At 37.8% G+C, this 72,089-nt stretch overlaps 4 protein-coding genes across 4 annotated transcripts; all 4 read left to right on the top strand.

Annotated features, from left to right (window-relative positions):
- Positions 1–36,443: 36,443 nt before the first annotated feature.
- Positions 36,444–37,340, top strand: LOC137651512 (putative golgin subfamily A member 6-like protein 3). Its single transcript, XM_068384741.1, has one exon. The coding sequence runs from the start codon at positions 36,444–36,446 to the stop codon at positions 37,338–37,340; it is 897 nt and encodes a 298-aa protein (XP_068240842.1).
- Positions 37,341–39,850: 2,510 nt separating this feature from the next.
- Positions 39,851–40,750, top strand: LOC137651513 (golgin subfamily A member 6-like protein 26). Its single transcript, XM_068384742.1, has one exon. It carries the CDS (start codon positions 39,851–39,853, stop codon positions 40,748–40,750), a length of 900 nt encoding a protein of 299 aa, XP_068240843.1.
- A 10,962-nt stretch (positions 40,751–51,712) lies between these two features.
- LOC137651514 (putative golgin subfamily A member 6-like protein 3) lies at positions 51,713–52,294 on the top strand. Its single transcript, XM_068384743.1, has one exon. The coding sequence runs from the start codon at positions 51,713–51,715 to the stop codon at positions 52,292–52,294; it is 582 nt and encodes a 193-aa protein (XP_068240844.1).
- Positions 52,295–54,989: 2,695 nt separating this feature from the next.
- LOC137651515 (golgin subfamily A member 6-like protein 26) lies at positions 54,990–55,817 on the top strand. The gene has a single exon (XM_068384744.1). The coding sequence runs from the start codon at positions 54,990–54,992 to the stop codon at positions 55,815–55,817; it is 828 nt and encodes a 275-aa protein (XP_068240845.1).
- The last annotated feature ends 16,272 nt before the right edge of the window (positions 55,818–72,089 follow it).

Below are 72,089 nucleotides of genomic sequence, written 5' to 3' on the forward strand. Positions count from 1 at the left end.
GCACTCTTGCAGCCTGTAGGTGTTTTGGTTGTTTTTTTTTTGGGGGGGAGTAGGTAATTTGGTTGTGGGGTGATTTGCAACTTCTATTTGTAAGTGGATTTTGGGTTAGGATGTGGGTTTTGGGATGGTAATAAGCAATGGTTTCTTGCTTATTTTAAAGGCGCCCCTGCCTCTTTTTGGAAGAGGAAGAAAGTGACGGACGGGAGGAGATGTCCTCCCAAAGAGAGCCCACTTGCTCCGGTCATTTAGTTGGAGAAAAAGAGTTACAGCAGTAAGACCCGATGAGTAAAAGAGCTCGGGAAGGAGTTTGAAAAGGTTCAGTTGATAGACCATGAGAGGACAGAGGAGTCCCGGTGTCGTGGCGGCCAAGGTCTATATATATAAGAGGTCTTCTCGGGCCATCTTAGTGCGCAGGTAGCCGGATTGTGGGAGCTGGGTCAAGGCCGTCTTGGCTGGGTGGGTCAGAGTGATGACGTCACTCTGGCTTATCCATGGCAAGTAAGCTGTGGAACTTATATAAGAAGATAAAAGAATACCGCTTCAGCTTTTTTTTCTTTTTAATCTTTTCAACGATTTATATTTTATTCTTATAAGAAAACAAATTTAAGATTACAAATACATAAGTTTATTACATCAAAACAATCAAACAAATATTTGACCATGTAAATAGCTGAAATTTGTCGAGCATTAGACAGTTTTAATTCATAAATTGAATAATGATATATACACAATATATATTATGTTATGTTCTATATCATGATGCTAGCTTTTTCCTTTTATTCTGCAATTTTCTTGATGAACTAATATTCATATCTAAAATACGAATTATAAAGACTATGACATCTAACAAAAAATTTAATGACCTCGAATGATAATGTGATATTGCTTATAAAACACTTGCTAATTAAATCGGTCAATTCATCTATAGCGCCTTTTCCGGTTTTAAATATTTCACTCGTTATGATAAAAAGACATTTTTTTTTCATTGTCTTTAAATGCAACAAAAATTCTTTGCTTGGTTGCATTAGTTTTCCATCTCTTGCACTATTATGGCACCAATCTATGTGCCATCTTCCTTCAACGCTGCAGTTCAAAGAAATTCATATTTAGGAAACTTACGAGATATATAACCACTAACGTATTGTAAGCGTCCCTCTTCCATCGTATTCTCTAATGCTCCTTTTTTTCAGTTTCAAATTTTACATTGTCATCTTTTTGCAAATCATTAACAAATCCCACTGGCAAACAAACCAGCATAGCCGATAGGCTCAACTAATTTTACATAGAAGTTTTTTTTTATTTACAAAGAATACACTTTGTTCAACAGGAAAACTGGAAAATGAGGTCATCATATCACTACTGCAATTTTCAACGTTGCAGTTTAACCCTAACAGTTTGGTGTCTTTACCATGAATATGGGTTCTGATTAGATGCTTAAATGTAACGGGTCATGAATGTTGATGGCATGCACCCCATCTGTCTTATGCATCCAAAAGTGATCAAGACCATCTTGATTTATCCTATAAATGAGAAAATATGATGTATCAAATTTAGCTTTAACCACCCTAAGCAGCTTCGTTAGTAAATTTCAGGACATAAGTAAACCTTTATGGAAAGGGTAGAGTTTATTGCTTTTAATTATTTTCATTTCTTTAGACATTCGAATCATATCTTGCAACGTTTCATTTTGTAATTCCAGATTGATCCCATAAGGATTTCTTGCTGGCTTTCTATCACGAGGCACTCGAGAATTAAATAAATCGAACCAGGTATCTACACGGCTAATAAACTGACTTGTGGTTTCCCAATCCTTATCTTCAAGCAGGCCTTTGTAACCGAAGTACTCAAGACATTTATATGTTATCTCGGACAGTAATTAACGTTCATACGTTGCATACATATAACATCGATGTGCTTTTCAGAGAGTTTATGTGCTGTCCGTGGTTTTTCATAATCAACTCCCTGACTGAACCCCAACGAGAAAACCTATCTCCAAGAATTACAAATCCATGATCAAGGAAATTATTCTTGATAAGTTTCATTAGGTGCAATGCATCAATAACCACATGCTATCATCTACCGGGTTAACAAAAGCAGAATTATCTATATCAATGCCTAAGGAATTCCACAAACTGATGTTTGTTGATTCTAAGTCACTAACCATGGCTTCTATAAAAATACAGCTTTCTCAACACGAATAGCCAATTTAAAACGATCTTTTGTTTTAACCCTAGTGTCGATATCATTGTGAATAATTTGTTTCGTGGAAGTCGTAAGTACTCTGACCATAACACATTGTCGGTGCCTTTATCGTAACTCCAAATCTGTGCAACAATGCACTCGTCTAAGGAAATTACTTAAAAGCAGAATTGTCTATATCGATGCCTAAGGAATTCCACTAACTGATGTTTGTTGATTCTAAGTCACTAACCATGGCTTCTATAAAAATACAGCTTTCTCAACACGAATAGCCAATTTAAAACGATCTTTTGTTTTAACCCTAGTGTCGATATCATTGTGAATAATTTGTTTCGTGGAAGTCGTAAGTCCTCTGACCATAACACATTGTCGGTGCCTTTATCGTAACTCCAAATCTGTGCAACAATGCACTCGTCTAAGGAAATTACTTAAAAGCAGAATTGTCTATATCGATGCCTAAGGAATTCCACTAACTGATGTTTGATGATTCGGATCACCTGAAGATAAGCGACCCCAAATAGTCCTCCTGAAGATAAAGGACCCCAACTACACTCATCTGAAGCATATAAGCGACCCCAGCTTATTGACGTCTTCAATCTTCAAGTGATCCATTTTGGCTTATAATACTGTAGAAAAAAGGAAAAAAATATTCATATTTATTAAAATCTACTTTATTAAATATTTGTTAAAAAGAGAAAAATTATACAAATAATCCCTATTTAATTAAAAGCGTATTGTCTTGATCACAAAAATGATCAAACCTACCATTAACATACCTTTCAAGTCACTAACCATGGTTTCTATATATATATATATATATATATATATATATATATATATATATATATATATATATATATATATATATATATATATAAAAGCTTTCTCAACACGAATAGTCAATTTAAAAAGATCTTTTTTAATGTTAGTGTCGAAATTATAACTAATAATTTGTTTCCAGGAAGTCGTGAGTCCTCTGACCATTACACATTGAACTTTGGATTTAGAATCATACAAAGTGTCAGCGCCTTTGTCGTAACTCCAAATCTGGGCAACACTGCACTCATCAAAGGAAATTGCTCATAGACGTTCGTGTTCCGCCATAGACTCTGATTTGATTTTTAACAATATGCCAGGTTCTACAGCTATCTTACGTGCCCAGCAATGTAAGGTTAAAAAGAAGGAAAACGTAATTTCAACTCCTCTCTTAAAAACTTTTAAGCGTAGCGTTAAGGCTTTGCTGGTATCAACGTCCTGCCAAGAATCAATATTACTTCCAGTGACAATGCATGATAATTGTTTGGGTGAAAATTATTTCTATAAATTATCTTTTACTACAGCAGTTGCTGATGCATACGTATAATTAAACTTAAGTTACATCGCTGGTTTCTTTTTCCCAGTTTTCCTTTTTTTCCACTCAACGTTATTATCCAACTAAAAAGCTTTTTAATTTTTCCACTTAGCCCTTTCAGTGAAAAAAAAAAAAAACCTTCTTTAACTTCCCACTGTTCTTTTTCACATTTCCACTTTACCTCATATTCTTCCTGTTGTAAAAGATGAATAACCTGTCATAGGTTATATTGCACACAAAAAGTGGAGTCGCCTCCTGAAACAATAGAAACTGCCACTATTACAACACGCACTACTTTACATGCACAATAACAAACAAATACATCAAAGTAAGGGCCAGACAACACAGGGACATCCACAAGCAATAATATGCGCAAAGACACACAAATAGCAACAAAATAAGCTGGTAAATGCAAGCAGAGAAACACAACGTACATGAGAGCATAAATGTAAAACTACATTGAACATATATTACCACATTCTCCCCACCTATGAAATTCAAGCAGCATAATCATCAAGATACTTAGGAACCCGCTGGGTCCTTTCGTACCTCCGGAGTGGTACAGGTGTAGTGCCTTGACCAGACGCAGCAGGAAGCTCTTGAACAGCACTTTCCCCGGGTGTAACGTCATGAGTGACTTCTTGAAGAGCAGGTTCCGAGCTTGCTCTAGCATCTGGACGGCGCACATCAGACTCTGATATACCTAGAGACTCTAGAGATTGCGGCAGTGAAGGTCTGGTGGCCTCCACGCTGCTACTATCATCACCACTTAAAGGTGCTAGATGCCTCAAAGACAGTGGACTCTCTACCATCAGGAAACTTGACATGAGCATATTCAGGATTAGCTTCTACTATTTCTACTTCATCTACTAGAGGGTCATTCTTGCTGTGCCGTACTTGCCGTCTTAATAGAGCGGGACCTTTGGTGATGAGCCAGGTAGGCAACGTACGACCTGACGTGGACTTCCGAGGATGCTTTAGGAAACGCTCGTGTGGTGTACAATTAGTTGACGTACATAGCAGGGAACGGATAGAGTGAAGTGCATCTGGGAGGACAACTTCCCATTTCGAGACATCAAGATTCCTTGTTCTGAGAGCTAACCGAATGGTTTTCCATATGATTCCAGTGTACCTCTCCACCTGGCCATTGCCCCTTGGGTTGTAGGGCGTAGTGCGACTGGTAGCCACTCCTTTCTCTAGTAAGAATTTCTTCAGTTCTTCTGACATGAAAGAGGCTCCCCTGTCTGAGTGTGCGTATGCTGGCATTCCGAATAGTGCAAACAGTTGTACCAAACACCCGATGATAGCACCAGCAGTCATGTCTGAACAAGGGAACGCAAAAGGGAACCGTGAGAATTTGTCAATGACTGTGAGCAAGTACTGTATCTGTTTTTCGACTGTGACGGAAGGGGCCCCTTAAAATCCAAGTTCAGTCTCTCGTATGGCTGAGTACCTTTCACCAGATGGCCATCATCAGGCTTATAGAACTGAGGTTTGACAGTAGAGCAGATTGGACAAGAAGCAGTAACCTTCTTTATATCCTCAACAGAATAAGCCAGGCTCCGAACTCGGATGAAATGCACCATCCTTGTCTGTGTAGCTACAGCACCACAGACACGCGAGAGAGCATCTGCAGGAATATTTTCCGTACCTGGACGATACACTATATCGTAGTGGTAGCATGACAGTTCAATGCGCCACCTGGCTATCTTGTCGTTCTTGATTTTGCTTGAAGATCTTGTGTCGAACATGAATGTTACACTTTGCTGGTCAGTAATCAGCTTAAAGTGATGACCAATTAGGTAATGCTTCCACTTTCTGAATGCCTCAACTATGGCATAAGCTTCTTTCTCTACTGAAGAATGCCTTTGTTCACTGTCAGAGAGAGTGCGAGAGAAGAACGCTACAGGACGTCCATTCTGAGTGAGAGTAGCGGTAATGGCATGGTCTGAGGCATCTTTTTCGACTGTGAAAGGGGATGTAGGATCAATGGCTTGCACCACGGACTTCGCAATTTCATTCTTCAATTTCTCAAAAGTCAGAGGAGCTTCAAAAGACAATGGGAATCTCGTGGAGTGTGAAAGAGGCCGGACTTTCTCAGAGAAGTTGGGTATCCATCATGAGTAATGAGCAAGCAACCCCAACATTCTCCGAAGAGAGGCAGTATCCTTGGGAAGGGGTAGACTCAAGAGAGGCTGCAGTCGTTCTGGATCAAGTCTGATCTCTCCGTCCTTTATAGAGTATCCCAGAAGGTTTATAGACTGTGTCCTGAAATCACACTTGTCATGATTAAATGTGAGGTTGTAATCCCTCGCCACTTTCAAGAAATGATTTAGGTTTTTGTCATGCTCCTCTTCCGTCTCTCCACATACAGTCACACTGTCCACATAAGCAAATGCCCCTTCCACCTTTTCTTTTGCAAGGATCTGATCCACAACTCGTTGGAAAGCGGCCACTCCGTTCTTCACACCAAATGGGATTCGATTGAACTCATACAGCTTTCCACTCGCCTCAAAAGCAGTGTACAACTTTTCGTCTTCTCTTATTGGCACTTGGTGGTAGGCGCTCTTCAGGTCCAAGGTGCTAAACACTTTATATCCTGAGACATTGTTCACTGTTTCATCGATCCGAGGCAAAGGGTAAGCATCCAGCTCAGTAAACCTGTTTATAGTTTGTGAATAATCAATCACTATTCTCTTCCTGTGATTGGGCCCTGCAGTGATTAGCACCTGGGCCCTCCATGGAGACTGGCTGGGTCTTATTATTCCTTCTTGTAGCATTCTACCAATTTCAGTTTTGACAAATTCCTTATCAGCCAGAGAGTAATGTCTCGACTTTGCAGCAATGGGTCTACAGTCTGCTGTCAGATTGCTGAAGAGTGCGGGAGCAACCAACTTCACTGTTGCCAGCCCACATATCTTGAGTGGTGGGCGTTCTCCTTCAAAAGCCATTTCTAGAGCAGAATGATTCTTCAAGAATTTATGCCCCAAAATTACATCACTACACAGGGCTGGCAGCACTTTGAGTTTTACACTAGGATAAATTTGTCCTTGCAGCTCCACATCCACACAACAAAGACCTAAGACTTTGGACGAGAGAGACGCATCAGCCATGGAGACGTGCCTGTCGTCAGGAAGTATGATTAGGTTTTCTTTTTTAGCAATCTTCTGACTCACAAAATTTTCAGAGCTTCCTGTATCAATAAGTGCATTAACAGGGAGACCATTAACTTTCAAACAACTCAAGGATTTACTAAGACTACTAGGCACAGCCCCAGACACAGTAGCCAGTGTTGCTGCCGAATATTTAGTTTTACCAGCAGAGGTATCCCCTACCGGTTTCCCTGACCTACACACTTTTGCATAATGTCCTTGTTTCTTACACTTTAGACATAAAGCTTCCCTAGCAGGACATTTGAACCGAAGGTGCCGTTTCAAACCACAAAAAAAAAACACTGATTGGCGCCAGTAGTGGCGGCAACATGAGCAGTTTCATCACTACTTTCTAAACACTCTGAATCACCTGACTGACTTCGTGGCTGAGGTACAGCAGCAGTAATTGGCTCAACAGTAGTATAAGAAGCAGAATGTTTCTGAGCCATCTCTAAAGTGCGTGCCTGTTCATAAGCAGTTTGCAAGTTAAGAGTTATGTTTTCGAGTAGTCTTTGACGAATGGAATGGCACCAGAAGAAAGTCCATTGATGAATGCATCTCTAACATAGTTATCACACGCCTGCTCTGCCGACACTGCTTTGAACTGACAGTCTTTTGCTAGGAGCTTCAGAGCTTGGAGAAACTGGTCTAGAGACTCACCTGACCCCTGCCTACGTGTGGCCAGGACATGCCTAGCAAATACCTCATTTCTAGGTTTTACATACAGTGATGTCAGTGCTTTCTCAGCCTTATCATAAGTGTCACAGTCTGCTATGTAGTCGTACACTCGAGGAGCAACGTAGTTGGTGAGTAGGATTAGTTTGTCTGCACTGGGAGATGTCTTCTGTACTGCTTGGTAGAAGTTGTTGAATGTCCTCAGCCAGTGCGTCCACTCCTTAGCAGCGGTGGCAGAATCCGGGTCAGCCTCGAAGCGTTCTGGATGTAGAAACCATTCCATGGCCTCTAAAATTTTTGTTGTGTGCAATAAATTGTTGTAAAAGATGAATAACCTGTCATAGGTTATATTGCACACAAAAACTGGAGTCACCTCCTGAAACAATAGAAACAGCCACTATTACAAAACGCACTACTTTACATGCACAATAACAAACAAATACATCAAAGTAAGGGCCAGACAACACAGGGACATCCACAAGCAATAATATGCGCGAAGACACACAAATAGCAACATAATAAGCTGGTAAATGCAAGCAGAGAAACACAACGTACATGAGAGCATAAATGTAAAACTACATTGAATATATATTACCACACTTCCAATTTTCGTTTGATATCATCTCTCTCTATCACCAGTTGCTCAATCATACTTTGTAAATCTTCAATCGCTGACACCCATTTGGCTTCCTCCACAAGAATTTTCCCTGTTTCTTTGTGCTCCTGACTAGTATTTCAGCTACATGCGAGATCCCTACTTTTCCCTTTTATAAGAAGCATCCCAAAACTGCAAATTACCGGGGATTTCGATGTATATAAAACAGACTTGATTAACAAGGCGAAAGTGTACATGTTTGCCTGTAAACAACTACCCGGTCAAGGGGTGACTGGCCTTTGGTATGCTTGAGTGGAAATGGGCTGAATAGCCTATAGGCCTTGCCTACGTCACGGTCTGTACCCGTAGCTATACCTGTGCAGATGATTCATATTTTGGGTCGGGGTTGAGAAGACCTCCTTAATCTATAGACCTTGGTGGCGGCAACCCTAGAGGAGAGGTCAAAGAAGCATTCCAAAAGCAGTGACCCTGGTCGACTGCAAATACAAGGAGGTTTAATACCTGGAGATGTCACTGGTCACTTTCCCTATACAAATCCGCGAAGCCACTTTGGCAGCCGACACACCTGCCGTGTAGGGTAGAAAGACCAGATCCTTTGTCCACCTCGTTACCGTCACAGCCTTTTTACCTTTAAACAAATGGATACCAAAACCTATTTTTGTGAAAAATGCTCAAAATGGGTCCATGGAAGTAGGGACTGCAACAGAACACAGAGATGCAGATATTGGGCTAGAGGACACGAGTCTAAAATATTTGCTGAAGATATAAGAAATGATAAAACTTTCAAACTAAAGTGTCCAAATAGCAGTGAAAACAGAATGGTAACTAATGGAAGTGTCCAGAATACCCACGAAGAACATCGAACACATCAGGAACACCAACTGCTGAAGAAGAGGGTGAAAAATCTGATATTGAAAAAACGAGGAAAGAAAGACTACTTGAAAGTGTTAAGGACAGTTATAATAGGACAGAAAATAATCATCAGACAAATGTTTGGAATAAAGAGCAGTGGCCAGCATTGGGGAATGGCAAAGATCAGCAACAGTCGAGTTCAATAATAGTGTCTCAGCACGTGGATGAACTATCAAAACATATACAAGAAAAACTGGAACCTCCGCTCAAAAGTGTATTGAATGGCATACAGGAGGGAATACAAACTTTTGAAAGGTTCACGAAGAAAATGGAAATCACTAATAAATGGCTCAAAGCATCAGCGAAGAACAAACTCATAAAGAAATAATCAACATTGAATACCATGCAGCGATACCCAAACTAGAAAAACTACATACTGATGAAAACAGGGGAAAGTATGACAACATTAATGCTAAAAACCTCTCAATGAAAACTACCTTCTTCTTGCCCATTAAGATGGGGCAAAGAAAAATACGAAGCTGCTTGCGCAAAGCATGGGGAAAGGGAACTGATTAAGAAATTATAAATTTTGTGGTACACATAAGTAAGAGCCTGGTCCTTGTCAATAAATGGCTGAAGGGGATGAAAAAACGTGTAGACGACATGGAAGAAATGCAGCCACCTGCTTCCAACATCGATGATAACACACAGTTAACTGTAGGCGATAGTAACAACCACAGCAGTGAAAACGATGATGGAAACTAAAACAAGTGATATTATAAGATGTGTTAGCTGGAACATTAATGGTCTCATGGTGCGTAAACACGTCCTTCGTGAATATTTAGTAACTAACGACATTGATATTGCATTGATACAAGAAATAAAGTGTAATCCAAGTGACAACATCTCAATATCAGGATACAAAGTGTATACTATACCGTCCGTGGAATCTAGTGAAACATGAAGGTGGACGTATGTCAAGAATAACATACCATCAGAACAAACACATATGATAAGCTTAGGTGGAAATTCCCAAACAATAAATGTGGAGTACTACGGAGAAACAGGCAATGTGATAGTGAAAGTGCAAAATTCATATGTGCCTGCTGCGAGCATGGGAATACCAATAACAGAGCTGGCAAGTGAAAAAAAAAATATATAATTGCAGGGGATCTAAATGCTATTATGAAAGATAATAAAAATGCTAATGGAAGAAAATTATTGAAATATATAGTCTAAGGAAAGTGCGTTAATGGACATTGTCCCTAAAGAAAAAAAAAAAAACACACCTTAGAGGAAATAGAATAGATTATTTTCTGGGGTGCAACTAACAAGGGACAAATGAAAAATGGAATAGCTGATACACTATTGTCTGATCATATTGGAACTGTGTTAGAAGTTAAATCAAAAGCAAAAGACAAAAAAAAAAAATAGAAATCGGGAAAAAAAATTGTAATGCCTACCAGACATAGTGAAAAAAAATTAAGATGATAATGGACAAGTGGCATTAAACATATGAACCGGAGAGTATCGATAAATGTGAAAAAGTATTGAAAAACAAATAAGAAAGTATGATAAAAGAGGTGAGTGGTATAAAAGAAAGAATGGTTCAAAATCATAATAAAAACTGGTTTAATAGGGATTCTGCAGTTGTAAGAAACAAGAAAAAGTATACAAAAAAAAATAAATAAATAAAAAAGAGGCATTTTAAAACACCGTCGAAAGAAAATAAAGAAACTCTAAACATGATGGAAAAACTACTTCAGCAAATAATAATAAAATCAAGAGAAAAACACTGGAATAAAATGATGCAAGAAGTAAATGAAAAAAAAAAACAACACAGGCAGAAATATCAAGGAAAGTAGCAATAATAAGTGGACCAAATAATAAAAAAAAGTCTTACATCCGAACCCATGTAGAAAAGCAGAAGAACTTTCAGCACACCAGGCAGAAAATGCGAGTTCTGACAGCATGTCGCTAGATGGCAGAAAAGTTGTTGAAACAACAGTGGAATGTGTGATCTTAAGATGATAACTCAAATAAAACTCGATAAAGCACTTAAAAAGGTAAGTCCACTGCCCCTGGGGAAGATGGTATTACATACTCAGTAATAAGATTCTTAAATAAAATTGAGGGAAACCCTATATTAAAATTGTACAATATGATCTCGAAAAGAAAGAAAATGCCAAAAAGCTGTAAAAGAGCAATCATCATTCCTATTCTTAAACTAGGCAAACCAGATGAGTATGGACCAAATTTCACTAACTTCATGTTTATGTAAAGCTTTTGAAAGAATAATATTAAATAGATCATAGCACGAAATAAAACCAAAGCTGTAGCAATATATGTTTGGTTTCATCGAAGGAAGAAGTACACATAACTGTATACACAGGGCTCTAAGATCAGCTACCAATAAATTACACTGTTTGTATTGATCTAATAGGAACATTTGATAGAGCTAATCATCTTGTGATACTTACTGAACTTGCAAAATATATCAATGGCACAATACTGTCACTGATTAAAGATTACCTTGAAGGAAGAAGTAGCGCTGTCTGAAATGAAGGAGAGTTATCGACATTGAGGAAAATGGAGCTAGGAACACCACAAGGAGGAGTATTATCCCAACATCCATATGAATATTTTTGCAGCATCTAAATTTAGTAACTTAAAAAAAAAAACATTTTATGCTGATGATATTGCCCTCAGTGGTAAGAACATAAGTTGTGTGAAAAATACCCTTAAAAATTTACAACACTGTAACAGCATAGGGCTACTAATTGCACCAAAAAAAAGAAGAAAAGAAAAATTCTAGGTAAGCACCAAAAAAAAAGAAGAAAAAAAAGACTATAAAAATACAAGGGGTAAAAATACAGTATATTACGAGTTACAAATACATGGGAGTCATAATATCTGCAAATGGATCAAAAGATGGAGATAAGGGAATGATTAAAAAATACCAGAAGCAGACTGGATACTCTTAGAAAGGTTGCAAGTAGAAATTTTGGTGGAATTAACAAGCCGATGACAGTTCTATACAAGGCAATGATAGGAAATACCATAGACTATAGCTCAAGTTATATCTTGGATATACCAAAAAGACTCAGTAAGAAGTAAAAAACAATAAAACTTAATGCAAACAGAATTATTCTCGGAACCCCTATGTGTGTCAATATACATTGAAAACCGTTGAAGCAAGAATAAGAGAAATGGCCACAGGACAGTTACTGAGGACGATAACTACAGACAAAGAATTGATGAAAACCTTCTTGAGCACTGGAACCACGTACAGACAAAAGTGGAATAACGTTGTAAAGAATATTATTATCAAAAAGGAAAATCTTGGATACATAGATGCAATACATAAGCAATATAAAAAACACCCAATACCACCATGGGAGGAACCACAAATAAACATCATTTGGTCGAAAACCCAAAAGAATAAGAAAGAGAGTACTGAGGAGGAATTAAAAAATGAACTTCTGGAGAGACTACAAAATAAAAAGGAACTAGTAGTGTATAGTGATGGATCTTTGTATAAAGGTAAATGTGGAGCAGGTTTCTGTGGATATCTGGATAACAAGAAAATTTTTGAAGAAAAAATAAGACTTACTGATAATTGCTCTACTACAACGACTGGATTATTTACCTTGCTGGCAGGTGTAAAATTTGGGCAGAGATGTAAAACAAAGTTAACTATAGCAGCTGATAGTACATCCTCTCTACATTCATTAGTGAGTAGAATCAATGAAACTAAGGTATATGTTGAAAGAATAAAACAGCTCGTTAAGAAACACTAAGAGAAGGGATTTGATGTTAACTTCATGAGGGTTTCATCACACGCTGGAGTAAAAAGTAATGAAGCAGCAGACAAATTAGCAAAAGAGGCAACTAAAAATCTAGATATTGACTATCAAACACCAAGACCACTGTTATCACTCAAGAAAGAAGAAGGAAATACAGCAAGAGAAAGAGTAATTAGAGAGAGAGAGAGAGAAAAAAAATGATGGAAAGTAATAAATCATTAAAAAACTATTCAGAAAAATACAACTTCATAAGACTGAATTATCTAAATAATGGACTAGGAACTAGGAGAGAGCAGTTAGTGTAAAGTAGACTGAAAATGAATTATGTGTATCTATGGCAAATTAAAGGATTAGAAACTTTCGAGTATCTGAATAGAAACTGTATACTGTGTGGGCAAACTAATGAACATACAACAGAACATTACAGCTTTCTCTGCCAAGAACTGAATGAAATTAGAAATAAATGCCCCAAAAATGAAGATTGAAGACAGTATATGGAATCACCTCAGGTACTCACAGAAATTCTACACAACCATAGAGGATACGCAACGTCTAAATAAATGCCTGCAGCTTTGCATTTTAGCTAGGGTAAATGTTAAAGTGATACCAGGTACCATGTCAACCGTAGTAAGGGTTACCTTAAAGGGTGGAACGGTATCACTATTAGAAAGAAATGACAAGACTAATGTATTAGATAGATCTTTGTGCCGAGTACCTTATTAGCCCAAGTAAGTTTATCTGAACGGATGGAAAGGCACATGGTATGAATTATAAATGTAACCAACAGGAATTGTAAGGCAGCTGACAACTGGCCAAGAAAAGGCAATTCCTTTAACCAAAATGACGATAGGATGCACCATTTATGTATCATATTATGCATAATTAACTTATGAATTAAATCCACCATAAGGAAATTAAAATTCTATATTAAGAAATAGATATATTTACAAAATATTTCATCAATACAACATACAGAAAAAAATAAATACAAATTCATTCAAGGAACGAAGACATGATAGAAACACTTAACTATGGTAGGGGAGGACAGAATCTTACACTGATAAACTGCGACAAACAACAATTATCAGATTAACATAAGATGTGTAGACGCACTCATAAAAGGGGATTTAACTAGTGGCAACTGAAATGAATCTGTTGTACCAACCGTGTGTCACACAATTGTACATAATTATTTTGTAGATATTATGCCTGTATCTGCGCTCTTCCCTCGCACTAAAAAGAACCTGAATGATCATGTCTCCGGTTTTGCTCTGAACATTGTCTGTCTCTCGAACATGTTATGTCCTGTTGCCTTGAGGTTTTGTATATAAAGAAGTATGTTCCTTAATAAAACTCAGTTGATTGCATCCTGCCTTTGAGTTCACAACCCTCACTCGGCACCGTCACATTGGTGACCCCGGAAGTCGACTCGCTCCCACTGCCTTCCACCCCCACCTCCCTCGCCCCTCCATCGTTGGTACTATGACGGAGACGGACTCTACTACAGCAGTTGGCGCTGCGGCCGCCCCATTGAAACTTTCACCGTTCGCCAGCGGAGAGGCGTTTGCTTGGTTTCAGCGCGCAGAAGTCCAGTATCGTATCAGGGGCGTGACTTGCTCAACCACCAAAGCGGATTATGTTCTCGCGGCGATACCCGAGGACACCTTCCCAGAAATATCCGACTGGCTTTGTGAACAAGGAGACACCCCAATAGCGTATGACGCCCTCAAAACATACCTTCTGCAGCAGTACTCGCCGTTGCCAGCCGCTCGTATAGCAAAGCTTTTTCAGCTCTCGCAACAACCGTTGGGGGACCAAAGGGCTTCGCTTGCCCTCAGGGAAATGACCAGTATCGCTCGCCTTCAACCTGCCGCAGACGGCTCTCCTCGTGAGGTGAACCTACTTCGTGCCCTTTGGATACGCCGTTTACCCGAACCTGTACGCGCTGCCATACCCGATGTCGATAGTTTACCCATAAAGGACTTGATGACCAAAGCCGACGCCCTTATGGACAGCCACTTCAAGACCTCCATCAACGCCTCCACCCCTGACGACGAGGATGCCTATTCAACGTCAACCGAAGCTGACATGAATGACGTAGAACATACACGCCTACCCCGTGACGTGCCGAAGCGGCGACAAAGCCGCCCACCACCCACCAATCGCTCGCGCCCCAACGAACGACTTCTTCAGCCACTTACTACCTCCCATCCGCCGCAGTTTTGCTACTACCACTTCAGATTCGGGGCAACCGCGAAGAAATGTGCCAAGGATTGTCAGTGGCCAAAAAACGTGTAAGTAGGCCATCGCTTGTGGCGGTGGCCTCCCATGTTTCTAATCTTTTCTTTTTACAGGATGCAGGAACGGGCGTGCGATTTTTGGTAGACACGGGTGCTTGTCGTTCTCTTTTGCCAAGGAAACTCTTCAAGGCTCGACGTAGTCTGTCTACATCTGCCGATGTCCGCTTGGTAGCTGCCAACGGATCTGCGATACCCACCTACGGTTACGAGAACCTCACATTATGGTTCGGAAACGGTAAATTCAATTGGAAGTTTCTCGTTGCTGACGTCACAATGCCAATCCTCGGTGCGGATTTCCTCTCTCATTTCCACCTTCTGGTCGATGTCCCCCACCGACGATTGGTCAACGCAGACTCGTACTTGTCGACACCTCTTCAACCCGCCCCCTCTAACCTCGCTCTCCACATCAGCGCACCCACGGATGCCTACGCCCACCTCCTCACGTCGTACCCGGAAGTTTTCCGTCCAGAACTTCGCCAAACGCCCATGGTTCCTGCCAAGCATGGTATTTATCACCATATCAAGACGACGGGACCCCCAGTCTTCGCAAAATTCAGACGCCTGGCACCGGAACGATTGGCAGCCGCCAAACAGACGTTCGCTGAAATGGAGAAAATGGGCCTTTGCCAAAAGGCCTCCAGCCCATGGTCGTCACCCTTACACATCGTTCCGAAGAAAGACGGCTCCCTCCGTCCGTGCGGGGATTACAGGCGCCTGAACATGCAAACAGAACCGGATCACTACCCCCTCCCAAACATTGCCGATGTGACCTCCTACCTGCACAAAGCGAAGGTTTTCTCTACGCTCGACCTCCTGAAGGGGTATTATCAGGTGCCTATGAACCCAGAAGACATCCCCAAGACTGCCATCACCACTCCGTTTGGTACATACACCTTCAATTACTCCTGTTTTGGCCTTCGTAATGCTGGGGCAACGTTTCAACGTCTCATGGATGGCATCTTAGGGGACCTCCCTTTCTGTGTATGTTATGTGGACGACATACTTGTGTTCTCCTCCTCAAAAGAGGAACACCTCCGTCACTTGCGCATCGTGCTCGACCGCCTGCAACAAAATGGCCTTGTAGTCCGGTACGACAAGTGTACCTTTGGCGCCAACGAAGTGTCGTTCTTAGGGCACCGTATCACTCCTGAAGGAGTCCATCCCCTCCCTGAGAAGGTAGCAGCCGTTCAGAACTTCCCCGCGCCCTCGACCGTCAAAGCTCTGCAGGAATTCTTGGGCATGATCAACTATTATCACCGTTTTCTGCCAGCCATTGGCGCCACTCTTGCTCCCCTCTACGCCTCCCTCAAGGGCAAGCCAAAGGACCTGAAGTGGGGTCCCCTTCAAGAAGCAGCCTTCTGCAATGCAAAGAAGGCCCTATCAACTGCTGCGGCTCTCACTTTTCCTATCCCACATGCCCCTCTCCTTCTCTCCACCGATGCCAGCGACGTCGCTATTGGTGCAGTACTCGAGCAGGTGGTCAAAGGCTCGCCCCGCCCATTGGCCTTCTTCAGCAGAAAACTGTCCAAGGCAGAATCGGGTTATTCTACCTTCGATCAAGAATTGCTGGCGGTGCAATTGGCTGTCCGTCACTTTCGCCATTTCTTAGAAGGTACGCCCTTTGTCATTCGCACAGACCACATGCCTCTGGTGCATGCCTTCACTCGACAGTCTGACGCCTGGTCCGCCCGTCAACGCCGACATCTCTCCGCCGTGGCTGAATACAATTGCACCCTCCAATATGTCCCTGGGAAAATGAATCCCGTTGCCGATGCCCTGTCAAGAAACACGTTGGCTGCCGTTCAACTGGGATTGGATTACAACGCCCTGGCTGAAGCCCAACGACAGGATCCAGAGTATCAAGCTTGTAGGACATCCTGCACGTCCCTCCGTTGGGAAGATTTTCCCCTCGAAGACTCCAACACCACCCTCCTCTGTGACGTCAGTACTGGTAGACCGCGACCTTGGATTCCTGCTCCCATGCGCCGACAGGTGTTTGATTTCATTCACAGCCTTTCACATCCCTCGTGCCGTTCTACTGCACAGCTGCTGAAGGCAAAGTTCATTTGGCACGGCATTTCTAAGGATGCTAAGGATTGGGTCCGCGCCTGTACTTTTTGCCAAACTTCCAAAGTACATCGACACACGGATTCAGGAGTGGGCACCTTTCTTCAACCTCAGCGTCGTTTCGCACACATTCACGTCGACGTTGTAGGTCCCTTACCCACATCACAAGGACATCGTTACCTGTTTACCGTCATCGACCGCTCCACTCGTTGGCCTGAAGCCATTCCCATGGAAACTGCAACGTCCGCCTCATGTACATCTGCCTTACTCTCTGGATGGATTTCAAGATTTACATCTGACAGGGGAACCACTTTCACCTCTCAATTGTGGACGTCATTAGCGAATCTCCTGGGCATCACCCTACATCAGACAACGGCCTACAACCCCGCTGCCAATGGAATGGTTGAACGTTTTCATCGCACCCTCAAAGCAGCTTTGATGTCCCGCTGCAAGGATTGCAACTGGTTTACTCAGCTTCCCTGGGTCCTCCTGGGACTAAGGACCACTCCTAAAGACGCCCTCGACGTCTCGGCAGCTGAAATGGTGTATGGCGACCCGTTGGTCGTCCCTGCCAAATTTTTTCCTTCTAAAACCTCCTCCGACGATCTCCAGCGCATACGTCACGTCGTGGGAAAATTTACTCCGTGCCGCCAGACTTACAAGCCCCCAGCGAAGCATCACATACCAACGGACTTGCACTCTGCAACGCACGTCTTCCTGCGCAACGACACCAGCAAACCACCACTAACGCCCTCTTACACGGGCCCTTTCCTTGTGATCCGACGCAGTCCGAAAGCATTCTTACTAAACATTCGGGGCAAAGAAGACTGGGTCTCCATTGATCGTCTAAAACCTGCTTATCTTCTGCCAGATGACCCGCCTACAGTTCGCCTCTCTAGATCAGGGCGCCCTATTTAACATGTACAGTATGTCATTTTTAGGGGGGGAGCCATGTACCAACCGTGTGTCACACAATTGTACATAATTATTTTGTAGATATAATGCTTGTATCTGCGCTCTTCCCTCGCACTAAAAATAACCTGAATGATCATGTCTCCGGTTTTGCTCTGAACATTGTCTGTCTATCGAACATGTTATGTCCTGTTGCCTTGAGGTTTTGTATATAAAGAAGTGTGTTCCTTAATAAAACTCAGTTGATTGCATCCTGCCTTTGAGTTCACAACCCTCACTCGGCACCGTCACACTGTCAATTCATGAGGCATTAAAAGCAGAAGAGGAAGGTATGATACCCCATTATAAGACTATTTCATCGTTGCTACTGCAACTTTTTTTTACAAAATATAATAAGTGTTTAACAGCTGAAAGCACAAATCTAAATTCTACTATATTATACAAGCATGATACTAATCTTAATATCACCACTTATTGCACGATACAAGGGCACTGTGTCCAATGTAATGATTGGGATAAACGTATCACGTAAATTATTAAATGAAATCGTTTACTTCTTGTTTTCTAGTACAATTTATATATTTGTATTTGCTGTCTTTATAATAAATATTAAAAAAAATCAAAAGGTAATTATTACAAAGGGTTTGTTTAATTATTCATTGATAGTTTTCTGTCTTCATTGTTTAAAAAATGTGCAAAAGGTATAGCGTGCAGAATACATACCGATGAAATGTAACCAATGGATTCGAGGTTTTGCCGAGTCTTTGAGTGCATTCATGCGCAGAACACAAACTAGGCATCCTTTAAGCATGCTTATGTCCTTCCAAACGATTATTCTAGTTGAACTGAGCTAGCAGTGACATCTCCACTTTATTAAACATCGTGAGCTACTGTGCTTTGGTCGGTCATGCCACAAGCGAGTGAGCATTTTGTCCTACATGCGGGCCGGCTTCACAAATCCGGGAATAGGGCACCTCCAGGCAATAAACCTCCTTGTTATTAATATTACTATTACTTGCTAAGCTACAACCCTAGTTGGAAAAGCAAGAAGCTATAAGCCCAAGGGCTCCAACAGGGAAAATAGCCCAGTGAGGAAATTAAATAAAGAAATAAATAAATTACAAGAGAGGTAGTTAACAATTAAATTGAAATATTTTAAGAATAGTAAGAACATTAGAATTAATCTTTCATATATATAATATAAAAACTTAAAAAACAAAACAAAAGGAAGGGAAATAAGATAGAACAGCATGCCCGAGTGTACCCTCGAGCAGATAAGGGATTTTAGGGGTGGGCTAGAAAGTGTCAACCCGAGACACTATCATTCTCTGGACACAGGCTTGCAGGATTTCACTTATGTGAGTTGCAATTTTACATGGCCAGTCACCCTTTTAGATTAGGCATCGTATATTTCTTTATATCATTCTGGCTTACACAACTCGGGCCGCGCGCTCGGAATTTGTTGTACGCAACACATTTGAGTATTTTTTACATTAAATATACAGTATGATATGTAGGTCTCAGGTCACTGATCACGTGTCTGACGTCATGGTATATTTACAATAGACCTCTGGTTTAAGTTCATGAGGATTAAGGTTTAATTTTATCTTCATTTATTTCCCTTGGTATTTCCGTCAGTTATGAATTTATGTTTTGTAAAAATTTATTAACATTCTCCCATTTATTATTTTTGTGTGGTGTGCTTTGAATCAATCGTTCACCTTTTGCTGGCTTTTATAATGTTGAGATGTTCAGTTCATTATTGTTGCAATTATAAAGAATAAAGATAGTAAGTTACTTTAGCCCAACTCATATCTTTTGTTTCCTTCATTAGTATTGTCAGAAAATGAAAGGAGGTAATTATTGGTTTGAAATAGTTCCCTGGAAGTGAATTGAAATGTGCTGGTTTTAAAAGACGTATTTGCAATGAGGGTAAGTTATATTGAACCAACAAAGGTATAGGTGATAGTAGTTGGTGCACCCCTTTTCTTAGGTGCTTCGAAGGTAATGATCCTCATTTCTGAATAGTAGCCAGTAGGCAGAATTTAGAGTAAATAAATGAATTGTTACACTGCTGCTAAATTTACGCTATTAGCGATATTTTCTGTAAATTAATTACCTGTCCAACATCTCAATGGGGGGCTTCTAGAACGAATTTGTGATGACGCCTAAGTATTGGAATGGCTTTAGTACCGACAAATCTAAAGTAGCCTCGAAAATCTTATATGGAAGTAATTTAATCTGGACAGCACAAAAGTGTAAACGTTTATGAACTGCAATTTCTGATGTTTTAACCGCGATGGTGTGCTCGAGTGGTTGTGCTCATATCCCCCGGGAAGATCTTCTTTGCCTTTTGAAGGGAGGTCTTCCGGGAACACGTCTCCCACATTCATAAAAAAAACTTCCATAAAAGGAAAAAAACCACATAGAAAACAAATAATACGAGGTCGAGACGAGATTGAGAAACATTAATACTAAGAAAAATATAAAAAAGAAAAATAAGTAAAATGATATGAATGGTAAATTGAAATCATAAATATCTGCTGAAGAGAATTTGTGCACAAAATGTAGAAATGTATATAAAAGCTATTGGAAATAAAGGAACTACAAAGATAGTAAATGCGTGTGGACTCACTAGAATGTTGACGTATCAGTAATGGCTCTCTCTCTCTCTCTCTCTCTCTCTCTCTCTCTCTCTCTCTCTCTCTCTCTCTCTCTCTCTCTCTCTCTCTCTCTGTATATATATATATATATATATATATATATATATATATATATATATATGTGTGTGTGTGTGTGTGTGTCTGTGTGTGTGTCTGTGTGTGTGTGTATGTGTGTGTGATGCCTTATGGGGCTAGATCCATTTCCTTATTAAGCATCACTACAATTTTATTTTCAATTAATATAAGTTAATTAGTCATTCATATCAGTGTAAATAATTATTTATATTTAGACCCTCAAAATAGTGGGTGCAGGTAAAATGCCGTTTAGTTCCTTAACTTTACTGGTGAACTTAGTGAACAACAATTTTACAGTAATCATCTACGTTAATAATTAACTTCAAACACAGACTGGAACAACAAAACTCTTGAAGATTGGAGGCTGCAACCGTAGACTTCTGCTACACACTTCAGCATTCGGGATGCGAAATAAATGAGTTCTATCCGACCATCAGCTTAAGTAGCCCAGAACAAGGGCATTGTAATTACGTCACGTCATGTGACTGTTCTTGTGTTTTATTGGTCCCCTCTTCTGACGTAATGGTGACGTCATACATTGCTTGGTGTTTTTACCTGCTCCTTTGCAAGCGGGAAATCATGCACGCATTTCTGTTGAGTGAGTCACGATGTGTTTTCATCGTTTGGGGCCTGTTTTGCCTAGCTAAACACAACATAAGCGCTTTTCACAAATATTGGCTTTCGAGTGCCATTCGACACAGAGTTCTTTTTTTCCTCCTCCTCCTCCTCTCTCTCTCTCTCTCTCTCTCTCTCTCTCTCTCCTCTCTCTCTTTTGTATCTGTGTGCCAGTGAGTGATTACACTTTTGCGACCCTATAAATATCATGATTTAACGCGGATAACAAAAGGCTATCGAGTGCAATATAGCTACAAGTTTTCGTGAATAGTCAGTGATTAGTTTGAGGTCGGAGAAGTGGGATAAAACGTCGGCATAGAATAGTTATCTTGTGAATTACTAAAAATCTAATCAAGATGGCTATGTACAACACGGGCAAGGCTTGGAGAGACATCGCTGGACTCAGCAAAAATAAATTCCATGAGTTGGCGAAACAGGAGCTCGACCGTCTGATAACAGAGGTCACTAGTAACGTCAACCAATGTGACGGAAGAATATTCGCAGACATATTGAAACAATATGATCCAATAAACTGGAGCAAATCTGCGGAAAACATCAGCAAAATAATAGAAGAAATTCCAAAGAAAATCCAAGTGTTAAAGAAACTTATAAAGAAAGTCTACATCAATCAACACATTCCATCAAAGAACAATAAGAAGTCCAATATGGTGAATATGCTGATTGATGCAATGGGAAAAAGAATGCCAAAATGGTGTAATACATGTAAGATATGGTATTCCATTAATAATCCTCAACAATTGATTAGAAAATGTGATGCCTGTCATGTCCCAACACATCCCACATGTGCTGAAATACAGCAAAAAATAAAAAATAAAGACACAAAGGTATTCTGCTCAACATGCTTAGTCTGGATAGAAAATATAATTAAGTCGAGACTAAATCTGCAAATAGTTGAAGATAAAGAAGAGGATGAAGAAGAAATAGAAGAAGAAGAAGAAGAAAAAGAAGAAGAAGAGAACAATGAACAGGATATGTGTAAGGATGCAGAAGAAATCATTGATATAACCTATGATGCCATCCAACAACATACTTATGAAGAAATAAATTACCAGATGGAAACAAATAATAGACCCAAGAGACTCTACCCGGACCTACATAATTTTAGGGAAGAGCAAGAACAAGAAAAAATAGAAAAGAAGGATATAATGTGCAATATGCTGAAAAGAGGGAATTGCAGATTTGGCGAAAGATGCTACTACAAGCATCCAAAGATATGCCATAATTATGAAATATATGGTAAATGTGCGTATTTAGACGGATATGGAGACGAATGCAGAGATCTCCATCCAAAAATATGCAAAAACCTAAAAGAAGGAAAAGGATGCATTTACAACAAAAAATGTCGATATATGCATCCTGCAACCATGAATGAAAGTAAGAAAAATCAGCAAACTGAAAAGAAAAATGAAAGCAAAAAAGAAACAAAAAAAGAAACAAAAAAGCAGGCCGTGTATATACCGCGCTTAGAACCAAGAGCCCCAAGATATGAGGCCTTTCAACCCAAACCTGCACATTTAGAGCCCAACTACAAAGAATGCATCTATAATGCCAGGGGTTGGTGCAGATATGGGGACAGTTGCAGGTATACACACACAAATAAATATGAAGGCGAAAGAGCAAATATAATAGAAAAGTTGGATTTTTTAATGGCAGAATTCCGGGAAATGAAGAAAAGAACATCATATCAGAACAGGAAGGAAGCATGGGAGAATCCATATTATTACCAATATTAAATAATGGGGATGAAACACAAACCATAATAGTAATGAATGCACAGGGTTTAGTCACGAGTAACTCTAAAAGGAAAATAGAGTTCTTAGAAGAACTAACCCAAATTGAAAAAATAGATATATTAAATATAAGTGAAACATGGTATTCCCAAGAGACTGGCAGTGATGACCAGATAAAGGGTTTCCAAACTTATAGATCAGACAGAAAAAATAGGAATCAAGGGGGAACCGCAATATATGGAAGAGACATAAATCAAGGAAAAGTATGTGAAAAATACAGCAACACAGAATGTGAATTGATTGCGGTAGAATTTGAATTTGAAAAACTAATGAATATTGTAGTTTACAGACCCCCAAACACTAAGGAGTTTGACATAATAATAGAAAAAATAGATAATATATGTAGAAACCATAAAGACTGGAATATACTCCTATCCGGAGATTTTAACTTTCCTTTCGTGGATTGGAAAGAACGGATAGAAGAAAGTGGTTGTATGTATACATATAAAAAAGATAGTAATAGTAGCGCAGAAGATAAGAGGCAATTTGAAAAGCTTCAAGATATGCTATTAGAACATAATATGCAACAAATAAACCACATTCCAACAAGAAATGAAAATGTCCTAGATCTAGTATTTGTGAATGAGGTGAATTATGTTAAAGAAATAATAGTGTATAACACGGGAATTTCAGACCACAATGTCATAGAATTGATAGTTCATTCCAAAGCAAGTGATCACAGAATTAATAAAAGCACAAAACTTTGGGAAGGATATGGAAAATATAACTTTTACAGTAAGAATATAAAATGGTCAGAAATAAATGAAGAACTGAATAAAGAATGGAAAAATGTATTTATAAGTGATAATATACAGGTAAATACGGATATACTGTACAAAATACTGGAGAAAATTGTTGAAAAATATGTACCGAAAAAAAAACAATAAACAAAAGACGTGCATACCAAGAGACAGAAGGATCTTATTTCAGAAAATTAAAAAGTGGAAGAAAAATCTTGCAAAAGAAAAAAATGTGTGGAAAATGAGGGAAATAAAATGTAAGATAGAAAATGCAGAACAAAAGATTATACAGTCGAAAGAAAATGAAAAAAGGGACTTAGAAGAAAGGACACTTCAAAATATAAAAAGAAACCCCAAAGTACTTTACTCATATGCAAAAAAGATGAATAAAAGGAGAATAGAAATAGGCCCTCTAAGAATTGAAGGACGGCTAACGAATGAAAAAAAGGAAATATGCAACATATTAGCAGAAAAATATAAGAGTGAGTTCACGCCAAGAATTGCGAATGAGAATAATGAAACAGAAATGAGAGAAGAAAATGTTGAATATCTAACGGATATAGATATTAATGAAGCAGATATTGTCACGGCTATAAACGAAATTAAAAATGGATCGGCAGCCGGACCAGATGGAGTTCCAGCGATTTTGTTAAAAAAAACTGCAAACACTATCGCGAAGCCACTTGCAATACTGCTAAGACAGAGTATAGATATGAGCGAGATATATGTTAAACATAAATTAGCTTATATAACCCCTATCTTCAAAAGTGGATCAAGACTAGAGGCAAGCAATTATAGACCTGTTAGTCTAACATCACATATTATGAAAGTGTATGAGAGGGTAATAAAAAAGAAAATAATGAACCATTTGGTCAAAAATAATTTGTTTAATATGGGTCAACACGGTTTCGTACCTGGAAAAAGTACACAGACCCAACTGATAGCTCACTATGAAAACATATACAATAATATGATAAATGAAAAAGACACAGATGTGATCTATCTAGATTTTGCAAAAGCCTTTGACAAGGTAGACCATAACATATTGGAGAAAAAAATGAGAAAGCATAATATTGTGGGAAAGATAGGAAAATGGGTAAAAGAATTCCTGCAAAACAGAAAACAGATAGTGGTTGCAAATGACGAGAAATCAGATGAAGCCCAGGTAATATCTGGTGTGCCCCAAGGTACGGTATTAGCTGCACTGCTATTTGTTATTATGATCTCAGACATAGACTGTGATGTTGAAAACTCCGTAGTGAGAAGTTTCGCCGATGACACAAGAATAAGTAGAGAAATTACTTGTGATGAAGATAGGAACTCACTACAAAGAGATCTAAACAAAATATATGAATGGGCGGAGATAAATAGGATGGTATTTAACTCCGATAAATTCGAATCAATAAATTATGGAAACAGAGAAGGAATGGTGTATGCATACAAGGGACCTAATAATGAGACAATCACAAACAAGGAAGCAATTAAAGACCTTGGTGTAATTTTAAATAGGAATATGTTATGCAACGACCAAATAGCAACACTGTTGGCTAAATGTAAAGCAAAAATGGGAATGTTATTCAGACACTTTAAAACAAGAAAAGCTGAACACATGATTATGCTTTACAAAACTTATGTGCGTAGTACACTCGAGTACTGCAATGTGATATGGTACCCACACTACCAAAAGGATATTGCGCAAATAGAGAGTGTACAAAGGTCCTATACTGCTAGAATAGAAGAAGTTAAGGACCTTGATTACTGGGAAAGACTGCAATTTTTAAAACTATACAGTCTAGAAAGGAGAAGAGAACGCTACATGATAATACAAGCATGGAAGCAAATAGAAGGAATTGCTGAAAACATCATGGAGCTTAAAGTATCAGAAAGAGCAAGCCGAGGTAGATTAATAGTACCAAAAAGCATTCCAGGTAAACTGAGAAAGGCGCACAGGACATTAATCCACTACGCACCAGCATCGATAATGCAGCGACTATTTAATGTGCTGCCAGCTCATCTAAGAAACATATCAGGAGTGAGCGTAGATGCGTTTAAAAATCAGCTCGATAAATACCTAAGATGCATCCCAGACCATCCAAGACTGGAAGATGCAAAATACACCGGAAGATGTATTAGCAACTCTCTGGTGGATATACGAGGTGCCTCACACTGAGGGACCTGGGGGAACCCAAACAAAAAATAAGGCAATAAGGCAATAAGGTAAGGCTCTCTCTCTCTCTCTCTCTCTCTCTCTCTCTCTCTCTCTCTCTCTCTCTCTCTCTCTCTCTCTCTCTTTAAATCAATGTCTCTTTATCGTTTAACTAACGAATAAAACTCACAAAATACCTAATCAGATACACACACCAACTTATTCAATGTGAAATTTTCTTCTTTACATGACACCACTCGGTCACGTACCTGAATTCCTGTGGAAATAACATCTTATTAAGACATCTCATTGTTTACCCAAGAATTATTAATCAACAAATCATCCTCAATAAAAGAAAATGCATCTCAACACAACAAATAAAAATCATCATTATCAAAAGAAAATACATCTCAGCACAATAAATCAATATCATCAAAAGAAAAATTCTCATCAAACATTTTTGAAATAATGCAATTGCATATGTTTATCATCAATATATATTCAGGAAAAACTTCCTGTTCCCTTCAAACAATTCAGCACAAAATTGAAATATTATCTTTCTTAATTCTTTATTTAACACATAGTTCACTGGGTATGTAAGTCAAAATTGATAAGGTCATCTGTGATCAACTGTGCAAGTAATTATGAAATGCCTTTACATCTAACTTCTATTCAATTCATTTTTTCCATTACCTGTGACCTCAAAATCTCGGTCTTATTGATATAAACACAAAACTCATTTCTTCCGTGCAATGCAATAAATGGCAGAAAACAAATATTCAAAGATACACATCATCTATTCGACTCAATCTAATCAAAATGTTTTTGCAATAAGAAAAAAAAAATTTGTCTTGCACATTATCACTTATCAAGTGTATTACTCCCTTGTAATCAATATTAATAAACATTCTTAACATTATTATGGTACATCATTTACTCATCAATGTCATCATGATAAATCACTGTTATTTAATGGCATCAAACAAAACATTTCTCACCTTATTCATAAAAATGCATCTAAAACTATTCAAATTCTTGTCATAATATCATGAGTAATTTTAAAACTAAAGGTTATTGTCACAAATCAATATATCTGCGTATATATTCATATATCAGCCCTGTATTATATTGATGTATAAGGATTTGTATATCATCATAAGCATTTTATTTTGTTTGTTATAATTACTGTTTATACACTGTCTTATTCTACAATTTATTTCTGCGTATATATTTATATATCAGCCCTGTATCATATTGATGTATAATGATTTTTGTATATCATCATAAGCATTTTATTTTATTTGTTATAATAACTGTTTATACACAGTCTTATTCTATCGTTTTTCATGTTAAAATAATTGAACTGCTATTTACTAAAAATAATGAGAGTAAAACTTGTGTGCTTGTTCTATTGTTACTAGCTAACGCTAGTTTCTTTATTTTAATTTGTAATACGTACATTACGTCATTCACAACAGATGTCGCCCCGCTATTCATGGATACATATTAATGGTTATAGAATTTGTGCTTTTTCAGAGTCCTTGGAAACGAGCCGAGGCAACATCTAAACCTTTGTTTTTGGGGGGGAAGGGACAACCGGTGGTGCTTCTAACGCACGTGTTATAAAGGGATTTCTCTCTCTCCCAGTTTAAGACTGGAAGTGCGAGGGGGTTATTATTATTATACTGTGAACTATTATAGTACTTAAGAAGTTTTGCTCAATAGAGCGTGTTTGAGCAGTGTATGCTGCGGTTTGTGACTTATATATTCAAGTGTTAATAAAGGCTATACTAGAATAGCGAAATTAAGCAGAATAGTCTTATTTTATTTTCACACCTGCCAATTACTGAACCTGAGTTGTGACAAGTGGCAACCGTGACAGGATTGGCAACAGTGAAAAATATAAAGGCTGGAAGGTAAAGTCATGGAAACCTTCAAAAAATATCTTGCATTGGTAAAGGACTACGGACAGGATGACGAGAAGGTCATTGAGTTTGCCGAGCACAGGGTTCAAGCAGAAAAAAAGAATCCTGAGAGAGAAGAGAGACTGAAAAGGTATGACGCCGAGCATGGGAAGGCTTTGGCCAAATTAGAAGATAGGGAGCGGGAGCGATGACATGCACTAGAACAGAAGGAGCGGGAGCGACGACATGAACTAGAAATAAGGAAACTTGAACTAGAGGCAGCACGACACCATGTAGAGGCACCAACAGTGATCAATAACCACTCTCCTAAAGCAAAAATCCCAAACCTCCCGGAGTTTGTGGATGGCAAGGATGAGCTTGACAGCTACTTGTTAAGGTTTGAGAGGTATGCTAACACACACAAGTGGGATAGGTCAACGTGGGCCTCGTCTCTTAGTGCTCTTTTGACAGGGAATGCCCTTCTAGTCTATGATCGGCTCTCTGATGACGATGCAAAGGACTATGAAATTTTTAAGAAAGCGCTCTTCAGAAGATACGACCTTACTGAGGAAGGATTCCGTAAAAAGTTCCGGAACACGCCCCCAGAAGAAGGCGAGAGCCCTGCACAGTTCATTGTTAAGCTCAAGAACTTCCTCAAGATATGGATGGAACAAGCTGGCGCTTATGAGACTTTTGCAGAGCTCCAACAGCTGGTGATCAAGGAACAGTTCATCAATGCTGTCTCAAATGCACTGGAAGTTCATTTGAAGGAAAAGGCCCCTGCTAATCTGGATGACCTGGCAAAGGCAGCAGAGCAGTACGTCAGAGGTCATGGAACTGAGCTCTCTATGGAGGCCAATATAATACAGGGCTGATATATAAATATATACGCAGAAATAAACTGCAGAATAAGACAGTGTTTAAACAGTAATTATAACAAACAAAAAAAGATGCTTATGATGATATACAAAATCCTTATACATCAATATCCACTACTCGGCTTAGAAAATCAGCTCCAACGTTTGAACTACCTTTTATTGCTTCTACACTGAATCGATTATCTTGCAAGAACATTGCCCATCTCATTATTCTGTCATTTGTAAACTTCGAACTGTTCAAAAATGCCAAAGGTTGATGATCCGTTTGTAACGTGAAGTCAACACCATACAAATACATTTTGAATTTCTGTAGAGCCCACACAATAGCCAAACACTCTTTCTCCATAGTGCTGTATCTTTGCTCCCTGTCCAACAGTTTCCGGCCGGCGAATCTCACGGGGAACAAACCATCCTCATATTCCTGAAGTAACACTGCCCCTAGTCCCATGTCTGCAGCATCTGTTCTCAAGATGAATCTTCTGTTTAGGTCTGGAAGGCGCAGGACAGGTTTATTAACCAGTATAGACTTCAGACTGTTGTATGCTTTCTCTTGAGGCTCCTGCCACTGTACAACATTGCTTTTCCCCTTCTTTGTCAGGTCAGGTAGCGGAGCAGCAATGGTTGCATAGTTTGGGACATAAGCACGATAAAATCCCGTAAGTCCTACAAACGATCTTACCTCCTTCTTAGTCTTTAGTTGTAGGCCTGATTGAATTTTGCTAATGTTGATTTCCTGAAGACTCAAAGGGCCTACCTGGATATCATGCCCCAGGAATTGCACAGTTTCTGAAGCCAAAATACACTTGCTTGGCCTAACTGTGAGATTCGCATTTCGAATACGCTGAAATAGCTCTTGCAAGGTTTCTAAATACTCAGACCATGACTTTGTGTGTACCAGTAAGTCATCTATATAGCTTTCCACATTATCAAGACCTTTCAGAAGTGTTTGCATACACTTAACATATGTGGCCCCTGCATTAACCATCCCAAAAGGCATCTTAAGAAATTCATATTGGCCATCAGGAGTAACAAAAGATGTTTTTGGGACATATTCTGATCAAACATTGTTCTGCCAGTAGCCCTTGGTGAAATCAATCTTTGAAAAGAAATTGCTTTCTGATAACCTGGCAAAAACATCATCTGCTTTAACCATTGGTTCTGGATCAAATATAGTAATACGATTAAGTTTTCTAAAATCATTACATATTCTATTTGACCCATCAGATTTCTTTACCATCACTACTGGCGAAGCATTAAGTGATGCCGATTCCTGGATGATCCCCATGCCTAGCATACCTTTTATCTCTTAGCACCGGGTCTGTCACTGCTGCGAACTGGAGAGAGCCCTATACTCTTTCCTGTTGGCATCTTGAAATCCTCTTGTGACGGATTAGTCTCTTGACAGATAACGCTATCTCTCTCCTCTTCTTGGTTGGAATGGAGAGGTGGTGTGACTTTAAGTCCCATTAGATTCCTAGCCATTGGAACTTCTGAGCTGGAGGAAGGCAAGACTTCCTGTGATTGATCTAGAAGCCCATGTGTTCCAGGAACTGGATCACCTTGTTGGCTGCCTGCAGACAAGTAGTCTTGGATGCTGCCCATACCAGCCAAACGTCTAGAGATGCTACCTTCAGAGTGTACCTGCTGGACGATTGTGTCTGCTGGCTTCGTGAATATCCTTGGGGCTGTGTTCAGTCCGAAGGGCATTGCTCTGAAGACAAACTTCTTCTGTAGCTTGAATCCTAGGTAGGAGGAGAAAGAGCGACTCATTGGAAGATGCCAGTAAGCATCTGCTAGGTCTATTGAGACTGTGTACGCCCCTTTTGTAGAAGGGTCCTTATGTGTTGCAAGAAGCATCCGGAACTTGTTGTTTTCAATGAACTTGTTGAGTGGAGATCTGTATCCTGATTTCAAGTTCTGGGCCCTTCTAGGGCCTAATTAAAACTTTAGCATGTTTTATTTTTCCGTAACTGAGATTGCAGTAATAAGATGTAAATACGTTTAGTATTTTCCTTTTGAAACTAGATTATCAAATGTAGTTGCAATAGAGTATGAATCTGATCCAACATTAAAACACATCAGGGTCCATATTTTCTCTTGCAGAAAAAATATATAATATCATTATGGGAATAATGCCACTCAATGGAGATGTGGAACCAAATCTGTCTGACTTGTACAGATTTTTGGGAATGCATAAACACTGTGACGCAAACGTACACTTGGCACTGGTGTTATTGGTCACATATGCAACTATATGGAACAAGAGTGTTAATCATCGTTGTAATTTGCACGAAAAGGTAAGTGTACCCATGCACCCGATGCCCTGTAAAGTCCCAAAACAGTTCACTGTTCATCGCAGCACTAGATGACGGGTTTAATAACACTACCGCTGCCACCACAAAATGTTTTATTTCATGTATTTGCTTCGCATAGTGTTTGTAGAAGACCCTGGATGATCTCCACCCAGTGTATGAGCGGAGTCTTTCAAAGCCTATATGTTGAAAGAAGTTCAACGAAGAAGCAACTTTCCTCGAATCGTGACCTGCGGGTATACTGTCAGGATCCGCTCTTCTAATAAAGTAGGCGAGCTTCACTCTCAGTTGTCTTAGGGATAGCTTTGATCCTGAGGTTTCGCCTCTGAAGAGCTGTCCTCACTTCAATTCTGAAGTTCTTCGATGATAGACCTTAAGAGACTCTACTGGGCACAAAGAGGTATCTTCCTTCAATGGTCAAATTCCTTCCCTGGAATTTGATGGACTTCGCTTTCCTTACCACTTTCTTGTTTAAGAGGTCTGAGGTATATTCTTCTAACGAGGGGGTGGAGTGTTGGAAAAATTCTGGAAAAAGGGGTGGAGTTCTGTTCCATTTCCACCCGAGTCCATTCGTTATTAGGCTGTGAGCCCCGGGATCGAAGGTCCTACGATCCCAAAAGTGATACAGTCTGCCTCCTACCTGGAGCTCCTCTTTGCATGGGGGGTCCTGCAGATTTGTTTATGTGACTACGTCTTCCTCGGCCCCAAGAGGAGTTACCTGCGGGAGAACTTCTCTTAGGGCCTTTTCCTTTCTGACTAGGGCGAAAGGAAGTTGACTGCCTCTCAAAGTTAGGGCTTAACATTGGCGACTGGGCTACCAGTGTTGAGGGACCATCTGGAAAATGGTCTGAAGCATCGGGGTCATAGTCACAGAAGGAAGTTGTGCAGTTCTGCGTGATCTTCTTGCCTATTTATTCTTGGGCTGGGGACCTCCGTCCGAGGAAGATTTCCTCTTTGAGCTCATGCCCCACTTTTGGAGAAGGTTCCTGTTCTCTGTGGCTGTTCTGGCTATGATCTCTTGGACCAGTTCCTATGGGAAAAGGTCTTTACCCCAGATGCTTGAGGCAATCAGCTTCCTTGGTTTGTGTCTTATGGTCGCTGAGGCCAAAACGAACTCTCTGCAGGCTCTCCTCGCTCTGAGGAGAGCATATAAGTCTTTCACAAGCGTACCCATGTGGGACTTAGCCAGGTAAATGAACATTTCTTGGGCCTTTCTGTAGACCTACACTCACTTCCAGGCAGTTGTGATGAGAAAGGTAGGCCGCAAGTCTCTCCTTCGTCTCCTGTTTCTTCCTCAGAAGATGGTCTGGCAACTTCGGAAGGTTCTCATTGAACTGCTGGACTGCTATCTCTGGATCCAACTTAGAGATGGAGAAGGTTAGGTGGACATCCTCCCACTTCTCCTCGCAGGTAGGCAGTGTGAGAGAGAATGGTTTGCATTCCTCTAGGGTTGGGCAGGGTTTGCCCCCGGCGACTGCCTTGACGGCAAAGTCTAGTGCTTTCTCCGAAAAGAAAGGTGGGATGTCTCTTGCTCAGTGCTGAGACTTTGGAGTTGGTGTACCCGGCTCCTTTCAAGGTTTTCAGGAGGGTAGCTTGCGCCTTGTCATGCACGAAGACAATGACCTCTTTGAGTACCGTTTCCTCACGGGCTGCATGTTCATCCAGCAGTCTTACGTAACAGTCTCGGTAAGTTGAAAAGTTAGGCCAGAACTCAATGTCTTGCATCAGTTTGGTCCCCAACTTCTCCAAGACGAATCGTTTCCCATTCATCATGGGCATATGCTCCGCATACCTCCAGGGGTTGGTTTCGGAGCAGTGAGGGAGATCCAACACTTTAAGAGGCTTCTTAGTGCAGCCCTTGGTAGATCCAAGGCGGTCCGCCCTCTCCTGCAACAGTATCTGCTGCTGCCTGAGTGATTCTCTCATCGTCTCTTGTTCTTATTGGAACAATTCCATCATCCGTTGAGTTGAAGTGAGGATTGCTTCGTTCTTGTCGGCATGTGCAACTGGTTGTGGAGTTGGGGTTGAAGAAGTTGACAACATAAGTTGGTATGCTGTCACGGCAAACTAAGGGTCTTTGGTTGCCGTTGAAACGGATCCTTCTTCCTCCTCTTGTGGATGTTCCACGTCTTCTTCAGGGCCTCCTTGCAGTAGGTCATTCTCAGTGTCAGTGGACACTTCTGACATCCTTTCTTGGTGGATGTCCATACCTTCCAGTGCCTTATCTATGTCCGCGTCAATCTCCAGTTGTATGTCGGGCGACTGCAGTCATAAAAAGGCTGCCTCAGGGTCTCAGCAATGCTCAACCAAACACACTTGAATTATTAAAATTTAACTGTGAAATTATACACAGGAAAGAATTAATACTCGACTTTCCAAAGGATGAAATTGCTGGAGAATGTATGATGAATATTCCAATAACTTGTAACAAAACACCGGGATAATATGGGAGCACAACTCGCTTAGAGAGCTACAAGAAAAGGAATGGCGTCGTAGTAGCAATACGGAAGGAGGTCCACCGGGTACCTAGATCGGCACCCCCTTCTTTCGCCACTCTTCCCCCTTACCTCAGAGTTAAATCTATTCGAGGTGAAGATTGCTATGTGTCGTATCTAAACATACGTCCCCTAATATTATGCGATATCCTTAATTGAATACTCGTGCCAGGAGTTAGAATCCTGGAGACCTTCGGTTTATTTCTCTGGGAGTATCACTGTAGCAAATATACCTTAGAAGGATACCTAAAGGAACCCTTCCATCAGGACGACATGGCCTGAGCCCAAAAAAGTAATTCAATGGCCTACTCTAGCTTTGTCAGGTCGATAGTCATCTGCACTCTTAGGCTCTGTTTCGGCTCCATCCCAGTGACCCTAGTGAGATGCTGGATAGCAATCTTACGTTGTGTAATTAGAGACAATAACAAAAATGGGAGCAGTGATGTGAAGTAAAGTTATGTTTAAAGATATGGATCTTTACCTTCGAAGCAGATATTCAATAATAAGTCGCTCGCTAACACACCCTTTTTCAAGATACTTAATCTTTTTAAAACATCGGGTATTCTGTCCCGTGATCAAATATTCATAATAGGCACAATGAAATAAATGAGGGAGTAAAAGTACAACAAGGTTTATTACCCTAGTATTGATTTATCTTACAAATTTACATTAAATGGAATGGACATCTTAACAAACACAAGGTAACAACAGAAATGCAAATCAAATAAGAAATGTGATTGATTAGAATCGTGGTCTTCTGCAATAATTAATAATAAAAGTTGGGTTGGACACGTGGCCCAGGTGACCCAGAGACTGCTAGTCTCAAAAGCAAAAAAAATTATATGGAAAAAATATATACACACAATCCCACCGCACACAACCCGAAATATGTAATAGCCAGTTAACCTAATCAAGTTAAAAGTTAATCTAAACTAAAAAATGGGGGAATACTAAGTGCCCACGTTTTTGGTACCTGCACTCCTTGGAAGACAGTCTTTGTCCTCGAATGGCTGTTGACCGGATCGTTGCACTTTGCACTCTTGACTGGCTCACACCAGGAATCTTCACTTTGGCAAATATGGTTTACCAGGCTCCTTGGAATATCGTCTCTCCAACTGGCAGGACTCTTTTGTGAGTCAAGTTTTGGGAAGGGGGGAGGGGGTGTGAGCCAGAGGAGCACAGCTCCACTGACAGGATGTTCAGTCGGTCACGTAGGTCAGACGGCCACAACTGCTTCCAGACGAATGGGGCTTGGTTAGGTTTTAGAGGGCTTACCTGGCTCCACCTTTTAAGACAGGTAAGGGTCATGGTGCGCAGGGTAATCCAATGGAGATGCCATAACAGGACTTTAGGACAGAGCAATATATTGTTGCAAGGAGTGCATGGGAGCTAAGATTTTGTACAAAATACTCAGAGAAATCTTGCTGCTCTAAGGGAGTTTATATATACAACAATCCTACCTATTCTGGCTTGCTAAAAATTAATTAGTTAATGATCAATTTGCTATGGGATGGTGCGATGGGCATACATCTTGAAATTAAAAGACCTTAATTATCGGCACTGAAAAATAAAATCTGCTTTCAATTCAGCAGTATTGAGAATTATATTCAAATCAGTTTAGTAATTTATCTCGACCCAAGTAGTTTAAGGAAAGAACCATCTTATGCCCGCTAAGGCTTTTGTTACGCGTATCTACGCTGTGACGTCACGAGCATGGCGTATGCTACTGTCACCGAGTTTGTTTGATTTAGAATAGTTCTCCCAATGTTTTGACAAAGAAAACCTAATATCGGAGAGAACGTTTAATGGGCGGCTACAGTATTATTAGGAGAGAGCCAAAAATACAAAAGGAAGCAGAAGAGAAGAGATAATTCTTCACATAGGCAACGGTTTAATAAATTGAATAACAGAATGATGTTGAAATACAATTTTACTATAATATTTGTATTACGATTTGACAGGTAAACATTAGGTAATCAAATCTTGAGTTAACTGTAAATAATGTTTAATAATAGTAATTATAAATGAAGGATTGTTCGTATAAATTTGAGGTAAATTTACAATGGTTTGCTGAAGGTTATTATGAATTGAATACGAATTTTTAACATTGAATATTGAGTTTTGTTGAAAAAGAAAAAAATACAAGGAGAGGTAATATATATAATCATAAATTAAAGCTTTTTTTCTCAGGAACGTGATGGCTCAGTGGTTACAGTATTGGTCTTCGGTTTTGGGAACCAGAGTTCGAACCCCTCATATCCGTAAGTATTTTCAAAGTTAAGGCACAACTTCACATATTAAAATTGCACCAAGTCCATCACAAAATACAGAATTACTGAAAAAATATTGTAAGTTGATGGCTCACACATAACTGAAAAGATCCTACTCAATTATCCCTTCAGTGAAATTTCATAAGTCCTATTGATATTACAGTATAAATAACAAAAGTTTAGAAAGAGCTAAAGAAATGTAAAAACTGACAAAATCTCTCAAGTGAGAAGTTCAAATTGAAGTAGAAATCTGTATCTCGAATGATATTTCCAAAGTCCAAAAGAGCAGTAAAATTTCCCAAGTTCACAAGAATATATAAAAATGTACAGAAACCTGAAAAAGGTTTCAGGTTAGAACAAAAGTTAAAATTAGGAATAAAAATTCTCAGATACCTGAAAAAGGTTTCAGGTTAGAACAAAAGTTAAAATTAGGAATACAAATTCTCAACTCCAAATGCAAATCTATCGGTAAAACTGCGAAAAAGCAAAATTATCTCTAGAGAAATATGAATTGTAATAAATCATAAGTAAAATAAAATTAGTCAGTCAAGTATATAAAGGGGATACATTTCAATAGAAAGCCATAATACTGACTACCACGGACATGGACGGAATAAAAAGCTCTTCTTCTCCCGTTACTGAAATGGAGATAACAACTGAGAAATATTATCCACAATATATGGATATTGACGAACAAGAGGAATTTCATGTAGAAACTCTGAGGCAAAAAATGTCTCAGATGTTGTGTTCGTGGAGAGGAGATATCAAGAAATGGCTTCCAAAGAAAGAGAACTTCAACAAAAAGAGCAGAGACTTTACGAACAAGAAGTTAGACAATTTGAAAAGTCACTGGATACAGATGGAAAAATCTCGTTTGGAAGTTCAGAAAAACTTCCTTCAAAATAAAGACGCCTTTCTGATGGAGAAGGAAGCAGTTTTAATGGGAAAAGAACAAAACGTTTTACGACAAATATCAAGATTTAACGAAATTAGTAAAAGACAAGTGGAATATGTGAAGGAATTATCAGCATATGAAAAGCTTCTGATGGAAAAAGAGAGGCAGATGATCTGTCAATTACAACACAATGATAATATACTTAAAGAGGCAGAAAAGTGTTTTTTGGAATTAACAAATGAGTTGGCCACAAAAGAGGAGCTTTTAGGGAAAGCTGAACAAGAAGTACTTGCTTCCAAGTCCAATAATATGCAGTCGATAACAGAAGAACAAGAAAATATCTGGTACGAAAGGGAGAAGGAATTCGAAAACCACTTTTCTATGGCGAGACAGAGACTGCAGGTAACAGAGGCTTTGTTGGAAGAACAACGGAAGAATCTGGAAAGTGAGAAAAGACACTTGGTTTCTAGGGAGCACCAAATGAAGGAATACTGGGATGGAAAGATGGCTGAATTGGGGGCAAGGGAAGTTGCTCTTCTCAGCAAAGAAGAACAGCAGAAGACCAGAAATCTGAGGAAGATACAAAGAAAAAGAAAACGATGTTAAACCTTTTTAATAGTTTCTAAGTAACATTTTGTTGCTACATTGAATGAAAATTTTTTAAAAGGTGTTGAAAGTATGTTTTCAATAATGATGTTTTATGAAATTCATATTTTGTATATTACAGAGCACAATATTAAAGTTATCACTTTATCATTATTTTAAAGAGGCCATTTCAATGGTATTTTTGTAATCCAGAGATAAACTTAACGGGGAACTGTAGGCTATTAGTCATGAAATCTAAAATGAAATAACAAATATTAATGAGTAAATTAGAAAAGTTATTGGACTCTGTCTCTTATCATAAGAGACAGAGAGAGAGAGAGAGAGAGAGAGAGAGAGAGAGAGAGAGAGAGAGAGAGATTAACTACTAATATATTTTATTACTCAATGCATAAATAAATCTCTAATTTTCATTTAGGTTTTTTATTATACAGAAAAAGTTGGACTTCTATCCCTTTCGTCATTAGAAATAACTTCAGTTATTGTTTTTTATCAGTCTTGGTAACCTATTGTGATGATATGAATATTTTACGTTAGCTGTTTGCTTCTAGGGAATAGTCCTGAAGGTAACTTTTTGACTTTATTAGGTTTTATGATATAAAATATATTAATAGCAGTCTATCTTCACCAACAGCCAAATTTGAAAAAATTCCCAGATGTAGAGTTTGAGAAAAAATTGCGTGGGAAATGAGTGTATAATATGTTGAGGTGGATGAATGGAAATAGAAGCCAGAGCCAAGTTACTTGTATGAACAAGAGAGGCGCCATGTTTATGATGTCATCCACTTTCCTCAAGGTTAAATGCGCCTAATGGTGGCTTTCTAAAATTTGTCATTGATGAATGAATAAACAGATAGACAAGAAAAATAGCGTAATTCAATAACAAAAGGCAATAAATAATATGCAAATAAATGAAAGACATTTTTTAGGTATTCTTGTCGTGAGTAAGTAAAGTTGTTAGCATACTTGCTTAGAGATCTGACAACCTAAGTTTAAACCACATAACAATTTGAAGAAGTTAAAATAGTATAGAGTACCTTAATAAATATTGTACAAAATTTACGAGAGAATATACTTTTTTCATTTAAGATTAAGAAAAAGATTTAAAGTTGGCGGCAAATTCAAGTGAAAGATATATCTCGATGTTCACGTATTTCGTAAGTACTTGAAAAGATACATCAGTGAAAATAAATGAAATTCAGAACTATCTAAATTATTATAAAAAAATAAGGAAATCTTCAAAATGGGCAATTCTGATTGAAGTGAGAAAATTCTTCTCAAATAGAATTCCCTAAATCCATATACAAGAAGGAGAATTACTATCCGGAGGATGAAGGAAACAACGTTAGTGAAAAAAAGAGCAAAACTTTCATCAAAAGATTGATATATGGATAAAAATGAAGGAAAACATAAAACTTGTGTTATTTATCTTAGGCAACGGTTTAATAAATTGGATAATAGAATGATGTTGAAATACAATTTTATTGCAATAATTTTATTATTATTTGCTCAATAAATATTAACAATTTAAATAATAAATTAGCTGGAAATGATGTTTAATAGAATATAAGTTAAGTATATCAAATAGTAATTATAAATGGAGGATTGGTTGACTGAATTTGAGGTTAATTCACAGTGGTTTGTTGAAGGTTATCATGAATTGAATATGATTGTTTAACATTGAATATTGAGCTTTGTGGTAACATGAAAAATACATTAGGTAATATATATATATATATATATATATATATATATATATATATATGAGTTGTATGTATAGAATCAGTAATGTGATGGCCTGGTCGTTATTGTACCTGACTATGGATTATGGAACCTGAGTTTGAACCTCTCACACTCGTAAGTATTTTCCAAGTTGGGGCATAACTTCCCAAATTATAATTGTACTAAATCTGTCACAGAATAAAGAATTAGTGAAATAATATTGCAAGTTGATGGCAAAAAGACAACTGAAAAGATTCTGCTCAATTCTCACTAGAGTGAAATTTCCTAAGTCTTATCAATAATTCAGTAAAAATAACAAAAGATCAGAAAAAGCTGAAGAAATGTAATGATTAACATAAAATCTTCAAATTGCACAATTCAAATATATATATATATATATATATATATATATATATATATATATATATATATATATATATATATACATATACTGTATATATCTCAAAGGATATTTCTAAAGTCCACAACAGCAGTAAAATTTCCAAGTCCACAAATATCTATCATGAAATATACAGAAACCTGAAAAAGGTTTCAAGCTAGAAAAAAAATAAAAAATATGAGTGGGTAAAAATCCTCAACTCCAAATGCGAATCTATCAGTAAAAAAAAAGAAAAAAAAGAAAAAAAAAAAAAAAAAAAAAAAAACATTATCATTTCTAGAAGAATATGAATTATACGAAATCATAAGAAGTAAAATAAAATTAGTCAGTCAAGTATATATATAAAGAGGATACATTTCATTAGAAAGCCATAATACTGACAACCACGGACATGGACGGAATAAAAATCTCTTCTTTTCCCGTTACTGAAATGGAGATAACAACTAAGGAGGTTTATCCACAAGATATGAATGTCGATGAACAAGAGGAATTTCATGTCGAAACTCTGAGGCAAAAAATGTCTCAGATGTTGTGTTCGGTGGAAAGGAGATATCAAGAAATGGCTTCCAAAGAAAGAGAACTTCAACGAAAAGAGCAAAGACTTCACAAACAAGAAGTTAGAAAAATTGAAGAGAATCACTGGATACAGATGGAAAAATCTCGTTTAGAAGTTCAGAAAAACTTCCCTCGAAGTAAAGACTCCTTTCTGATGGAGAAGGAAGCAGTGTTGATGAGAAAAGAACAAAACGTTTTACGACAAATATCAAGATTAAACGAAATTAGTAAAAGACAAGTGGAATTTGAGAAGGAATTATCAGGATATATAAAGCTTCTGATGGCAAAAGGGGGGCAGATGATCTGTCAATTACAAGACAATGATAATATACTTAAAGAGGCAGAAAAGTGTTTTTTGGAATTAACAAATGAGTTGGCCACAAAAGAGGAGCTCTTAAGGAAAGCTGAGAGAGAAGTACTTGCTTCCAAGTCCAATGGCATGCAGTCATTAACAGAAGAACGAGAAAATATCTCGTACGAAAGGGAGAAGGAATTCGAATACCACTTTTCTATGGTGAGACCGAGACTGCAGGTAACAGAGGCTTTGTTGGAAGAACAACAGAGGAATCTGGAAGGTGAGAGAAGACACTTGGTTTCTTGGGAGCACCAAATGAAGAAATACTGGGATGAAAAGATGACTGAATTGGGAGCAAAGGAAGTTGCCTTTCTAAGCAAAGAAGAACAGCAGAAGACAAGAAATTTGAGAAAGATGCAAAGAAAAAGAAAACTATGTTAAACCTTCTTCATAGTTTCTAACTTGCCCTTTGTGTTGCCACATTGAATGTCAAATTTTTAAAAGCTGTTAAAAGTATGTTTTCAATTATGATGTTTTATGAAACTTATATTTTTGTATATAAAAGAGCATAATATTAAAGTCATCACTATATCATTATCTTAATTAGAATATTTCAATTATATTTTAGTAATCCTGAGATAAACTTAACGGGGAACTGTGTTAGTCATGAATCATAATACAACAAAAGATATTAAAGGTAAATTAGATAAATTATTGAAGTATAAGTGTCTTGTGATAAATATTTAGAGAGAGAGAGAGAGAGAGAGAGAGAGAGAGAGAGAGAGAGAGAGAGAGAGAGAGAGAGAGAGATAATTTTTTACTGCTAATATATATTATTACTCAATGAATAAATAAATCTCTAATTTTTATATAGTTTTTTATTACATAAAATATATTTCCAAATGATTTTCCTGGGACACATCATATCACTAAAAAATAGCAGGATTTTATTGAGAATTTCTTCTCCAAAAAAATATTTTCAAGAAGTTAGAATTGTTAATGCTGCATTTGAGCACAAAGATGATTCAACAAATTGGTTGAAAAGAAAAGCATAAAACTTTTTGAAAACTGAGTGATATTGAGGAAATATATATTGAAATATCCTAAACTTTGCATCGATGAATAGATAGCTGGATAGATACATGACAGTTAAAAGATATATTACTCCCGAAGACTTAAATATAAAACAGAAGTGTGTGGAAAAAAATGTTTCTTTTCAAAAATAAAAATCAAGCGGTAAAAGAACTGTTTATTTGGGATTATGTCTGTAACTATAAGCTATGAAAGAAAAGAAGAATCTCGGTTGAACAACATTTATTGCATTTGTGAAACTCTTACAATATAGTGGTACGCTGGTAGAGTTTCCAACTCATGATTTTGAGAGCCTGGATCGAATCGCAAACTATACAGGTTCTTCAGAGTTACATTTAAACCTCACTAACCTCTAGAGAAGTGTAATGTGTAAAATATTGATATAATAAAATTGGTCAATGGTGAATAGATAGATAGATAGATAATGATAAGTTAAATAATAATACTTGCTTTAAACAAGTCGGGAAATGCTTTAAATACCTTTCATAAAGAAAATAATGCAGAATCAAGTAATTTATTCTTATATTTTTTTGCAATCTAATGTCACTTTCTAGTCAAGTCTTTATAATACTAAGCCAGCAATTTGAGAACCTGAGTTCAAATCACGGACACGTTTAAGCATTTTTCAAAGTTAAGGATAAGTTAAAAAAGCTTCTACTGGATTTCCAAGAAAATTAAACATTAGCGTAAGAAAAAAAAAGTTTCAGAATATCGCACATATGCATAAAATTCTAGGTATATATATATATATATATATATATATATATATATGTGTGTATATATATATATATATATATATATATATATGTGCGTGTATATATATATATATATATATATATATATATATATATATATATATATATATATATATATAATCCACAAGTCCTTTAGGTATATATATACAGTACAGTGATAAATTAAATTTCAAAAAAAATTTCAAGAAAGATAGAAATAAGAAGTCTTCAAAATAGACTGTTCAATTTGAATTTATGAAATACGCAAATCTACAAGGAAATGTATCAGTAAATAAAAAGATATCTAAAATAAGAAAATAAAAAATTCAAGTGAGGAAAGCAATTAGAATTAAAGTAACTAAAAATTCATATTTTCACGAGAAAATCTGTTGGTAAGATGATAAATAGAGCCACTGAAATAAAAACAATAATAAATTATAAAAGATAAAATTAGAGAAATCTGTCAATATTTTAAGAGGATACTTTCGATTCTACAGCCATAACACTCAAGAGATGGAAAGAAAAAGATCTTCTTCTTATGCTACTGAAATGGAGAATATAAGTAATTTTCATTATTATTATTATTATTATTATTATTATTATTATTATTATTATTATTACATGCTCAGCTACAACCAAGTTGGAAAAGCAGGATGCTACAAGCCCAGGGGCCCCAACAGGGAAAATAGCCCAGTGAGGAAAGGAAACAAGGAAAAATAAAATATTTTAAGAAAAGTAACATTAAAATAAATATTTCCTATTTAAACACTATAAAATTCAACAAAACAAGAGGAAGATAAATAAAATATAATAGTGTGCCCAAGTGTACCCTCAAGCAGGAGAACTCTAACCAAAGACAGTGGAAGACCATGGTACAGAAGCTATGGCACAACCCTAGACTGGAGAGCAATGGTTTAATTTTGGAGTGTCCTTCTCCTAGAAGAGCTGCTTCCCATAGCTAGAGAGTCTCTTCTACCCTTGGGAAGAAGAAAGTGGCTAGTGAACAATTACATAGCAGTAACCCCTTCTGTGAAGACAAATTGTTTGGTAATCTCAGTTTTGTCAGGTGTATAAGGACAGAGGAGAATATGTAAAGAATAGGCCAGAATACTCAGTGTGTGTCTGTATGCTAAAGGAAAATGAACCGTAACCAGATATAATGTAGTACTGTCTGGCCAGTCAAAAGACGCCATAACTCTCTAGTGGTAGTATCTAAAAGGGTGGCTGGTGCCCTGGCCAACTTACTACTTAAGGTAGCTAAACTACAATCCTAGTTGGAAAAGCAGGATGCTATAAGAAAAGGGAAAATAGCTCCGTGAGGAGGGGAAATAAGGAAATAAACAAACTATAAAAATAGAAATAAGGATTAAAATCAAATATTTCAAGAACAGTAACAACATTAAAATAGATATTTCATATATAAACTATGAAGAGAGAGTTATGTCAGTCTGTTCAACATAAAGATATTTGCTGGAAGTTTGAACTTTTGAAGTTTCTCTGATTCAACTACTTGATTATGGAGATCATATCACAAATAAATACGATTTCATAGTTTCTAAATAACATTTTGTGTTGCCACATTGAATGTAAAATTTATAAAAGTTGTTAAATGTGTTTTGAATAATAATGTTTTATAAAATTTATATTTTGTATATTAAAGAGTATAATATTAAAGTTGTCACGATCTCGTTATTTTAATTAGCCTACTTCAATTATATTTTTGTATTTTAAAGATAAACTTGATGAGGACCTGTGTTAATCATGAATCAAAATTGTTTAGGTTTTAAGCATAGTGCAAGACTTTGTCCAAGGACCACGTGATGGGCTTTGGTGGGGTTGCTGGCTTGAGTCTAGCGCATGCTTTTGGGATCTTATTTAAGATTTCACTAGAGAGGTCCACTCCGAAGGCGTACAGAAGTGTTCTAGCCAGGGCCGACTTACAAGAGGTAATCGTAGTATAAGCCAGGCCTTGTTCGTGTAGGAATATGAAAAATGCAAGACAGAAATCTATTGATATTTCTGTCAGTTTCCTTGTTTTCACAAAAGAAAACCCATTTCTTCTATGATGATTTATATTGTCTCCTAGTCGAACTTGACTTATACTCTTCGATGAAGTCAACTTTATCCTTCGAGATTCCAAATTTTTGTTCGCCGCTAGGGTGAGAAAATCATGAGATGTAGGTTGTTGGTTTTCGAGGATGAAGCGTACACAGTCGACTTCTGAACCAGTTGAGATAATACTGGATCCGGCAGAGGAAACAGCTTCAGTTTCAACTCTAGAACTATAGGGAACCAATTGCTTTTGGGCCACTTGGGGGACACTACTGCTGCTATCCCTCTGAAGGATCTTAGCTTGTCGAGGACTCTTAGCAGGAGATTGGTTGGTGGAAACAGCTAAATGCCATACCAACCTGTTCCAGTCAAGGGACATGATGTCCATCGCCTCTGCTTGAGGGTCTATATAAGGGGCTACGTAACGAGGTAGTTTCTTGTTGTCGCTCGTTGCGAAGAGGTCGGTCTGCAGTTCCGGGACTTTTTCTGAGGTAAATGAGAATGAGTCTGCGTCTAGGGACCATTCTGTTTCTATGGGCTTTTGCCTGGATAGAGCATCCGCCGTCACGTTGAGGAACCCTTTTAGGTGAACTTCTGATAGGGGGCATCCCTTCTGCCTTGCCAGGTAGAAGGTGACTAATATCACATTGTTGATGTGAGGCAATCTCGAGCCTTGTCAATTTAGGCATTTTACTATCACTTCATTGTCCAGGACCAATCTGATGTGGATTGCTCTGCGAGGGGATAGTTTCTTCAACGTCAGAAAAACTGCCAGAGCTTCCAAAACATTGCTATGAAAGGTTTTGAGCTGATGTGACCAATTCCCTCGCACTTTTCTCTCATGAGAATGTCCTCTCCATCCTTCCGAGGAGGCGTCCGTGTGTATCACCACTGATGGTTGTGGTGGTTGTAGGGGTATTTTCCGTGCTGGTCAACCTTAGTTGATTTCTTCGAGCATTTGATGCGTATTTTCTTCAGAATCCTGGCGCATCTTTTAGACGTGCTTTTAGCACCGGTTCTGTCACTGCTGCGAACTGGAGAGAGCCCAATACTCTTTCCTGTTGGTGTCTTGAAATTCTCTTGTGACGGATTAGTCTCTTGACAGATCCCGCTATCTCTCTCTTCTTGGATGGAATGGAGAGGTGGTGTGACTTTAAGTCCCATTGGATTCCTAGCCATTGGAACTTCTGATCTGGAGGAAGGCAAGACTTCCTGCGATTGATCTAGAAGCCCATGTGTTCCAGGAACTGGATTACCTTGTTGGCTGCCTGTAGACAAGTAGTCTTGGATGCTGCCCATACCAGCCAAACGTCTAAAGATGCTACCTTCAGAGTGTACCTGCTGGACGATTGTGTCTGCTGGCTTCGTGAATATCCTTGGGGCTGTGTTCAGTCCGAAGGGCATTGCTCTGAAGACAAACTTCTTCTGTAGCTTGAATCCTAGGTAGGAGAAGAAAGAGCGACTCATTGGAAGATGCCAGCAAGCATCTGCTAGGTCTATTGAGACTGTGTACGGCCCTTTTGTAGAAGGGTCCTTATGTGTTGCAACAAGCATCCGGGACTTGTTGAGTGGAGATCTGTATCCTGATTTCAAGTTCTGGGCCCTTCTAGGCCTTAATTAAAACTTTACCATGTTTTATTTTTCTGTAACTGAGATTGCAGCAATAAGACGCAAATACGTTTAGTATTTTTATTTTGCAACTATATTATCAAATGAAGTTACAATAGAGTATGAATCTGATCCAGCATTAAAACACATCAGGGTCCATATTTTCTCTTCTGAAAAAAATATGTAATTTCATTATGGGAATAATGCCACTCAATGGAGATGTGAAACCAAATCTGTCTGACTTGTACAGTTTTTTGGGAATGCATAAACACTGTGACGCAAACGTACACTCGGCACTGGTGTTATTGGTCAGATATGCACCTATATGGAACAGTGTGTTAATCATCGTTGTGATTTGCACTAAAAGGTAAGTGTACCCATACACCCAATGCACTGTAAAGTCCCAAAACAGTTCACTGTTCATCGCAGCACTAGATGACGGGTTTAATAACACTACCCGCTGCCACCACAAAATGTTTTATTTCATGTACTTGCTTCGCATAGTGTTTGTAGAAGACCCTGGATGATCTCCACCCAGTTTATGAGCGGAGTATTTCAAAGACCATATGTTGAAAGAAGTTCAACGAAGAAGCAACTTTCCTCGGATGGTGACCTGCGGGTGTACTGTCAGGATCCGCTCTTCGAATAAAGTAGGTGAGCTTTGCTCTCAGTTGTCTTAGGGATAGTTTTGATCCTGAGGTTTTGCCTCTGAAGAGCTGTCCTCCCTTGAATTCTGAAGTTCTTCTAAGATACACCTTAAGACACTCTACTGGGCACAGAGAGGTATCTACCTACAGTGGGTATATTCCTTCCCTGGAATTTGATGGACTTCACTTTCCTTATCACCTTCTTGTTTAAGAGTTCTGAGGTAGGCTATATTCTTCTGAGGGGGTGGAGTGTAGGTAGAATTCTGGAAAACGGGGTGGATTTCTGCTCCATTTCCACCCGAGTCCATTCGTTATTAGGCTGTGGGCCCGGGGATCGAAGGTGCAGCGATCCCGAAAGTGATACAGTCTGCCTCCTACCTGGAGCCCTTCTTTGCATGGGGGGTCCTGCGGATTTGTTTCCATGACTACGTCTTCCTCGGCTCCAAGAGGAGTTACCTCCGGGAGAACTTCTCTTAGGGCCTTTTCCTTTCTGACTAGGGCGAAAGGAAGTTGACTGCCTCTCAAAGTTAGGGCTTAATATTGGCGATTGGGCTACCAGTGTTGAGGGACCATCTGGAAAATGGTCTGAAGCATCGTGGTCATAGTAGTTGTGCAGGTCTGCGTGGTCTTCTTGCCTCTTTATTCTTGGGCTGGGGACCTCCGTCCGAGGAAGATTTCCTCTTTGAGCTCATGCCCAACTTTTGGAGAAGGTTCCTGTTCTCTGTGGCTGTTCTGGCTATGATCTCTTGGATCAGTTCCTATGGGAAAAGGTCTTTACCCCAGATGCTTGAGGTAATCAGCTTCCTTGGTTTGTGTCTTATGGTCGCTGAGGCCAAAACGAACTCTCTGCAGGCTCTCCTCGCTCTGAGGAAAGCATATAAGTCTTTCACAAGGGTACCCATATGGGACTCAGCCAGGTAAATGAACATTTCTTGGGCCTTTTGTAGACCTACACTCATTTCCAGGCAGTTGTGATGAGAAAGGTAGGCCGCAAGTCTCTCCTTCGTCTCCTGTTCCTTCCTCAGAAGATGTTCTGGCAACTTCGGAAGGTTCTCATTGAACTGCTTGACTGCTATCTCTGGATCCAACTTAGAGATGGAGAAGGTTAGGTGGACATCCTTCCACTTCTCCTCGCAGGTAAGCAGTGTGAGAGAAAATGGTTTGCATTCCTCTAGGGTTGGGCAGGGTTTGCCCCCGGCGACTGCCTTGACGGCAAAGTCTAGTGCTTTCTCCGAAAAGAAAGGTGGGATGTCTCTTGCTCAGTGCTGAGACTTTGGAATTGGTGTACCCGGCTTCTTTCAAGGTTTTCAGGAGGGTGGCTTGCGCCTTGTCATGCACGAAGACAATGACCTCTTTTGGGTACCGATTCCTCACGGGCTGCATGTTCATCCAGCAGTCTCACGTAACAGTCTCGGTAAGTTGAAAAGTTAGCCCAGAACTCAATGTCTTTAATCAATTTGGTCCCCAACTTCTCCAAGACGAATCGTTTCCCATTCACCATGGGCATATGCTCCGCATACCTCCAGGGGTTGCTATCGGAGCAGTGAGGGAGATCAAACCCTATAAGAGGCTTCTTAGTGCAGCCCTTGGTAGATCCAGGGCGGTCCGCCCTCTCCTGCATTAGTATCTTCTGCTGCCTGAGTGATTCTCTCATCGTCTCTTGTTCTTATTGGAACAATTCCATCATCCGTTGAGTTGAAGTGAGGATTGCTTCGTTCTTGTCGGCATGTGCAACTGGTTGTGGAGTTGGGGTTGAAGAAGTTGACAACATAAGTTGGTATGCCGTCACGGCGAACTGAGGATCTTTGGTTGCTGTTGAAACGGATCCTTCTTCCTCCTCTTGTGGATGTTCCACGTCTTCTTCAGGGCCTCCTTGCAGTAGGTCATTCTCAGTGTCAGTGGACACTTCTGACATCCTTTCTTGGTGGATGTCCATACCTTCCAGTGCCTTATATATGTCTGCGTCGATCTTCAGTTGTATGTCGGGCGACTGCAGTCATAAGAAGGCTGCCTCCGAGACTTTCCAAAGGATGAAAATGCTGGAGAATGCATGATGAATATTCCAATAACTTGTAACAAAACACTGGGATAATATGGGAGCACAACTCGCTTAGAGAGCTACAAGAAAAGAAATGGCGTCGTCGTAGCAATACGGAAGGAGGTCCACCGGATACCTAGATCGGCACCCCCTTCTTTCGCCACTCTTCCCCCTTACCTCAAAGAGTTAAATCTATTCGAGGTGAAGATTGCTATGTGTCGTATCTAAACGTACGTCCCCTAATATTATGCAATATCCTTAATTGGATACTCGCGCCAGGAGTTAGAATCCTGGAGACCTTCGGTTTATTTCCCTGGGAGTATCACTGTAGCAAATATACCTTAGAAGGTTACCTAAAGGAACCCTTCCATCAGGACGACATGGCCTGAGCCCAAAAAAGTAATTCAATGGCCTACTCTAGCTTTGTCAGGTCGATAGTCATCTGCACTCTTAGGCTCTGTTTCGGCTCCATCCCAATCACCCCAGTGAGATACTGGATAGCAATCTTACGTTGTGTAATTAGAGACAATAACAAGAATGGGAGCAGTGATGTAAAGTAAAGTTATGTTTAAAGATATGGATCTTTACCTTCGAAGCAGATATTCAATAATAAGTCGCTCGCTAACACACCCTTTTTCAAGATACTTACTCTTTTTAAAACATCGGGTATTCTGTCCCGTGATCAAATATTCATAATAGGCACATTGAAATAAATGAGGGAGTAAAAGTACAACAAGGTTTATTACTCTAATATTGATTTATCTTACAAATTCACATTAAATGGAACGAACATCTTAACAAACACAAGGTAACAAGAGAAATGCAAATTAAATAAGAAATGTGATTGATTAGACTCGTGGTCTTCTGCAATAATTAATAATCAAAGTTGGGTTGGACACGTGGCCCAGGTGACCCAGAGACTGCTAGTCTCAAAAGCAAAATATTATATGGAAAAAATATATACACACAATCCCACCGCACACAACCCGAAATATGTAATAGCCAGTTAACCTAATCAAGTTAAAAGTTAATCTAAACTAAAAAATGGGGGAAAACTAAGTGCCCACGTTTTTGGTACCTGCACTCCTTGGAAGACAGTCTTTGTCCTCGAATAGCTGTTGATTGCACTTTGCACTCTTGACTGGCTCACACCAGGAATCTTCACTTTGGCAAATATGGTTTACCAGGCTCCTTGGAATATCTTCTCTCCAACCGGCAGGACTCCTTTGTGAGTTAAGTTTTGGGAAGGGGGGAGGGGGTGTGAGCCAGAGGAGCACGGCTCCACTGAGAGGATGTTCAATCGGTCACGTAGGTCAGATGGCCACAACTGCTTCCGGACGAATGGGGCTTGGTTAGGTTTTAGAGGGCTTACCTGGCTCCACCTTTTAAGACAGGTGAGGGTCATGGTGCGCAGGGTAATCCAATGGAGATGCCATAACAGGACTTTAGGGCAGAGCAATATATTGTTGCAAGGAGTGCATGGGAGCTAAGATTTTGTACAAAATACTCAGAGAAATCTTGCTGCTCTAAGGGAGTTTATATATACAACAATCCTACCTATTCTGGCTTGCTAAAAATTAATTAGTTAATGATCAATTTGCTATGGGATGGTGCGATGGGCATACATCTTGAAATTAAAAGACCTTAATTATCGGCACTGAAAAATAAAATCTGCTTTCAATTCAGCAGTATTGAGAATTATATTCAAATCAGTTTAGTAATTTATCTCGACCCAAGAAGTTTAAGGAAAGAACCACCTTATGCCCGCTAAGGCTTTTGTTATGCGTATCTACGCTGTGACGTCACAAGCATGAAGTACGCTACTTTCATCAAGTTTATTTGATTTAGAATAGTTCTCCCAATGTTTTGACAAAGAAAACCTAATATCGGAGAGAACGTTTATGGGTAGCTACAGTATTATTAGGATAGAGCCAAAAATACAAAAGGAAGCAGAAGAGAAGAGATAATTCTTCACATAGGCAACGGTTTAATAAATTGAATAACAGAATGATGTTGAAATACAATTTTATTATAATCGTTGTTTTACGATTTGACAGGTAAACATTAGGTAATCAAATCTTGAGTTAACTGTAAATAATGTTTAATAATAGTAATTATAAATGAAGGATTGTTCGTATAAATTTGAGGTTAATTCACAATGGTTTGCTGAAGGTTATTATGAATTGAATACGAATTTTTAACATTGAATATTGAGTTTTGTTGAAAAAGAAAAAAATACAAGGAGAGGTAATATATATAATCATAAATTAGAGCATCTTTTTTTCTTAGGAACGTGATGGCTCAGTGGTTATAGTGTCGGTATTCGGTTTTGGGAACCAGAGTTCGAACCCCTCTTATCCGTAAGTATTTTCAATGTTAAGGCACAACTTCACATATTAAAATTGCACTAAGTCCACCACAAAATAAAGAATTACTGAAAAAATATTGTAAGTTGATGGCTCAAACAACTGAAAAGATCCTACTCAATTATCCCTTCAGTGAAATTTCCTAAATCCTACTGATATTACAGTAAAAATAACAAAAGTTTAGAAAGAGCTAAATAAATGTAAAAATTGACAAAATCTCTCAAGTGAGAAGTTCAAATTGAAGTAGAAATCTGTATTTCCAATGAAATTCCCAAAGTCCAAAATAGCAGTAAAATTTCCGAAGTTCACAAGAATATATATAAAAAATGTACAGAAACCTGAAAAAGGTTTCAGGTTAGAACAAAAGTTAAAATTAGGAATACAAATTCTCAACTCCAAATGCAAATCTATCGGTAAAACTGCGAAAAAGCAAAATTATCTCTAGAGAAATATGAATTGTAATAAATCATAAGTAAAATAAAATTAGTCAGTCAAGTATATAAAGGGGATACATTTCAATAGAAAGCCATAATACTGACTACCACGGACATGGACGGAATAAAAAGCTCTTCTTCTCCCGTTACTGAAATGGAGATAACAACTGAGAAATATTATCCACAATATATGGATATTGACGAACAAGAGGAATTTCATGTAGAAACTCTGAGGCAAAAAATGTCTCAGATGTTGTGTTCGGTGGAGAGGAGATATCAAGAAATGGCTTCCAAAGAAAGAGAACTTCAACAAAAAGAGCAGAGACTTTACGAACAAGAAGTTAGACAATTGAAAAGAGTCACTGGATACAGATGGAAAAATCTCGTTTGGAAGTTCAGAAAAACTTCCTTCAAAATAAAGACGCCTTTCTGATGGAGAAGGAAGCAGTTTTAATGGGAAAAGAACAAAACGTTTTACGACAAATATCAAGATTTAACGAAATTAGTAAAAGACAAGTGGAATATGAGAAGGAATTATCAGCATATGAAAAGCTTCTGATGGAAAAAGAAAGGCAGATGATCTGTCAATTACAACACAATGATAATATACTTAAAGAGGCAGAAAAGTGTTTTTTGGAATTAACAAATGAGTTGGCCACAAAAGAGGAGCTTTTAGGGAAAGCTGAACAAGAAGTACTTGCTTCCAAGTCCAATAATATGCAGTCGATAACAGAAGAACAAGAAAATATCTGGTACGAAAGGGAGAAGGAATTCGAAAACCACTTTTCTATGGCAAGACAGAGACTGCAGGTAACAGAGGCTTTGTTGGAAGAACAACGGAAGAATCTGGAAAGTGAGAAAAGACACTTGGTTTCTAGGGAGCACCAAATGAAGGAATACTGGGATGGAAAGATGGCTGAATTGGGGGCAAGGGAAGTTGCTCTTCTCAGCAAAGAAGAACAGCAGAAGACCAGAAATCTGAGGAAGATACAAAGAAAAAGTAAACGATGTTAAACCTTTTTCATAGTTTCTAAGTAACATTTTGTGTTGCCACATTGAATGAAAAATTTTTTTAAAAGGTGTTGAAAGTATGTTTTCAATAATGATGTTTTATAGAATTCATATTTTGTATATTACAGAGCATAATATTAAAGTTATCATTTTATCATTATTTTAAATAGGCTATTTCAATGGTATTTTTGTAATCCTGAGATAAACTTAACGGAGAACTGTATTAGTCATAAAATCGAAATGAAATAACAAATATTAATGAGTAAATTAGAAAAGTTATTGGACTCTGTTTCTTGGGATAAATAATTAGAGAGAGAGAGAGAGAGAGAGAGAGAGAGAGAGAGAGAGAGAGAGAGAGAGAGAGAGAGAGAGATTAACTAATAATACATTTTATTAATCAATGCATAAATAAATCTCTAATTTTCATTTAGGTTTTTTTATTACACAGAAAAAGTTGGACTTCTATCGCTTTCGTCATTAGAAATAACTTCAGTTATTGTTTTTTATCAGTCTTGGTAACCTATTGTGATGATTTGCATATTTTACGTTAGCTGTTTGCTTTTAGGGAATAGTCCTGAAGGTAGCTTTTTGACTTTATTAGGTTTTATGATATAAAATATATTAATAGCAGTCTATCTTTACCAACAACCAAACTTGAAAATTCCCAGATGTAGAGTTTGAGAAAAAGTTACGTGGGAAATACGTGTATGAAATGTTGAGGTGGATGAATGGAAATAGAAGCCAGAGCCAAGTTACTTGTATGAACAAGAGAGACGCCATGTTTATGATGTCATCCACTTTCCTCAAGGTTAAATGCGCCTAATGGTGGCTTTCTAAAATTTGTCATTGATGAATGAATAAACAGATAAGACAAGAAAAATAGCGTAATTCAATAACATTTGTCTCAAATCAATAACAAAAGGCAATAAATAATATGCAAATAAATGAAAGACATTTTTTAGGTATTCTTGTAGTAAGTATATATATATATATATATATATATATATATATATATATATATATATATATATATATATATATATATATATATATATATATATATATATATATATTTGAATTGTGCTCTTTTAAGATTTGCTGTTAATTATTACATTTCTTCAGCTATTTCTGAACTTTGTTATTTTTACTGAATTATTGACAGGACTTAGGAAATTTAGCTATTTCTGAACTCTGTTATTTATACTGAATTAATGATAGGATTTAGGAAATTTCACTCTAGTGCGAATTAAGCAGAATGTTTTCAGTTCTGTTTGAGCCATCAACTTACAATATTTTTTCCCTAATTCTTTATTCTGTGACAGATTTAGTACAATTATAATTTGTGAAGTTATGCCCAAACTTTGAAAAATAGTTGTGAGTGTGAGAGATTTGAACTCTGGTTCCATAATCTGTAGTCAATACTATATCAACCAGGCCATCACATTACTGTCTCTCAAAGTACAACCTAAAATATATATGACCTAATCTTGTATTTTCCATGTTACTGCAAAGCTCAATATTCAATGTTAAACAATCATATTCAATTCAAAATAACCTTCAACAAACCAATGTAAATTAACCTCAAATTCAGCCAACCAATCCTCCATTTATAATTACTATTTAATACACTTAACTTATATTCTATTAAACATCATTTCCAGCTAATTTATTATTTAAATTGTTAATATTTATTGAGCAAATCGTAATAAAATTATCGCAATAAAATCGTATTTCAACATCATTCTATTATCCAATTTATTAAACCGTTGCCTAAGATAAATAACACATGTTTTATGTTTTCCCATATTTTTATCTATATCTCAATCTTTTGATGAAAGTTTTGCTCTTTTTTCACTAGCGTTGCTTCCTTCATCCTCCGAATAGTAATTCTCTCTCTTGTATATGGATTTAGGAAATTTTATTTGAGATGAATTTTCTCACTTCAATTAGAATTGTCCATTTTAAAGATTTCCTAATTTTTAATAATAATTGAGATATTTCTGAATTTCATTCATTTTCACTGATGTATCTTTTCAAGTACTTGCGAAATACGTGAACATCGAGATATATTTTTCACTTGAATTTGCAGTCAACTTTGAATCTTTTTATAAATCTTAATTACGAAAGTATAGTCTCTCGTAAATTTTGTACAATATTTTTTAAGGTACTCTATACTATTTTAACTTCTTCAAATTGTTATGTGGTTTAAACTTAGGTTGTCAGATCTCTAAGCAATTATGCTAACAACTTTACTTACAAGAATACCTAAAAAATGTCTTTCATTTATTTGCATATTATTTATTGCCTTTTGTTATTGATTTGAGACAAATGTTATTGAATTACGCTACTTTTCTTGTCTATCTGTTTATTCATTCATCAATGACAGATTTCCCAATTTCACAAATATCTTTCATAAAATATACAGAAACCTGAAAAAGGTTTCAAGTTAGAAGAAAAAATCAACTCCAAATGCAAATCTATCGGTAAAACTGCGAAAATGCAATATGATCTCTAGAAAAAATATGAATTGTACGTAATCAGAGTAAGTAACATAAAATTAATCTGTCAAGTATATAAAGGGGATGCATTCCAATCGAAAGCCATTATACTGACTACCATGGACATGGACGGAATAAAAAGCTCTTCTTCTCCCGTTACTGAAATGGAGATAACAACTGAGGAGTTTTATCCATAAGATATGGAAGTCAACGAACAAGAGGAATTTCATGTCGAAACTCTGAGGCAGAAAATTTCTCAGATGTTGTGTTCGGTGGAGAGGAGATATCAAGATATGGATTCCAAAGAAAGAGAACTTCAACGAAAAGAGCAAAGATTTCACGAACAAGAAGTTAGACAAATTGAAAAGAGTCACTGGATACAGATGGAAAAATGTCGTTTGGAAGTTCAGAAACAATTTCTTCAAGATAAAGACGCCTTCCTGATGGAGAAGGAAGCTGTGTTGATGAGAAAAGAAGAAAACATTTCACAAGATATATCAAGATTAAACGAAATTAGTAAAAGACAAGTGGAATTTGAAAAGGAATTATCAGGATATGAAAAGCTTCTGATGGAAAAAGAGAGGCAGATGAGCTGTCAATTACAAGACAATGGTAATATACTTAAAGAGGCAGAAAAGTGTTTATTAGAATTAACAAATGAGTTGGCCATAAAACAGGAGCTCTTAAGTAAAGCTAAGAAAGATGTACTTGCTTCCAAGTTCAATGACATGCAGTCATTAACTGAAGAACGAGAAAATATCTCTTACGAAAGGGAGAAGGAATTCGAAAACCATTTTTCTATGGCGAGACAGAGACTGCAGGCAACAGAGGCTTTGTTGGAAGAACAATGGAAGAATCTGGAAAGTGAGAAAAGACACTTGGTTTCTAGGGAGCACCAAATGAAGAAATACTGGGATGGAAAGATGGCTGAATTGGGGGCAAGGGAAAATGCTCTTCTGAGTAAAGGACGACGGCAGCAGAAGACCAGAAATTTGAGAAAAATACAAAGAAAAAGAAAACGATGTTAAACGTTTTTCATAGTTTTCAATAACATTTTGTGTTGCCATATTGAATGTAAAAATTTTTAAAAGTTGTTGAAAGTGTGAATTTTTGATCATTCCACAAATAAATACGATTTTATTATTATAGTTTTATTAAGATTTGCTTGGTAAATATTAACAACTAGAATCTTAAATTAACTGGAAATAATGTTTAATAGAATATAGGTTACGTATATCAAATAGTAATTATAAATGGTGAATTGTTCGTCCAAATTTGAGGATAATTTACACGGGTTTGCTGAAGGTTAATATAAATTGAATACTATTGTTTAACATCAAATATTGAATTTCACGGTAACAGAAAAAAAACTACAAGATTAGGTAATATATGTTTAATAGTTGTAAGAGCAAGCATGTAGTATCGTGATGGTCTGGTGGTTATAGTACTTGACTTTGGATCTGAGGTCCAGAGTTCGAAGCTCTCGAACTCGTAAGTATTTTTCAAAGTTGACGCATGACTTTAAAATTGAAAATTGTATTAAATCTGTCACTGATTAAAGAATTAATGAAAAAATATTGGTTGACAGCTAAAATAAAACTGAAAAGATTCTGCTTAATTCCCACTAGAGAGAAATTTCCTAAGTCCTGTTAATATTTCAGGATAATTGAAAAAAGTTCAGAAATACCTGATGAAATGTGAAAATTGACGAAATTTCCTAAGTGAGTGAATTCGAATTGAAGTATAAAGATATATCTCAAATGAAATTTCCTAAGTCCACAACAGCAGAAAAATTTCCTAAGTCCACAACAGCAGAAAAATTTCCTAAGTCCACAACAGCAGAAAAATTTCCTAAGTTCACAACAGCAGAAAAAATTCCCAAGTCCACAACTGCAGAAAAATTTCCTAAGTTCACAACAACAGAAAAATTTTCTAAGTCCACTACAGCAGAAAAATTCCCTAAGTTCACAACAGCAGAAAAATTTCCTAAGTTCACAACAACAGAAAAATTTCCTAAGTTCACAAAAATACAATATACAGAAACATGGAAAAGGTTTCAAGTCAGAAAAAAAATCGAAAATTAGTAGAGAGTAAAAATTCTCAAGTCCAAATACAAATCTATCGGTAAAATTACAAAAAAAGCAATATTATATCCAGAAAAATATAAATTGTAAGAAATCATAAAAAGTAAAATAAAATTAATCTGTCAAGTATATAAAGGGGTTAAATTTCAATAGAAAGCCATAATACTAAGTACTACGGACATGGACAGAATAAAAAGCTTTTCTTCCGTTACTGAAATGGAGATAAAAACTGAGGAGGTTTATCCACAAGATATGGATGTCGACGATCAAGAGCAATTCTATGTCGAAACTGTGACGCAGAAAATGTCTCAGATGTTGTGTTTGGTGGAGAGCAGATGTCAAGAAATGGCTTCCTCAAAAAGAGAACTTCAACGAAAAGAGCAAAGACTTCATCAACAAGAAATTAGACTAATTGAAAAGTCACTAGATACTGGTGGAAAACTCTCGTTTGAAAGTTCAGAAAAACATTCTTCAAAATAAAGACTCCTTTCTGATGGAGAAGGAAGCAGTGTTAATGAGACGAGAAGAAATGTTCATTTGGTATTGTGACTGCACCTATAAGCTGTGAAAGAAAAGAAGTCTCTGTTGAAAAACATTTATTACATTTGTTAAACTCTTATAATATAATGACACGTAGTTAAAGTGTCTAACTCATGATTTTTCAAAAAATAACACGATTAAACGGAATTGGGAAAAGACAAAAGGAATTTTAAAGCTGGAAAATCTAGAAGATAAAAAGAAAAGGAAAACGATGTTGAACCTTTTTCATAGTTTCTAAGTAACATTTTGTGTTGCCACATTGAATGTAAAATTTGTAAAAGCTGTTAAACATGTGTTTTGAATAATAATGTTTTATAGAATTTATTTTTTGTATATTAAAGAGTACAATATTAAAATTATCACTTTCTCGTTATTTTAATTAGCCTACTTTAATAATATATTTTTGTATTTCAAAGATAAACTTGATGGGGAACTGTGTTAATCATGAATCAAAATGTAACAAATAATATTAAAGGTAAATTGGACTAAAAGCATCTTGTGTGTGTGTGAGAGAGAGAGAGAGAGAGAGAGAGAGAGAGAGAGAGAGAGAGAGAGAGATTTACTACTAATATATTGTATTACTCAATGCATAAATAAATCTCTGATTTTTATATAGACTTTTTATTACACAAAAATATATTCTCAAATGTTATTCCTTCGAGACATCATATCAATATAAAGTAACAATACTTTATTGTGACTTTCTCCAATAAAAGATCATTTGTAAGAAGTTAGACTTGTTGAAGTTGAATCTGAGCACAAAGATAATTTACCAAATTGGTTGAAAAAAAAAAGGCATAAAACTTATTGAAAACTGGGTGATATTGAGGAGGAAATGTATATTGGAATGTCCTCAGCTTTCACAATGGAGAATAGATAGCGGGATAGATTTATGATGGTTGATAGATACATTATTCCTTCAAACTTGAAGAAATAAAATTTTGGGGAAATTTTCTTTTTATAAATAAAAACCAACCGATGGAAGAATTGTTCATTTGGGATTGTGACTGCACCTATAAGCTGTGAAAGAAAAGTAGAGTCTCTGTTGAAAATCATTTATTGCATTTGTTAAACTCTTATATAATATAATGACACATAATTGAGAGTGTCTAACTCATGATTTTGTGACCCTGGATCGAATCCCGGTCGTGATAACTGAGCAGGGGATTTCACAGTTTAAATTTCAGCCTCACTACTCCTGAGCCTTGATCGATGCTCATGTTGCGGTAAAGCAGCCTCAAAAGAAGTTCCAAGAAGAGCTCAAAGTTCTTTTTTCCCTCAGAAATTATTGTGTGTAAAACATTGCGAATTTTACAATTGTGTAGTTTAGGCAGACGAACTTTACCCTACGAATTATTGCCATTCAAAAGTTTTGTCTGTAATGTCTATGTAGTAGACATTATCTAAACTTTTTAGGTTATAATTTGTTGATTTCAGATATTTATTGTAATCTAAAGAGAACAAACATCGAAAATCAGAAAAAAATTTCACTTTTATCCCTTTTTACCAAGAAATACAAGTTCAATTAATACGATTTTATTCATTTTTGTCAATTCATTGTCAAGTATAGTTATGATACTGAGCTAGCGACTTGAGAAACCCGAGTTCGAACAACGTAAACTTCATAAGAATTTTTCATAGTTAAGGATAACTTAAAAAAGGTTCTACTGGATTTTCCCAACATGGGTCTTGAAGCCGTAGTCCCTTTTAAAACTGAAATTGGTAAAGTAAGAGATGAACTTTGTGATTACAAGAATTTTTGGAGATGTCATTACGACCATCCCATTGTTACATTAAATTATCCAGTGCTTGCTGCCTAGTCAAGTAAAATTGAATGTTAACTCCTGCTCTTTAAGCCTAACGTTAATCTCCACGAGGCTGAGCGTTTCCGCCTTAGGCGGTGGAGGGATGTTTACGTTGAAAGTGAAGTCCGCCATCTTGGATTGACCACGTTTGATGAACGGATTCGGTCAAGCAAAACAAAGGGAAAATCTGTCTTTTCAAAAGAACGAGGAAATGAAACTTTACAAATGTACTAGCGTGATAATCCAATGTTTAAAATTACTCATGATGAGTTAATAAATGGTTAAATGGATAAACAAATGTAGATCGCGAAATTACTCTAAAATTCAAAGTGACCAGGCCCAACAAAGCAGACGATGCCCAGGTCACGTGACAAAACTTTACCAAAATGAATTATATATGCATGTGGCGATAAATGACTGAAATAAATTTCTTGAAATTAAAACATGTTAGAAAGCACATGGGCTTATGAATGCATAAAATTAGTTAAAAGTTAAAATAACAGGTCGAGGCTGACACTGTTGTGACTTCACAATTACGGGTGCACCGAGGCAACCACTGAACTAATTCAAAAGATAGATAGGCACAAGAGGCAACGACTTATCTGTTAAAGTGCACTCCTGTAGAGGCTAAACAAAAATGAAATTTCCCTCACGTGGAGGTAAAACAAAAATATCCTGGCTAAAGGACTAAAACAAAAATCTCCTCGCTAAAGGATACAAAACAAAAATATCCTCGCTAAAGGAAATTGAATGGAACTACACGCAGCAAGTCACGTACGCAGACAATTACGCACTCTTAGTTTGGGTTGTAAACAAGAATTACGCACCCTTTAGTTTGGTTTGTAAACAAGATACGCCATCTCGGAACAAACACGTGGAATGAAACGGACTTTGTGAATTTAAGTTTCTACGTTACTTGTAAGAAGACTTAAAGTTATGTTACGCCAATTCGTTCTGTAGAACAAGGACATGTGCTAGGTATACGGGGAACGTTAGTTAAAAAGTTAAGGTTAGTTTGGAAAGGTAAACGACACAAAGGAAGGTAGACCAAGGTACAAAATGTTACAAAATAGATGTTAAATTAGCAAAACTGGTTGATAGAACGAGTACATCGGTGCTCTCGTTGAACAGTAAATACGGGCGTCTGAACAACACAAACCTTAGTTTAAGCAGTTTAGAACTTTCTGGCTACATGCGGAATCCACCACAACACGTGGGTGAACAGATTTGAGACAAAACGAAGTTCCTACGACAAACTGTAGTCTTTTTGTAGAGAACATTCAAGCAACAAATTAACCTGGTTACGTAGTTCTTTCCTTAAACACGAGGTGTATACAAAAAGATCATAATGACTAAAAATTTCTCTTCCCAATTAAAGTCTCGCCATTACACATTCGACAAACTGGCTGGTGCGTGCGGGTAAGTGATATAGCAAGTTACTATATGCTTAATCAAGCTGATTAATTACGTTAATGCTTCACAAGTCAAGGGTGACGATCCGGTTCGAAGGACCACTCATGTGGAGAATTATTTTTTTTATAATTAATTAAATGTTTGAGTGGGACTTAGTTAGTCCAGCAAAGTCTCCCTACATCAGTTACTCAAAGATCAACAGGGAAGGATAAAGAGCACTTACACTCGGGGCACAAACACCCTGTTGATAACTTTACTGCCGTAGTTTACTAACCCTCACTCTTAAATGCAAAAAAAAGTAATTGTACTGTCCAGAGACCGGACAACTCCACACGTGAAAATAAAACGGATTTTGAGCAAAGGAAAAATCTATTTTTGGGTGAGAGTGCCATATCATCCTGATGGAAGGGTTCCTTTAGATAGCCTTCTAAGGGATATTTGCTACAGCGATACTCCCAGAAAAAATAAACTGAAGGTCTCCAGGATTCTAACTCCTGGCGGGAGTATCCAATTAAGGAAATCACATATCAGGGGACGTATTTTTAGATACGACACACAGCAATCTTTACCTCGAATTGATTTACTATAAAGTCCAAAAACAGTTCACTGTTCATCGCAGCACTAGATGACGGGTTTAATAACGCTACCCGCCGCCACCACAAAATGTTTTATTTCATGTACTTGCTTCACATAGTGTTTGTAGAAGACCCAGGATGATTTCCACCCACTGTATGAGCGGAGTCTTTCAAAGTCCATATGTTGAAAGAAGTTCAACGAAGAAGCAACTTTCCTCGAATCGTGACCTGCGGGTATACTGTCAGGATCCGCTCTTCGAATAAAGTAGGTGAGCTTCGCTCTCAGTTGTCTTAGGGATAGGTTTGATCCTGAGGTTTCGCCTCTGAAGAGCTGTCCTCCCTGGAATTCTGAAGTTCTTCGAAGATAGACCTTAAGACACTCTACTGGGCACAGAGAGGTATCTTCCTTCAATGGTCCAATTCCTTCCCTGGAATTTGATGGACTTCGTTTTCCATACCACCTTCTTGTTTAAGAGGTCTGAGGTATATTCTTTTAACAAGGGGGTGGAGTGTTGGAAAAATTCTGGAAAACGGGGTGGATTTCTGTTCCATTTCCACCCGAGTCCATTCGTTATTAGGCTGTGAGCCCAGGAATCGAAGGTCCTGCGATCCCAAAAGTGATACATTCTGCCTCCTACCTGGAGCCCCTCTTTGCATGGGGGGTCCTGCGGATTTGTTTCCGTGACTACGTCTTCCTCGGCCCCAAGAGGAGTTACCTCCGGGAAAACTTCTCTTAGGGCCTTTTCCTTTCTGACTAGGGCGAAAGGAAGTTGACTGCCTCTCAAAGTTAGGGCTTAACATTGGCGACTGGGCTACCAGTGTTGAGGGACCATCTGGAAAATGGTCTGAGGCATCGTGGTCATAGTTACAGCAGGAAGTTATGTAGGTCTGCGTGGTCTTCTTGCCTCTTTATTCTTGGGCTGGGGACCTCTGTCCAAGGAAGATTTCCTCTTTGAGCTCATGCCCCACTTTTGGAGAAGGTTCCTGTTCTCTGTGGCTGTACTGGCTATGATCTCTTGGACCAGTTCCTATGGGAAAAGGTCTTTACCCCAGATGCTCGAGGTAATCAGCTTCCTTCTTATGGTCGCTGAGGCTAAAACGAACTCTCTGCAGGCTCTCCTCGCTCTGAGGAAAGCATATAAGTCTTTCACAAGCGTACCCATGTGGGACTTAGCCAGGTAAATGAACATTTCACGGGTCTTCTGTAGACCTACACTCATTTCCAGGTAGTTGTGATGAGAAAGGTAGGCCGCAAGTCTCTCCTTCGTCTCCTGTTGCTTCCTCAGAAGATGGTCTGGAAACTTTGGAAGGTTCTCATTGAACTGCTGAATCCAACTTATAGACGGAGAAGGTTAGGTGGACATCCTCCCACTTCTCCTCGCAGGTAGGTAGTGTGAGAGAGAATTGTTTGCATTCCTCTAGGGTTGGGCAGGGTTTGCCCCCGTCGACTGCCTTGGCGGAAAAGTCTAGTGCTTTCTCCGAAAACAAAGGTGGGATGTCTCATGCTCAGTGCTGAGACTTTGGAGTTGGTGTACCCGGCTCCTTTCTAGGTTTTCAGGAGGGTGGCTTGCGCCTTGTCATGCACGAAGACAATGACCTCTTTGGGTATCGTTTCCTCACGGGCTGCATGTTCATCCCGCAGTCTCACGTAACAGTCTCGGTAAGCTGAAAAGTTAGCCCAGAACTCATTGTCTTCAATCAGTTTGGTCCCCAACTTCTCCAAAACGAATCGTTTCCCATTCATCATGGGCATATGCTCCGCATACCTCCAGGGGTTGGTTTCGGAGCAGTGAGGGAGATCCAACACTTTAAGAGGCTTCTTAGTGCAGCCCTTGGTAGATCCAGGGTGGTCCGCCCTCTCCTGCAACAGTATCTGCTGCTGCCTGAGTGATTCTCTCATCGTCTCTTGTTCTTATTGGAACAATTCCATCATCCGTTGAGTTAAAGTGAGGATTGCTTCGTTCTTGTCGGCATGTGCAACTGGTTCTGGAGTTGGGGTTGAAGAAGTTGACGGCATAAGTTGGTACGCCATCACGGTGAACTAAGGGTCTTTGGTTGCCGTTGAAACGGATCCTTCTTCCTCCTCTTGTGGATGTTCAACGTATTCTTCAGGGCCTCCTTGCAGTAGGTCATTCCCAGTGTCAGTGGACACTTCTGACATCCTTTCTTGGTGGATGTCCAAACCTTCCAGTGCCTTATCTATGTCCGCGTCGATCTTCAGTTGTATGTCGGGCGACTGCAGTCATAAAAAAGCTGCCTCCGGGTCTCGGCAATGCTCAACCAAACACACTTAAATTATTAAAATTTAACTGTGAAATTATACACAGGAAAGAATCAATACTCGACTTTCCAAAGGATGAAAATGCTGGAGAATGCATGATGAATATTCCAATAACTTGTAACAAAACACCGGGTTAATATGGGAGCACAACTCGCTTAGAGAACTACAAGAAAAGGAATGGCGTCGACGTAGCAATACGGAAGGAGGTCCACCGGGTACCTAGATCGGCACCCCCTTCTTTCGCCACTCTTCCCCCTTACCTCAAAGAGTTAAATCTATTCGAGGTGAAGATTGCTATGTGTCTTATCTAAACATACGTCTCCTAATATTATGCGATATCCTTAATTGGATACTCGCGCCAGGAGTTAGAATCCTGGAGACCTTCGGTTTATTTCTCTGGGAGTATCACTGTAGCAAATATACCTTAGAAGGTTACCTAAAGGAACCCTTCCATCAGGACGACATGGCCTGAGCCCAAAAAAGTAATTCAATGGCCTAATCTAGCTTTGTCAGGTCGATAGTCATCTGCACTCTTAGGCTCTGTATCGGCTCCATCCCAGTTACCCCAGTGAGATGCTAAATAGCAATCCTACGTTCTGTAATTAGAGACAATAACAAAAATGGAAGCAGTGATGTAAAGTAAAGTTATGTTTAAAGATATGGATCTTTACCTTCGAAGCAGATATTCAACAATAAGTCGCTCGCTAACACACCCTTTTTAAAGATACTTACTCTTTTTAAAACATCGGGTATTCTGTCCCGTGATCAAATATTCATAATAGGCACATTGAAATAAATGAGGGAGTAAAAGTACAACAAGGTATATTACCCTAATATTGATTTATTTTAAAAATTTACATTAAATGGCCCAAACATCTTAAACACAAGGTAACAACAGAAATGCAAATTAAATAAGAAATGTGATTGATTAGACTCGTGGTCTTCTGCAATAATTAATAATCAAAGTTGGGTTGGACACGTGGCCCAGGTGACCCAGAGACTGCTAGTCTCAAAAGCAAAAAATGATATGGAAAAAATATATACACACAATCCCACCGCACACAACCCGAAATATGTAATAGCCAGTTAACCTAATCAAGTTAAAAGTTAATCTAAACTAAAAAATGGGGGAAAACTAAGTGCCCACGTTTTTGGTACCTGCACTCCTTGGAAGACAGTCTTTGTCCTCGAATGGCGGTTGACTGGATCTTCGCACTTTGCACTCTTGACTGGCTCACACCAGGAATCTTCACTTTGGCAAATATGGTTTACCAGGCTACTTGGAATATCGTCTCTCCAACTGGCAGGACTCCTCTGTGAGTCAAGTTTTGGGAAGGGGGAAGGGGGTGTGAGCCAGAGGAGCACGGCTCCACTGACAGGATGTTCAGTCGGTCACATAGGTCAGACGGCCACAACTGCTTCCGGACGAATGGGGCTTGGCTAGGTTTTAGAGGGCTTACCTGGCTTCACCTTTTAAGACAGGTGAGGGTCATGGTGCGCAGGGTAAACCAATGGAGATGCCATATCAGGACTTTAGGACAGAACAATATATTGTTGCAAGGAGTGCATAGGAGCCAAGATTTTGTACAAAATACTCAGAGAAATCTTGCTGCTCTAAGGGAGTTTATATATACAACAATCCTACCTATTCTGGCTTGCTAAAAATTAATTAGTTAATGATTAATTAGCAACGGGATGGTGCGATGGGCATACATCTTGAAATTAAAAGAGCTTAATTATTGGCACTGAAAGATAAAAGCTGCTTTCAATTCAGCAGTACAGTATTGAGAATTATATTCAAATCAGTTTAGTAATTTATCTCGACCCAAGTAGTTTAAGGAAAGAACCACTTTATGCCCGCTAAGGCTTTTGTTATGCGTATCTACGCTGTGACGTCACAAGCATGGCGTACGCTACTGTCACCAAGTTTATTTGATTTAGAATAGTTCTCCCAATGATTTGACAAAGAAAACCTAATATCGGAGAGACGTTTAATCCCTGGAACGGTACGGTGGGTCGTCCGCGACCCCGAGCGTCAAAAAAAAAAGAGGTTTTTCTCACGTGACTCACCCCCGTGACTGAATTTGTGGGTGATCGACCTGCAGTAGGTGTCTCGCCTACACACTCTAGTAGTGTCCAGATGTGCATTGCTGTAGCTGTACTCCTTCCCCGATTTCTGAGACGCGTCGGGGTCGAGCGCGACCGAGTTTACCCTTCTAAGGTAATTTGCATAATCATCAAAGTTATTACGTATTATGAAATTGTCGTAGAATGGTGCAACTTGTATAGGTTATCAGTTGTGGAAAGTCTTGGTGGATTGTTTGGCTACCATGTGCATGATTTTTTTTTTAGTTAAAATGTCGTTCATCACCACGAGGACCATTTTACCGCGAGTGCCCCTTTTTCATTTTTTTTCATTTTTTTGCCAAGTCATTTTTCCGTAAGATATTGCCAAATAGTGTCGTAAAACTTTTGCTTTTTTAGTGTTGGAAAGTGTGTCTAGATGATCTGGCTACCCATGCGTGACTTTGTTTTTGTCAGATACGACGTAGTTATTGGTATATTGGGTATTTAACTGCAGCTGCCAATTTCTGTTTTTTTTCAATATTTGTAAAAATTTACTACGTAGTAAGGAATTGCCGTATATTATTGATTTTTTTTTCATGTTTATGTGTTAGAAAGTGTGCCTTGATGGTTGGGCTAACACGTGCATGTCTTTTTTTTATCTGAGATGCCGTATATTAGAATGTTGGGCCTTTTACCGCGAGTGCCCCTTTTTCATTTTTTTTTTCATTTTTTTGCCAAGTCATTTTTCCGTAAGATATTGCGAAATAGTGTCGTAAAACTTTTGCTTTTTTAGTGTTGGAAAGTGTGTCTAGATGATCTGGCTACCCATGCGTGACTTTTTTTTTTGTCAGATACGACGTAGTTATTGGTATATTGGGTATTTAACTGGGGTTGCCAATTTCTGTTTTTTTTTCAATATTTGTAAAAATTTACTACGTAGTAAGGAATTGCCGTATATTATTGATTTTTTTTTCATGTTTATGTGTTAGAAAGTGTGCCTTGATGGTTGGGCTAACACGTGCATGTCTTTTTTTTTTATCTGAGATGCCGTATATTAGAATGTTGGGCATTTTTCCGCGAGTGTCCCTTTTTATTTGTTTTGCATTTTTTTGCTTAGTCATGTTACCGTAAGGAATTGGTAAGTAGTGTCGCAAAACTTATATTTTTATAGTGTTGGAAAGTGTTTCTAGATGATCTGGCTACCCATGCCTATTTTTTTTTAGCCAGATATAGCGTATATATAGGTATGTGTTCGATTTTCCTGTGATTGCCATTTTTTCGTTTTTTCCCATTTCTTTCAAAATCACTACGTACTAAGGAACTATCACAGAGTAATGATTCATTTAGATGTTTATTTGTCGGAAAATGTGCCTTGATGGTTTGCCTAGCACGTGGCTGAAATTTTTTTTTTCTGAAATGCCGTATATTAGAATGGCCATTTTTCCGCGAGTGCCCCTTTTTATTTGTTTTGCATTTTTTTGCTTAGTCATGTTACCGTAAGGAATTGGCAAGTAGTGTCGCAAAACTTATAATTTCATAGTGTTGGAAAGTGTTTCTAGATGATCTGGCTACCCATGCCTATCTTTTTTTTTAGCCAGATATGGCGTATATATAGGTATGTGTTCGATTTTCCTGTGATTGCCATTTTTTCGTTTTTTCCCATTTCTTTCAAAATTACTACGTACTAAGGAACTATCACAGAGTAATGATTCATTTAGATGTTTATTTGTCGGAAAATGTGCCTTGATGGTTTGCCTAGCACGTGGCTGAATTTTTTTTTTCTGAAATGCCGTATATTAGAATGTTAGCCATTTTTCCCCGAGTGCCCCTTTTTATTTGTTTTGCATTTTTTTGCTTAGTCATGTTACCGTAAGGAATTGGCAAGTAGTGTCGCAAAACTTATATGTTTATAGTGTTGGAAAGTGTTTCTAGATGATCTGGCTACCCATGCCTATCTTTTTTTTTAGCCAGATATGGCGTATATATAGGTATGTGTTCGATTTTCCTGCGATTGCCACTTTTTCGTTTTTTCCCATTTCTTTCAAAATTACTACGTACTAAGGAACTATCACAGAGTAATGATTCCTCTAGATGTTTATTTGTCGGAAAATTTTGTTTACTTCTTTTTTGATTGAATATCATCAAATTTTTTTAGCTAAAATCTTATATTGTTTTACATTTTTTTTTTCGATTTTATTTCCCTTCAAAAAAATTTTTTTGGGTCAGAATTCTAATTTTATAGTCGTAAAATAATCGACAATTATCCAGCAACCCACCATACAATTTTTATGCATATCCAAGAATAATTAGATTAGTAAATAACACCTTGAAATTGACATACCCTTCCTACATTTCAAGTGGCAGATTAGGGAGTCTGAGTCAGTGTGGTTGGCGGCCATTTTGTGGACATATCCGAAGCGTAAGTTGCCCTATCTATATATATTCTTGTTCCCTATAGAATTTGTGATATTTTGGTATATTTTTACCTGCATAAATATCATATTATATATTAAATATATGTATTTTTTTACGAAATTTCTAAGTACTCAAAAAATTACCTTTAGATATGGCCCCTGATATAAATGTAATTTACAAAATAATGAAGATTTTTTTTTACATATTTCTATTTTAGGATAACATATGTTTATTCCCTAAAAAAATTAGCCACTTCCTATTTCATTTGGGTACCCAAAAAAATTCATGAAATTTGGACAAATTTTTTTGGCCAAAAAAAGTTACCCTTTTTTTCTCATTTCAGATCTTCACCTCCATGGGTCTGACTTCATCCAAAATACATCAAGATGTGTCCTAAACATTCAAGAATCAATTCCTAAAAGGATTTGTGTATATATGTATAAACATTTTTTTTATGAATTTTTATGTAAGGTCTTTTTTTTTCTACTTACTTTTTTAAAATATTTATAATAAATAGTTTTTCTGCAGATGAGTAGTATTTATCTTTACAGTTGTTTTAAGCATTCATTGAAGTTTTTTTTTGGCAAAAGAAAAAAGGAGGTTACTGCAAAAACTGATTTTTCAAGAATTTTTTTTGGCGTCAGGGTCGCGCGCGTCCGAGTATACCCTTAAAGGGGTGTCCGAGGAGCGTACCTATCCAGGGTTAAGAAAGAACCACCTTATGCCCGCTAAGGCTTTTGTTATGCGTAGGCTATCTACGCTGTGACATCACGAACATGGCGTACGCTACTGTCACCAAGTTTATTTAATTTAGAATAGTTTGCCCAATGATTTGACAAAGAAAACCTAATATAGGAGAGGACGTTTATTGGGTAGCTACAGTATTATTAGGAGAGAGCGAAAAATACAAAAGGAAGCAGAAGAGAGGAGATAATTCTTCACATAGGCAACGGTTTAACCCTGGATAGGTACGGTGGGTCGTTTGCGACCCCGAGCGTCAAAAAAAAACAGGTTTTTCTCACGTGACTCACCCCTGTGACTGAATTTGTGGGTGATCGACCTGCAGGAGGTGTCTCCCCTACACGCTCTAGTAGTGTCCAGATGTGCATTGCTGTAGCTGTACTCCTTCCCCGATTTCTGAGACGCGTCGGGGTCGTTCGCGTCCGAGTTTACCCTTCTGAGGTAGTTTGCATAATTATCAAAGTTATTACGTATTATGAAATTGTCGTAGAATGGTGCAACTTGTATAGGTTATCAGTTGTGGAAAGTCTTGGTGGATTGTTTGGCTACCATGTGCATGTTTTTTTTTTTAGTTAAAATGTCGTTCATCACCACGAGGACCATTTTACCGCGAGTGCCCCTTTTTCATTTTTTTTCATTTTTTTGCCAAGTCATTTTTCCGTAAGATATTGCCAAATAGTGTCGTAAAACTTTTGCTTGTTTAGTGTTGGAAAGTGTGTCTAGATGATCTGGCTACCCATGCATGACTTTGTTTTTGTCAGATACGACGTAGTTATTGGTATATTGGGTATTTAACTGCGGTTACCAATTTCTGTTTTTTTTTCAATATTAGTAAAAATTACTACGTAGTAAGGAATTGCCGTATATTATTCATTTTTTTTTCATGTTTATGTGTTAGAAAGTGTGCCTTGATGGTTGGGCTAACACGTGCATGTCTTTTTTTTTATCTGAGATGTCGTATATTAGAATGTCGGGCATTTTACCGCGAGTGTCCCTTTTTAATTTTTTTTAATTTTTTTGCCAAGTCATTTTTCCGTAAGATATTGCGAAATAGTGTCGTAAAACTTTTGCTTTTTTAATGTTGGAAAGTGTGTCTAGATGATCTGGCTACCCATGCGTGATTTTGTTTTTGTCAGATACGACGTAGTTATTGGTATATTGGGTATTTAACTGCGGTTGCCAATTTCTGTTTTTTTTTCAATATTTGTAAAAATTTACTACGTAGTAAGGAATTGCCGTATATTATTGATTTTTTTTTCATGTTTATGTGTTAGAAAGTGTGCCTTGATGGTTGGGCTAACACGTGCATGTCTTTTTTTTTTTTATCTGAGATGCCGTATATTAGAATGTTGGGCATTTTTCCGCGAGTGCCCCTTTTTATTTGTTTTGCATTTTTTTGCTTAGTCATGTTACTGTAAGGAATTGGCAAGTAGTGTCGCAAAACTTATATTTTTATAGTGTTGGAAAGTGTTTCTAGATGATCTGGCTACCCATGCCTATTTTTTTTTTAGCCAGATATGGCGTATATATAAGTATGTGTTCGATTTTCCTGTGATTGCCATTTTTTCGTTTTTTCCCATTTCTTTCAAAATTACTACGTACTAAGGAACTATCACAGAGTAATATTTCATTTATATGTTTATTTGTCGGAAAATATGCCTTGATGGTTTGCCTAGCACGTGGCTGAAATTTTTTTTTTCTGAAATGCCGTATATAAAATGGCCATTTTTCCACGAGTGCCCCTTTTTATTTGTTTTGCATTTTTTTGCTTAGTCATGTTACCGTAAGGAATTGGCAAGTAGTGTCGCAAAACTTATATTTTTATAGTGTTGGAAAGTGTTTCTAGATGATCTGGCTACCCATGCCTATCTTTTTTTTAGCCAGATATGGCGTATATATAGGTATGTGTTCGATTTTCCGGTGATTGCCATTTTTTCGTTTTTTCCCAATTCTTTCAAAATTACTACGTACTAAGGAACTATCACAGAGTAATGATTCCTCTAGATGTTTATTTGTCGGAAAATTTTGTTTACTTTTTTTTTGATTGGATATCATCAAATTTTTTTAGCTAAAATATTGTTTTACATTTTTTTTTTTCGATTTTATTTCCCTTCAAAAAAAATATTTTGGGTCAGAATTTTAATTTTATAGTCGTAAAATAATCGACAATTATCCAGCAACCCACCATACAATTTTTATGCATATCCAATAATAATTAGATTAGTAAATAACACCTTGAAATTGACATACCCTTCCTACATTTCAAGTGGCAGATTAGGGAGTCTGAGTCAGTGTGGTTGGCGGCCATTTTGTGGACATATCCGAAGCGTAAGCTGCCCTATCTATATATATTCTTGTTCCCTATAGAATTTGTGATATTTTGGTATATTTTTACCTGCATAAATATCATATTATATATTAAATATATGTATTTTTTTACGAAATTTCCAAGTACTCAAAAAATTACCTTTAGATATGGCCCCTGATATAAATGTAATTTACAAAATAATGAAGATTTTTTTACATATTTCTATTTTAGGATAACATATGTTTATTCCCTAAAAAAATTAGCCACTTCCTATTTCATTTGGGTACCCAAAAAAATTCATGAAATTTGGACAATTTTTTTTGGCCAAAAAAAGTTACCCTTTTTTTCTCATTTCAGATCTTCACCTCCATGGGTCTGACTTCATCCAAAATACATCAAGATGTGTCCTAAACATTCAAGAATCAATTCCTAAAAGGATTTGTGTATATATGTATAAACTTTTTTTTTATGAATTTTTATGTCAGGTCTTTTTTTTTTCTACTTAATTTTTTAAAATATTTATAATAAATAGTTTTTCTGCAGATGAGTAGTATTTATCTTTACAGTTGTTTTAAGCATTCATTGAAGTTTTTTTTGGCAAAAGAAAAAAGGAGGTTACTGCAAAAACTGATTTTTCAAGAATATTTTTTGGCGTCGGGGTCGTTCGCGTCCGAGTATACCCTTAAAGGGGTGTCCGAGGACCGTACCTATCCAGGGTTAATAAATTGAATAACAGAATGATGTTGAAATACAATTTTACTATAATAGTTGCATTACAATTTGACCGGTGAACATTAACTAATTAAATCTTGAGTCTGTTTAATAGAATATATGTTATTTATATATAATGGAGGATTGTTCGTATAAATTTGAGGTTAATTTACAATGGTTTGCTGAAGGTTATTATAAAATGAATACGAATGTTTAACATTGCATATTGAGTTTTGCGGTAAATGAAAATATACAAGATGAGGTAATATGAATCTATAACTTGAAGCATTAGCTCATGAACGTGATGGCTCAGTGGTTATAGTACTAGTCTTCGGTTTTGGGAACCAGAATTCGAACCCC

The sequence above is a fragment of the Palaemon carinicauda genome, chromosome 13 (genome assembly GCF_036898095.1).
Source record: "Palaemon carinicauda isolate YSFRI2023 chromosome 13, ASM3689809v2, whole genome shotgun sequence".
Lineage (NCBI taxonomy): Eukaryota > Metazoa > Arthropoda > Malacostraca > Decapoda > Palaemonidae > Palaemon > Palaemon carinicauda.

Bases quoted from the DNA above. Each gene is read 5' to 3' on its own strand.
- LOC137651512 (XM_068384741.1), top strand. From the start codon at position 36,444: ATGGACGGAATAAAAAGCTCTTCTTCTCCCGTTACTGAAATGGAGATA.
- LOC137651513 (XM_068384742.1), top strand. From the start codon at position 39,851: ATGGACGGAATAAAAATCTCTTCTTTTCCCGTTACTGAAATGGAGATA.
- LOC137651514 (XM_068384743.1), top strand. From the start codon at position 51,713: ATGGAGAAGGAAGCAGTTTTAATGGGAAAAGAACAAAACGTTTTACGA.
- LOC137651515 (XM_068384744.1), top strand. From the start codon at position 54,990: ATGGAAGTCAACGAACAAGAGGAATTTCATGTCGAAACTCTGAGGCAG.